At 52.4% G+C, this 67,360-nt stretch overlaps 18 protein-coding genes across 18 annotated transcripts in view; 11 read left to right on the top strand and 7 right to left on the bottom strand.

Annotated features, from left to right (window-relative positions):
- The window catches only part of BBA_04862 (HET domain protein), a gene marked incomplete at both ends in the record, with an annotated part of 1,926 nt that extends 1,420 nt beyond the window's left edge, over window positions 1-506 (top strand). Inside the window, one exon of the mRNA XM_008599959.1 lies at window positions 1-506. This exon is cut by the window's left edge and continues 1,420 nt beyond it. Coding sequence (XP_008598181.1) covers window positions 1-506 — 506 coding nt within the window.
- Window positions 507-1,161: 655 nt separating this feature from the next.
- Window positions 1,162-1,854, top strand: BBA_04861 (RF-1 domain-containing protein; the record flags this gene model as incomplete). The annotated part of the gene is made up of 2 exons (XM_008599958.1): window positions 1,162-1,329; window positions 1,420-1,854. 2 exons carry the CDS (start codon window positions 1,162-1,164, stop codon window positions 1,852-1,854), a joined length of 603 nt encoding a protein of 200 aa, XP_008598180.1.
- Window positions 1,855-2,342: 488 nt separating this feature from the next.
- On the bottom strand, window positions 2,343-4,098 carry BBA_04860 (Actin-like protein; the record flags this gene model as incomplete). The annotated part of the gene is made up of 6 exons (XM_008599957.1): window positions 2,343-2,573; window positions 2,621-3,392; window positions 3,489-3,519; window positions 3,650-3,705; window positions 3,921-3,951; window positions 4,092-4,098. The coding sequence occupies 6 exons, from the start codon at window positions 4,096-4,098 to the stop codon at window positions 2,343-2,345; spliced, it is 1,128 nt and encodes a 375-aa protein (XP_008598179.1).
- Window positions 4,099-6,443: 2,345 nt separating this feature from the next.
- Window positions 6,444-7,091, top strand: BBA_04859 (nucleotide exchange factor Fes1; the record flags this gene model as incomplete). Its single annotated transcript, XM_008599956.1, has 1 exon — window positions 6,444-7,091. The coding sequence occupies one exon, from the start codon at window positions 6,444-6,446 to the stop codon at window positions 7,089-7,091; it is 648 nt and encodes a 215-aa protein (XP_008598178.1).
- Window positions 7,092-7,359: 268 nt separating this feature from the next.
- On the bottom strand, window positions 7,360-8,576 carry BBA_04858 (ribosomal L5P family protein; the record flags this gene model as incomplete). The annotated part of the gene is made up of 3 exons (XM_008599955.1): window positions 7,360-7,485; window positions 7,542-8,235; window positions 8,344-8,576. 3 exons carry the CDS (start codon window positions 8,574-8,576, stop codon window positions 7,360-7,362), a joined length of 1,053 nt encoding a protein of 350 aa, XP_008598177.1.
- A 1,000-nt stretch (window positions 8,577-9,576) lies between these two features.
- BBA_04857 (ubiquitin carboxyl-terminal hydrolase) lies at window positions 9,577-12,737 on the top strand (the record flags this gene model as incomplete). The annotated part of the gene is made up of 7 exons (XM_008599954.1): window positions 9,577-9,604; window positions 9,683-9,809; window positions 9,903-10,050; window positions 10,109-10,201; window positions 10,253-10,630; window positions 10,696-11,422; window positions 11,479-12,737. The coding sequence occupies 7 exons, from the start codon at window positions 9,577-9,579 to the stop codon at window positions 12,735-12,737; spliced, it is 2,760 nt and encodes a 919-aa protein (XP_008598176.1).
- Window positions 12,738-13,842: 1,105 nt separating this feature from the next.
- BBA_04856 (eukaryotic porin) lies at window positions 13,843-14,981 on the bottom strand (the record flags this gene model as incomplete). The annotated part of the gene is made up of 2 exons (XM_008599953.1): window positions 13,843-14,592; window positions 14,673-14,981. 2 exons carry the CDS (start codon window positions 14,979-14,981, stop codon window positions 13,843-13,845), a joined length of 1,059 nt encoding a protein of 352 aa, XP_008598175.1.
- A 1,008-nt stretch (window positions 14,982-15,989) lies between these two features.
- Window positions 15,990-18,032, top strand: BBA_04855 (6-phosphofructo-2-kinase; the record flags this gene model as incomplete). The annotated part of the gene is made up of 6 exons (XM_008599952.1): window positions 15,990-16,003; window positions 16,156-16,347; window positions 16,396-16,699; window positions 16,749-16,829; window positions 16,881-17,474; window positions 17,538-18,032. 6 exons carry the CDS (start codon window positions 15,990-15,992, stop codon window positions 18,030-18,032), a joined length of 1,680 nt encoding a protein of 559 aa, XP_008598174.1.
- An 8,582-nt stretch (window positions 18,033-26,614) lies between these two features.
- On the top strand, window positions 26,615-28,125 carry BBA_04854 (protein kinase gsk3; the record flags this gene model as incomplete). Its single annotated transcript, XM_008599951.1, has 6 exons — window positions 26,615-26,660; window positions 26,735-26,907; window positions 26,969-27,052; window positions 27,120-27,468; window positions 27,529-27,927; window positions 27,992-28,125. 6 exons carry the CDS (start codon window positions 26,615-26,617, stop codon window positions 28,123-28,125), a joined length of 1,185 nt encoding a protein of 394 aa, XP_008598173.1.
- Window positions 28,126-29,324: 1,199 nt separating this feature from the next.
- BBA_04853 (cap binding protein 80 (Cbp80)) lies at window positions 29,325-31,898 on the top strand (the record flags this gene model as incomplete). Its single annotated transcript, XM_008599950.1, has 3 exons — window positions 29,325-29,382; window positions 29,471-29,943; window positions 30,003-31,898. 3 exons carry the CDS (start codon window positions 29,325-29,327, stop codon window positions 31,896-31,898), a joined length of 2,427 nt encoding a protein of 808 aa, XP_008598172.1.
- A 1,105-nt stretch (window positions 31,899-33,003) lies between these two features.
- On the bottom strand, window positions 33,004-36,980 carry BBA_04852 (RNA dependent RNA polymerase; the record flags this gene model as incomplete). The annotated part of the gene is made up of 3 exons (XM_008599949.1): window positions 33,004-33,475; window positions 33,599-33,913; window positions 33,985-36,980. The coding sequence occupies 3 exons, from the start codon at window positions 36,978-36,980 to the stop codon at window positions 33,004-33,006; spliced, it is 3,783 nt and encodes a 1,260-aa protein (XP_008598171.1).
- A 1,626-nt stretch (window positions 36,981-38,606) lies between these two features.
- BBA_04851 (uracil phosphoribosyltransferase) lies at window positions 38,607-40,733 on the top strand (the record flags this gene model as incomplete). Its single annotated transcript, XM_008599948.1, has 1 exon — window positions 38,607-40,733. The coding sequence occupies one exon, from the start codon at window positions 38,607-38,609 to the stop codon at window positions 40,731-40,733; it is 2,127 nt and encodes a 708-aa protein (XP_008598170.1).
- Window positions 40,734-41,169: 436 nt separating this feature from the next.
- On the bottom strand, window positions 41,170-43,638 carry BBA_04850 (ankyrin repeat protein; the record flags this gene model as incomplete). The annotated part of the gene is made up of 3 exons (XM_008599947.1): window positions 41,170-42,869; window positions 42,982-43,196; window positions 43,259-43,638. 3 exons carry the CDS (start codon window positions 43,636-43,638, stop codon window positions 41,170-41,172), a joined length of 2,295 nt encoding a protein of 764 aa, XP_008598169.1.
- A 1,993-nt stretch (window positions 43,639-45,631) lies between these two features.
- BBA_04849 (uncharacterized protein) lies at window positions 45,632-47,018 on the bottom strand (the record flags this gene model as incomplete). The annotated part of the gene is made up of 4 exons (XM_008599946.1): window positions 45,632-46,332; window positions 46,408-46,616; window positions 46,677-46,869; window positions 46,928-47,018. The coding sequence occupies 4 exons, from the start codon at window positions 47,016-47,018 to the stop codon at window positions 45,632-45,634; spliced, it is 1,194 nt and encodes a 397-aa protein (XP_008598168.1).
- Window positions 47,019-49,333: 2,315 nt separating this feature from the next.
- On the top strand, window positions 49,334-50,374 carry BBA_04848 (Alpha/beta hydrolase fold-3 domain protein; the record flags this gene model as incomplete). Its single annotated transcript, XM_008599945.1, has 2 exons — window positions 49,334-49,371; window positions 49,426-50,374. The coding sequence occupies 2 exons, from the start codon at window positions 49,334-49,336 to the stop codon at window positions 50,372-50,374; spliced, it is 987 nt and encodes a 328-aa protein (XP_008598167.1).
- A 1,448-nt stretch (window positions 50,375-51,822) lies between these two features.
- BBA_04847 (saccharopine dehydrogenase) lies at window positions 51,823-53,046 on the top strand (the record flags this gene model as incomplete). Its single annotated transcript, XM_008599944.1, has 3 exons — window positions 51,823-51,880; window positions 51,938-52,126; window positions 52,187-53,046. 3 exons carry the CDS (start codon window positions 51,823-51,825, stop codon window positions 53,044-53,046), a joined length of 1,107 nt encoding a protein of 368 aa, XP_008598166.1.
- Window positions 53,047-53,327: 281 nt separating this feature from the next.
- Window positions 53,328-54,634, bottom strand: BBA_04846 (F-box domain containing protein; the record flags this gene model as incomplete). Its single annotated transcript, XM_008599943.1, has 4 exons — window positions 53,328-53,378; window positions 53,433-53,546; window positions 53,613-54,104; window positions 54,164-54,634. 4 exons carry the CDS (start codon window positions 54,632-54,634, stop codon window positions 53,328-53,330), a joined length of 1,128 nt encoding a protein of 375 aa, XP_008598165.1.
- Window positions 54,635-62,159: 7,525 nt separating this feature from the next.
- On the top strand, window positions 62,160-63,284 carry BBA_04845 (uncharacterized protein; the record flags this gene model as incomplete). The annotated part of the gene is made up of 1 exon (XM_008599942.1): window positions 62,160-63,284. The coding sequence occupies one exon, from the start codon at window positions 62,160-62,162 to the stop codon at window positions 63,282-63,284; it is 1,125 nt and encodes a 374-aa protein (XP_008598164.1).
- Window positions 63,285-67,360: the final 4,076 nt, after the last annotated feature.

Genomic DNA, 67,360 nt, shown 5'->3' with positions numbered 1-67,360 from the left:
CGCTCAACTTTGGCTTTGGCTATCTGATTCGCGTAGCAGCCTCGCCAGTGCCGTTTGTCACGGTGCTCGTCACAGGCGGACGCAGACCGCAAGGAGAACTCGTGGCCCTGGACTGCAATGCGCGAGGCAGTGACGGGCGGCATAAGCTCTTGGTCGGTGAGAAGCCGGAGGTAGAAGCACGGGAGGAGCAGCCGAGCGTCGCCAATGTGCCGTGGCACAAGGCTGGAGTGACGATTTCGGTGGGCCAAGACTACGCGTGTGGGTGGAATGACTTGCCGCTTGTCGAGATTAGCATCGGAGGATCAAATTGTCACATCTGCCAGCAGACGTCTGTTTCTTGGAGCAAGCATCCGACGCATTACCGGACTCGAAGCTTGGGAGGTGATGATGCGAGAACGATTCGTCGACGGTTACGGAAACGGCGTAGAGATGATGCGCGTCGAAGGAATATCCGCAGAATTGTCAGATCAACAAGGAAAAAGACCTCGAATAGCGCAAGAGTGTAAGTTTCTGGGTGAGTAAACTACAACACTACTGACCTCCGTATATATGCAATCAATATACATGGCGAGTCGTGCAAGACTGGAGAAAAGTGATGGTGTGTCCGAGGCATTCCCTGCAGCATTTTCGCATATCAAGAGTATGATTGAGAATGATTCGTTCCTCAGATACAAATCACGGAATCTGACCCAGGAGTTCAATCATGTTGCCGGGTGCTGCTGAGCTATAAGAGCGGTTGCTCATGTTAGTGGTCTTGTATCCCTGCTCTACGAAGCCCGGAAAGAACAAAGCTCAGAAAAATAATGAGCCAACGTTCTTCATTTTGATCTATTTCTGCGATAAATCTCAACAAAGCAGTCATCAATCATCATTTACTCAAATCTTTTCTCACTATCCAGTTCCCGAAGCTGTCTTTTGTTGCACGCTCAGAGCAAACTGCGCCGTACATCCAATCGACCCACCCCATCTCCAAACCATCATTCGCTTCACTTCAAGTAGTCTCCAAAACCCTTCATCCGCAACGCTCACCTGGCCTTTCATCCAAAACCAGCTCCTAATTTCGATCCCATCACCCCGAGTCAAACACTACTCATTCATTCATTCATTCATTCATTAACATACGATTCCGGGGAGGGGCCCCGCCCGCCATCCTCAAGCACCATGCAGTGCCTCTTGCGCCGCACCCTCCTCTTGACCTCCCGCCCTCGATTCCTCAGCACCTCACCCATCATCTTCCAAAAACCCATGCCCCCTCGCCCCGCACCGCCTCCCGACTCGGAGCTCGAGGAATCCTTTCTCAAAGGCAGCGGCCCCGGTGGTCAAAAAATCGTACATTGCCCCCCCCCCCCCTCCCCGACGACCTCGTGTCTCTCTCTCTCTCTCCCTACCCCTTCACTCACTAACACATTTCTTCGCCAGAACAAAACCAACTCCGCCGTGCAACTTAAACACATTCCCACCGGCATCGTCGTCAAGTCGCAGGCCACGCGCTCACGGTCGCAGAACCGCAAGCACGCGCGCGAGATTCTCGCGCAAAAGCTAGATGATTTGCGCCGGGGCGGCGAGAGCCGCGCCAACATTGTCGGCGCGGTCAAGAAGAAGAGGGCAGACAGCGCCGCCAAGAAGAGCAGGCGCAAGTATAAAAGGCTAGAAGATGAAAAGGCGGCCGTGACAGAGCAAGGACGGCAAGGAGAAGGGGTAGGGGATAAAGACGATTTACCCCGGAATACTGCTGGTGACGAGATAGAACAGGCGACAAAGAAGCCAGTAGTGAAGGCGGCTGAGCATGACGACTCAACAAAAACAAGCTGCGATGCAGCACCAAGGCAGCCGACAGATATCACAACCAGATAAGAGTGATAGTACAAGCAGGCAAAAAAGATACAGTACAAGCAAAGATAACTTCACTACGGGGACAAGCAAATATGAGCCATCTCAAGCACTGCTTGCTGAAATCACAACACCTTTTATAAGTATACAAACTTAACCGTCGCATTCTTCCATTGGGCTACACCCTTTAGCAAAGATATAAAAAAAGAATTTTTGGTGCGAAACTTCAGCGTCTAGTCCGTAAGCCTCGTAAAATACCCAGCCAGGCTACATCACACGGGCCTTTGCCATTACCCTCAAAGAACCAGCACCCAGCCTCCTTGATTCTATCAAACGCATGCGGCAAGTACAAAAGTCGATTGTGGCGCGCACGATGCTGACAATATTCCGCGCCGTCTGCCACCTTCGCAATTCTTGCCTGCGCTGAAGGAACCGAGGTTTTTGTTTTGGTTGTTCCTCGCTGAAGACCAGTTAGTCAAGATTTCGCTGTAGCAAATGGACGTAGACTTGCCTTAGAAGCACTTGCGGTGGACAATGGAGGGACCGCTCTCGTCGTACTCCTGCTTGGAGATCCACATTTGCTGGAAGGTGGATAGGGAGGCGAGAATGGAGCCACCGATCCAGACAGAGTACTTGCGCTCGGGAGGAGCAATGATCTTGACCTTCATGGAAGAAGGAGCAAGAGTAGTGATCTCCTTCTGCATACGGTCGGCAAGACCAGGGTACATGGTAGTACCACCAGACTAAAAGAGTTAGCGGCGAAGTGAGCGCAACAAGATAGCAAACATACCATGACAATGTTGCCGTAGAGATCCTTGCGAACATCGACATCGCACTTGATGATCGAGTTGAAGGTGGTGGCGTGGATACCGCCAGACTCGAGACCGAGAACGGAGGGCTGGAAGAGAGCCTCGGGGGTGCGGAAACGCTCGTTGCCAATGGTGATGACTTGACCGTCAGGAAGCTCGTACGACTTCTCAAGCGAAGAGCTTTGGGCAGCAGTCTGAATCTCCTGCTCAAAATCCAGAGCGACGTAGCAGAGCTTCTCCTTGATGTCACGAACGATTTCACGCTCGGCGGTGGTGGAGAAGGCGTAACCACGCTCAGCGAGGATCTTCATCAGGTAGTCGGTAAGATCACGACCAGCCATGTCGACACGGGCGATGGCGTGAGGAAGAGCGAAACCCTCGTAGATGGGGACAACGTGGGTGACACCATCACCAGAGTCGAGGACGATACCGGTGGTACGGCCAGAGGCGTAGAGGGAGAGGACGGCCTGGATGGAGACGTAGAAGGCGGGGGCGTTGAACGTCTCAAAGACAATCTGGGTCATCTTCTCACGGTTGGACTTGGGGTTGATGGGGGCCTCGGTAAGGAGGACGGGGTGCTCCTCCGGGGCGACACGGAGCTCGTTGTAGAAGGTGTGGTGCCAAATCTTCTCCATGTCGTCCCAGTTGGTGACGACACCGTGCTCAATGGGGTAGCGGAGGGTGAGGATACCACGCTTGGATTGAGCCTCGTCACCGACGTAGGAGTCCTTCTGGCCCATACCAATCATGATACTGCGAAACGGAGTTAGATGGTGGCGTCGGCGTTGGGAGTGGCGCATGCGCGCAAATGTTGCCAAGCGCATCGCTGTTGCTCTCGTGAAGACTTACCCATGGTGACGGGGACGACCGACAATGGAAGCTATGGTAACGAGTCAGCGAAGACTTAGATTTTGAGCGCAAAGCATCGCCGTCCATCGAGCGCGCGATTTGCCGTTGGGCCAAAAAGCGTGCGAGCTGGCGGCAGGAGCTAAAGTGGGGTGGGTACTCACGGAAAACAGCTCGGGGCGCATCATCACCGGCGAAACCGGCCTTGCACATGCCGGAACTATTGCGCTTGTCAGTATGAAGAAAAGAATGGAAGCCTCTGCCATCAGTCCACGCCTGGACTTATCCCCTTCCTGCGTCGTCCATACAAAGTGCGCGCAGTGTCGGCGTGGGCGGACATCGATGCCTCTGTCGACATGGCAGATCGAACCAGGAGGGGTAAGGGGGCTCAGGCTGGCGAACATGTCGGTGAGGCGGTGGGGGGATTGAGCTTACCCATTGTCGATGACGAGGGCAGCAACTTCTTCTGTAAAAACGCAGAGTCATGTCAGTAATCGATTCAAGAAATCAATACGACAATGGCATCGCTGGTGGTGGCAGTAGTATGCACCGCGGGGAGGGGCGGGATTGCGTAAACGCGACGGCGAGCTGGCAGAGGCAACGTACCCTCCATAGTTGCGAGTTGAGATTGGTGACGAAGAAAAGAGTCGAGGTGCGGAAAGAGAAGATGAGCTCAAAGGACGACGATGACCTCGAGAGCTGGATGAAACGGCAGAGGTGATGGAGAATGAGCCAAAGGGGAAAAGACTCGGAAACGGGGGAGAAGGAAGATGGAGTGGGAATTGAATGTTTTTGAAGAGGGACGAGGGAACAAGAGGGAAAGTCAAGGCAGGAAGGTGTGGAGGAAGAGGGGCGCAAGGAAAGGAGGCAAGTATCTCCGCCGCCTTGAATGGCCGGGGGAGTACTTGTGTTTGCTTGGGCTTTGTTGGCCAGTTCAAGTACCTTGGTGCTTGTGGCTAGTGCCGGTGCGAGCGGGTGGCCGGTCCTTTGGTGTGTGGCCAGACACCAGCAACAAGAGGCGCCAACGAAAAAATACTTGTGGGCGGGGGCACCCAACGAGAGGGGTCTACGTACATGTATTACTTCTGTCGCTCGATGCCTCAATACAGAAGCAAAAAGTGAACAAAAAGTCCGAGGTATCTCTCTAAAACCATATCAAGTCTCATAGCCAGTCACAGGCCTGTTCAGCCCGCCGGTTAAGCTTCCTCGTGCTCCTTTGCCCGCCCAGGAATGCAGAGCCCCAGCTGTCACAGACATTAGGGGGCCCAATCAGTAGCTGCAGCACGTCCTGGACAGCTGCCAGTGCTTACTTGGTACCACAAACCACAGCCTTTGCCTGCCTCTGATTCGCTGGTCTCCTATGTGCTGTGGACCCAAGGCTGCGTTGAGGCTGGGCTGCTGCTGAGCCACGCCGCTTTCCGCCCAATCTGGCCTTCTTCAGCGACACGCACCGCTGCATCCCGCCGCCACTGTAAACGGGTTGTCTGTCAATCATCTCAGACGACGTCATCCAACATGCCCAATCTACCATCACTCGTCCGTTTACTCTAGCTCAAATCTTGCGTCTGAATCAAGGCCGATATTCGCCAAATGTTCTTTTAATTGAGAACTTCTCCAAAGACGCCGCCATGTTCCAACCACCGCGCACTGAGTTCGTCGCTGAGCATGCTACTAACAATACCACACTAATCACACTGCCAACCACCCTGGCATATGCAAACCTTGCCCTCCCTCACTCTCACCCAAGACGGCTCGTGTGGCGCAACCTGGCGTCGTCATCCCATCCCACAATGGCCCATTTACCTTTACCTCGCCTCGCCTCTTGCCCAAGACGCGCAAGCAACATATTTTTACGAGGCAGGGGGCACTCATGCACAATTCTATATGTCGCAACCATGAATCTAGATTCCATCCTGCCACTGCATTCGCCGACCCTCTGATCGCCTCGTTGCGTCATCGCGCCTTCAAACACTGTCTGATACATCAGAAACCCTATTCTAACATCCCTGCCAGATCCCATCTCTCCAGCCCTAAAAGGCCAATCAATATCAACTGATATTTTTTCCTTTCCCTCTGTATTCACGCCTGCTCGACGACAATAACAGTATGCCACACTAGGTACATTTGGCCGCCTCGCCTTTGAGCCCAATCGGGACGGACAACACACCGACTTGGCTCACCACCAAGCAGCCAATATCGGCCGCTTTTGACACCCGTTCTCCGACTTGTACCTTCCCTTGCCCTGTGCGTCTGCCTCCATGCAAAGCGAAATAATAATCAAAGCTGCGCCTTTCCTGCGGCTTGATACTGTGTCCCTCTCTTGCAGATTAATCAATTCACCTCTCAATGCACAAATTGTGCACACCATGTTGCCAGGCTAAAGACATCAGGCATTGAAGTTCTTTACACGTGTCGTCAAACGAGGGCTTGGTATAAGCCCACAAAGAAGTTGACCTGTGATCCGTAATGCGTTGCGACAAGCCAGTGCTAGTGCAACGCCGGTACAGAAGCGCAGCTAATCGCGACTAATCCAACTCGAATAGTTGAATAAATATCGGCGTGGAGCTCACTGGCTCTCTTCAAATATCCTCATATTCTTGTCGTATCTACGTAGTCCATCGCCTCCCCAATTCTTGAGCGTTGTCAAGTCGTTGCTGATCCGGAAAATGGCACTAGCCCAGGTGTGGTTAGCGCCTTCATGAAGATTCGAGAAGGTAGGCGGATCTTCGAGAGAGCTTTGTGATGCAAAAGAGCAACCCCACGCTCATGGTCTTTTTAAAGCAGCTACACTGCCGTCAACTTTGTTGAATTTTATCTTTATAGAGGTTTTGGACAGATATTTTCTCCATCCGACACCCTAAAAGCAGACTTTCACCTCATAAGACACCTTCCCCCACCACACACAGCACCCCGCCTCATTCTACCCCTCCAAAAAACAAAATCATCAACACTACCACAATGGATGACAAGCGGCTCAACGACCTCCTTCGCTGGAGCATCGAAAACTCGGAAAATGGTAAAACCGACAGTCCTTCAGCCGCCGCCGCCGCACCCGCCTCCAACCTGACCCCCGAAGTCATGGCCGCCCTCATGGGCGGCCCCTCCGAGGCGGATTTGATGCGAGCGTCGATGGAGATCATCACGGCCGCCGACGTGACGCTCGAGAACAAGCTCATCGCCTTTGACAACCTGGAGCAGCTCATAGAGTCGCTCGATAACGCCAACAACATGGCCAACCTCGGCCTGTGGACACCGCTGCTCGCGCAGCTCGCCCACGACGAGCCGCAGATCCGCACCATGGCCGCCTGGTGCGTCGGCACCGCCGTCCAGAATAACGAGAAGACACAGGAGCGACTGCTGGCGGCGGGCGGCATCCGGCCGCTGGTGGCTCTGGCGACGAGCGAGGGGGAGCCCGAGACGGCGCGGCGCAAGGCCGTGTACGCGCTGAGCTCGGCGATTCGCAACTACCAGCCCGCGCTGGACGCGGCTGTTGAGGAGCTTGCGGCCGCAGGGCACGCGGCGGAAAAGGTGGACGCGACGGATATGGAAGCGGTCGATACCATCATCACACCTCTGCGCGAAAAGGCCAAGGGCACTTCTGCGTAGTAGACGAAGCAGCGTCAAACAAATGCCAGTCATGGCGGGACAATTGCATGAATTATGGCGTTGGGGCGTAATGCTTATGAAGAAACTAGTATCTGAAAATACCAGGTCTATTTAAACGAAACATAGATATAGATGCGGGATCACTCTTGAAGAAATATATTCTTGTTGATACATACAAATGTTGGTACATGGGAACATGCCTATGCTAAATGACAAATAGCACTCGTCGTCCTCTTCACCTCTCTTTGCTCCATCTCGAATTTCGCTTTTAGTACGTAACCTTGCCGTAGAATGGGAATCCCAGAGCTTCCAGCAACAGACGTCCGTGCCTGTCCGAGGTACCGGTCGTATGGATGATGATGTCGCAGCCAGGCATCAAGCCGGTCGGGTACATCTGGCGAAAGTGTCAGCTTCAAACAAAGCATACGCGGATTCGACGTGTAAACATACATCGAAATTATACTCGAGCTCGGGAAAGAAAGACATGTACTCGGGGGCCAGGCCCAGGGCCAGGTTGCCCGCGCGGTCACCAGAACTGCCCTTGACGCCCGGCCAGTCCTTGATCTTGGGCAGCACAAGCGTCACCAGCTTATCCACGAACTCGTACGCGGCACCGCCGCGGAGCGTGGCCTTGGCGCCCGTCTTTTGGCCCTTGCGAACGCCCCAGTGGATGACGTTGGACCGAGTGCGCGTCGTCTCGGGGAACTCGCCGGTGATGGCCTGCACGACGGCGCGCGCCACGTCGAGATATTCCTTGTTATCGGCGGCTGCAGGCGCGTACGAGTTGACCGTGACAGCCGCGATCTCGGGCAGGCTGTGCCAACTTATCTCGCGCTCGACGAGGCCCAGCCGGCCCGACTGCCCGCCGCGAGGGCCGCGGCGCGGTCGGTTCTTATGATAAGGCGACGAGCCGTCCCACTCGCGGAGTTCGCCCTTGCTCGACTCGGGCGCCTCGTACCCGCGCGGCTTGTGCGTGTACGTGAGCGTCATCAAGTCCGGCGCAATGGTGCTGTCATATGTGTGCTTGAGCCGCGGCAGGTTGAACGGTCCGGGCACAAAGTCGCGTGCTGTCGGGTCGGAAGAGGGCGGCGACTGGATAGGATGGAGGGGTCCTCGGTTGTACTTGGGAGGGTGGTATTGGTAACTGCATGTACATGTTAAAATCTTGCCTGTGACGCCGAACAAAATTGCATGCGGCGATGAGATATCATGGAGAGTGACGGCGCAAGCATGAGGCTGAGAAGCTACTCACCGACCACCAGGTAGCTGCTTATCTCTCGCGGTGTTGGCTCTGGCCTCTTGGAAGGACTTGGCAGCGTTTTCGTCGGGGCCTGGCGTAGAAAACGACGTCGACTCTTCAATGGCTGCCCAGGGGCTCGCTGGAGACGAAGCGAAGCGGCGAGCACACGGCGTGGCAGCCTGTTGGCTCCATTGTCTGCCGCTGACGGTGCGCAGTACGCGCATACCTTTGCGGGCACCAGCCATGGCGACAATCGTTTGGGGATTGCGAAAAAAGGCGTCACAATGGAAACGTCAAATCTCGCGTGGTCATGCAAGCCTGCAAATTTACTAGACAGCTATCGATGGAGTGTGGCTCGTGCGTTGTCAGCCACAAGCGATGTGGCGGTGCCGAAGAATTACATCAAGCAGGAACCAGATATCAGGCGCAAACTACTCTAGGAAACTTATCGTCTCGTGAGAGTCATTGATGTCATCCACAAGTTAGACACTGAATATTTCGAAAACATCCCGTACGGGTATTATGTTACAGCAACAGTTGGGTGAACGAGTACGACCGTAATTGGATCCTCTACCATGGTGACGCTCCAGTGTTGACAGAAGGCTAAAGTTTTCTCACAACACAGAAGTATCTGTGTTTATGGCAACCTAGAGTGACAAATATGGCTGCCTACTGGCCAGCATCATCAAGTTACGCAGCCATAGGTCACCAGCGCCAGCCAGTCAGGGGACAACGCGTCAACACTGCCGGGCGCCTTCATGTGTTGGGCGTGTGACGGCATGGCATCTAAATATATGAGGTCAAAATATATGAGTTTCACACCAAAGTTTCATCAGGTGAGAACGAGAACATCCTGGGGCGTACGACGGCCAGCGGCTGGAGGCAGCAGCTTAGAGCAAAACCAGATTGTGGCGGTGGCAGCTGGGCACAAGCCACAGCAGGCGCAAGCATGGGCAAACTCAAATGACAAAGCATATTGGAATCCAGAGCATTGGTCATATCAGTGCAAGGGCTACTATGCAGCTAAGGAAATTGTTTGTTTGAGAGCTCGAGCTTGATGATCAAGGAGAGCGAAATGTATGAGCGCAAAGCTCCCTGGCATAACTTCAAAGAAAGGCGAGTACTCCATCACCTTTGTTTAGTGGCCCTCGCTGAGCCAAACCCCGCTATAACAAGCCCAACAGCCCGCCCCCACCCGCCTCGCCTCACCTAGGTTCTTGTTGGCAGGTCCCTGGAAATCTCGCGATGACAACAAGCTCCCATTTTGCTTCTGGTCACGGACATTGCTAGACGCCCGAGTTCTTAAGGCTTCTCCAACATCATTCTCACATCCTTTGCAATTCCGCATCAGCCCCGATCCCGCTAGTCCAGCCCCTTCGCAAGCCATCCGCCCTGCAGCACCAGACTCTTTGCCAGCCAGCGCTACTCGGCTCTCTATCCTCGTCCGGTCCCGCATCGCGCGCGCCACCGCGAGCTTCGTTCGTCTAGCCCGTACAAACAAGCTACTTAAAGTCGTGTTTCCCGTATCATGACTATTGCTCATCTTTGGCTGCCTCGCTAAAATCTGCGAGGCATTGCACATCGCAACCACGCGCATCATCCTCCGACAGCTCCTCCCCCCGGTGGATATTGAGCATGAAGGAGTTTCCTCGCAAGTTCTTGAGCCTTCGGGACAAGAACCCCTCGCATAACAGAAGCAAGTCGGCGCCGCCCTCAAAGGTGAGATCAGGACAGGTTTCTTACCAGTCGGCTCCATGCTAAAGATTCACCTTCCCAGAGCCGACCCCGATCGACCGAGGCTTTCTTTGCTTTGTTTGGTCGCGATGCCAAGTCAAAGGACACAGTCGACAAGGCTGAAGAAGATGCCAAGGTAAGCTTCTTCCAGCTTCTGATGCAGATCGGCCGACTAAATAGCTGCTAGGTTGAGGATATTCTCCGCCGCCTCGATGAGCTCAATATTACCAACGTCACCAGCGAGCATATCCGAGAGATGCTCAGTACTCGATTCGGTGACGGCGATGCCAAAGACACTGCCGAAGTCATAAGCCTCGAGCAGAAATCCGCTGCCGGCACAATCGTTCCTTATAATCCTAGTGTGCAGATGCTTGGCGCTGAAAACCGCGGTGGTGTCACTTGCTACCTCGACGCCCTCCTCTTTTCCATGTTCTGCAAATTAGATGCCTTTGAGTGCATGTTAAAAACGGAATTTCCAGCCGAGGACCCCAAGGCGAAGCTCGTTAATCTGCTACGGGTATGGGTCAATCTGCTTCGGTCTGGCAAGCTAATCAACGTCGATCTGGTATGCAAGCGCTATGCATTATAATGCATTATCTATGCGCGACATGATGCTGATACAACGAACAGACTCGTCTAATTCAAGAATCTATGGGCGACAGTGGCTGGCCAGACGCCCGATTACTGGAACAACAAGATACATCCGAAGCGTTCGCTTTTCTCACCGAGACCCTTCAACTCCCACTTTTATCTTTACAGGTCGATCTTTTTCATCAAGGAAGAAGAGACGAAGATGATCACAAGGTCGTCTATGAACGTCTATTGAACCTGGCGGTACCACCAAATCATGACAACAAAGCAATTAGGCTTGAAGACTGCCTTGAAGAATATTTTAACGCTCAAGTCGACGTGCTGCGGGACAGTGAAGAAGCCAAGAAATCCCATTCGGAGGACAAGGGGCCTGATACTCCCACTCTTCTACACCAAAATACGATGCGGCTCGTTCGAGGCGAAGAGAACGGTGCATCTGCAACCTTGAGTGCCTCCCCCGTGGAAATGTCGCCTTTGCGCCAATTCCCCAGCCATTCATCAGTTGCAAGCGACTTACCCGCCCTTGAGCGGCCAGCGACGTCTACAGGTGTCTCTCATGATCAGGTGCCCAAACTTGAGGCCTCCGCTATTCCAAAGCGGCTCTCTTTGAGACACAGGTCTGCCAGCGTTATTCAAAGGGTTGTTCTCGATGCAAATGGGAAGCCCACAAGCACAGATGCCGATGACACTCGCAAGCCACAGCGAAAAGGCTCTATGGTGGTCAAGGCCGTGACAATTCCTGCTTGGCAATTTTTCCGACTTATCCGTAAGTTTGCCACGGTGTTACAAATATCCCAAAGGAAGCAAGGCTAACTGTCATAGCTTGGCACGCCGTTCGAGCAAATGAGCCTCGCAGCAACTCTGAAGTTGTGCTCAATTTTGAACAGCGTCCTGTCGTCGGCATTTGCCTAAAACGCTACGCCATGACAGAGACTGGGCAGCCAAAAAGACACAACACCTATATCGACATTCCAGACAGCCTTCGTCTTCCACACTTTATGCTTGCTGACGGCCCTGACACAACGGCGGACGATTCACCCTTGACTTCAGATTTCAAGCTTGTGCTACAATCAGTTATCTGCCATCGGGGCGACTCTCTCCAAAGTGGGCACTATGTTGCTTTTGCGAGAGCTGCTCCCAAAGTTCTCACCTCCAACAGACGGCATGACATCGATCCACCTCCGGATTATGAAGAAGCCCAATGGGTCAAATTTGATGATCTCGAAGAACCCCGTGTCACCTATGTTGACAACATAAAGAAGTCTCTCACCGAAGAGATGCCCTATCTACTATTTTACCAGGTTGTGCCCATGCTGGAGGTAGCTTGCCCTTCGATAGACGGCACCGCCACGGGACCGCCCTCTTACCAGGAATCTAAGATCAGTCTGGAGATGCAGAATTCTCGAGCAGCAACTGATGGCGGCCTGTCTAATCCGAGTAAGCCTCCTAGCATCCGCCTTTCCATGGATGATGAGCGGTCCACAGCTATCGTCTTTGATGGTTCGGCACGGCCCTCGGTTTCTGGATCCGTCCCTACAGAGTCACGGCGTGATAGCGCAAACTTTACCACGTCCTCCATTGCTACGCCTATCATGACCCCGACTCGTACACCAGAGGCTACTTCTCCCATCATTTCACCGAGCGACAACAAGACGCCCCGACTATCGCGAGCTGCGTCGCGCTTCAATCTGAGTCGTCAGAGCCGGCCAAGTAGCCAGTCTGGCGAGGGACGCATTAGTCTGACCATTTCTCGTCTTGGTGGTCTAATGAAGCAGAATAGGGAGGTTCTGCCTAGTGCTGAGAGTGGCGAGGAAAGAGGATCAACTCCCCTAGGATCACCCTCGCCAAGAAATGCCAGTTTTGAAGTTTTCCGCAACCTCGATAGCCAACAACAGCCACCCTCCACCGCCAATACGGCCACGACTGCCACCACCATTGCTACCTCTGCGACTGCCGCAGAGCCAGATACCAAGGTTCAGCGCAACAAGTCAAAGCACAAGACCAAGTCGCGAGAGAAGCCTCCCAAGCCTGCCAAGCAAAAGGACAGTTCGCAGCCGGACCGAGAATGCGTCCTGATGTAGCGGGGGCAAGCAGATGACGAACATTGATGATTTGATTACGAAACAAGGCGGCGTTTTGGGTATAGTTACTTTTCATTATTGGGTGAATGAGAAGAGAAAGAGGAGGGTTCGGGTGCTTTTCCGGATATACACCATGGAGATGCAGTATTGTGTTTTGATTTCTACTTTTCGTTTCTCTCTTCCTAGCTGCGCCACTCTAACCTACATCTTCGGAGCCCAGATCATTTGGATACACAAAGCTCGGCGACGTCACCTAGAGCAGAAGAAACAGTGGTAGCCTTTCGTCATGATACACGCCAACCAGGGCGCATGGCCATTCTTTGTTCCCATAACTAGCATTATGCATTCTTTACAGGGCATAGACTACACCGCTCCCGTAAATACACACATTTTCCCACGGCTCATGCTGGCAGACCCAGGGGGGGGGAATTAACGTTTTCATTGTTATTGCTTTTCGTGGCATGTCTTTTTCATTCAGCTTCTCCTTTTTGACTCTTGCTCTCAACACATTTGCAACCCTTGCCCAATCTCTTGTACACTATTCGATGCAAAGCTGTCACATCAAATCAAATAACTTCTTTCCTTGTCCTTTGGTTAAGAACCCAAATATATGCCAACAGATGTGCCTCTTCTTTTTCCTCTTCCCGTCACGTCGACCTTTCTCCTTCTTCTTCTTACCCAGTCAGTGGGAGGAAGAACAATGAGAGAGGAATGGAAAGAGAAGTAGAGAAAACAAAACAAAACAAAAGAGGAGTTTAATATACAGGGCCCAAACGAGTCGTTCGTTTGGGCCTGGCCATGTAGAATATGGAGATTCTCCGCGCCGCCCAAGTCTATGGTTTTAAGAAAAAAATGATGAAACGTCCGTGTGCGCGTGCCCAGAGCAGTGGAAAAAAGCGGGTAGCCATCAAGCGTTACTAAAAGCACAAGGGTGTGATGGGGAGAAAGTAGTAAGAAAATAAGGGGAAGAATTTGATGGACAGTCTGGCCTCTCTCGCTGCTTTCGGGTTCGCTAGGGTGGTCGATTCTTGTGTATTTTTCGTCAAAGTAGAATCGAGCCATCGCCGCGCTGGGCATGACTATCACGGGAGTCGACGGCCGTTATTTAAAAGGGAATGTTGGGGGCGTTTTGGGTGAGAGCCTCCTGCTGGTCTTGGAGTTCCTCGGGAGCGGCCTCGATGGACACGGCGAGGCCGAGCTTGGCTTGTTGCGTAAAGTGGTCAATGTCGGCGGCAAAGGTCACCATGACGGGGGGCGCGACACGCTTCTCGAGCAGGCAGCTCAACTTGCCGTTGGAGTCGGCCTGGGCACGGAACGTGGACATGCGGAAGTCATACTTGAGGCCGACGGCCGTGACGCCCTCCTTCTGCAGACCACCGCCCATCATGCCGGCAGAGGGCACGAGGCCGAGGGTCAGGTCAACGCCGGCCTGGACGCGCTCGGAAATTCTCTTCCAGAACGAGGTGTTGAGTGTTCCCATGGCGGCCTGGAGCTGCGCTGTCGCAACCCAGTCTGCGGACTTGTATCGGGCGCAGTAGGAGACGGCAGTTTCGGGGCCCTGGCCCAGAGAGGGGCGCTGCCAGACGGACTCGAGACCAAGCGCGAGCTTGGGGGTAACGGACTGCAAGTAGCTACCAATAAAGATGCCTGTGAGACCACCCTGGAGAAATGAAGGGTTGAGCATCTTGAAATTGGCGCTGAAGTCGTTACCCGTATATTCGTGCTCAAACTGAGCCATGTCCTGATTATCGGGGGACATGGAGGCTTGGACCTTGGAGATGAGCCTGTCCGACCATCGGAGGTTGAAGCGGCCGGAGACGGAGCCCTCATTATCGACATTGGCTTGGCAAAAGACCTTGAGTGAAGGTGTTAGCATGAAAAGGCGCAAAGAAGCAGAGAGAGGGAGAAAATCAGTGACAGTAATGCCAGACTTACGTTGGAGGTGCCGTACATGGCGGCAAAGGTGTAGGGGTTCAGCTTCTCGCCCATGGCGAAGCCGTGCGAAACCTGGAACAGCGGGGACATGCTGAAGGCCTTGCTGAGGTCGGCGCGAACGCCGGTGAACATGTGGTTGGTGAGGAAGACATCGCGCTGGACCTCCTTGCTGAGGTGCTCTATCGTGCCGGGGTTGGCCAGACCGAGCTTGGCGCGGCGCTCCGAAAACGAGTTGAGCGCATCGCCGAGAGTGAGCGCGATGGGGTTGCCGAAGAGAATCGAGCGCAGCGACTCGACGGCGGCAGCCATTGTGGTGATGATGCTGGGGGAGAGGGCGGGCCTAGAGGCGACGACCGTACCAAGGGGAATGCGGAAGGTGCGACGGAGAAACTAAACAAAATAACCAATGCACGCTGGTAAAGAGGAATCAAAGGCCAGTCCACAAGACCAGGTCGCGGTAGGGATTAAGGAAGGAGTCTTGTGTAGCCGTGAACGCCGGGTTGGTCGAAGGGGCGCGGATGGGCGAAGCTCGGATGAGTTGGGGATGGGAGAAGGCAGGAGAATAATTTTCAGTGGCCCCAATTGGGTAGGCCCGTCTCCTTTGGTGTTGACCAGCAAAAGGTGGCACCAGAGCTGATGACGGCTGGAGCCACAGTGTGGATGAACCGTGTCTGGCCAATTGGGGGGGTCGGCATTTAGAATGTTCCGTTCCGGGGAGGCGCACGTGCTGTTGAGTGCAAGCGGCCTCAGAATCGATTTACGAGAAGCCTTTTTGAGCAGAACGTGAATTTGAGCGAAATGAGAAGAAATTGCAGTGCGAAATGTCACTATTCTGGCTCTCAAAGGGCATACACTTTTTTACAGCGCCAATTGGCTCTTTCAAATTCTCATAACGTCGTATTAACACTCCCCGCTGGCTCATTACATAAGGTCTTGCCCCGCCGAAATCTATCCAGGCCGAGATCCTTGATGCACGCCACGCAGTAACAAAGCCACTTACCCTGGATAGCCGAGCAAATTGTGCTTCTTGGCTTTTACCTAGTCCAGGTTCTTGTGTCTCTCCTCGCTCAGAATAGAAGGCTACACCCCTATTTCTCCAGCATTTCTCTACGTAGAATATCAAAGGCCGCGTTGACACCTGATCTTCTGATCTTTCGGCTGCTGTAGGTGGTGACAACAAGCTCTGTCATTGCACCCCACCAACGAGACAGCTCAGCTGTTGCTGCTTGGCGGTACGACGGGAGCGGTAACCAAACTCCCCGTTGTCAAGCAACAAAACCCGCCGTTTAAACCCCGCGGAACTAAAGCCCCCTCACGATGGACACATTACTGTACGTTGCAACGCTTCATCAGCACCCTTTCCAACAAGTCTCAGCCCATCGCTCGACCGGCGGACCTGTCCACAACCGTCGGAGCAAATCGCGTGGGGTGATCGGATACCGGGGCAAAGAAACGGGGACAAGCAACATGCTAACCGCCACAGAACCGCCGAGATTGCGGCAAATGCGCCTCGATACCGTCGAAAGAGCTCGACCTTTATCGACGGCATCCACGATGTGACCGAGGACTCCTCCAACATGGCTCCGGCGCAGCTCTACAGCACCATGTCTGGCCGGCTGTTTCACTCGGGTCGGATAGCCATCGTCATGGTTGGACCTCCTGCGAGAGGAAAGACGTGAGAACTTTCAGTCGAGCTTCTGCTTAATTCTACTGACCATTGAAGCCACGTCTGTGTGTCGCTAGCCCGCTATCTTGGGTGGCTTGGTGTCAAGACGCGCATCTTCCACCTCGGAGACTACCGACGAGCCACCATTGGCCCGGAAAGCGCTGTTCCAAAGGATTACTTTTTTCCAGACGCCTCTCCGGAATCCGTCATTCTTCGTCAGAAAATTCTCAAGAAGTGTCGCGAGGATATTTACGGCTGGCTCAATCATGAAAATGGTCAGGTCGCCATTTACGACGCAGTAAACCCGACTGCAAGCGGTCGTCGCTCGCTGGCAAAGGAATTGGCCAAGCATGACGTTCAAGTAAGGATATCGGAGATGGCACGATGGATGAGCCTGCTGACAATATTAGACCCTCTTCATTGAGTCGTTTGTGGATGACGAGCGTATCCTGCGGGAAAATGCCAGAAACGTCAAAATCTCCTCCCCAGACGTATGCGCCTCTTCTTTCCCACAGGCTGAGCTAGACTAACAATGCCACAAGTTTGCTGGAATGGATCCCGACGAGGCTGCCAAGCTGTATCTGAAGCGGATTGAAGTCCGAATCCCCGTGTTTGAGACGATGGCCGAAGAAGAGCTCAACTATATCAAAATGATCAACGCCGGCGAAAAATTCTTTTACAACAATGTTAACTTTAGCTACCTCTCTCACAGAATCGTCTTCTATCTCACCAACCTCCACATCAAGGCCCGCAAGACCTTTTTTGTCCGTGCAGGCACGACGACGGACGAGGACTCGTTCCGCGCCGATGCGCCGCTCTCCGACGCCGGCCGCACGTACGCGAAAAAGATGACGGAGACAATTCTCAAACACCGCGTGCAAGAACACGTCGAATCAGGCGAGACTGCCGCTACGTTACCGCCGCTGACGGTGTGGACTTCGACGCGGCTACGCACCATTCAGACAGCAGACACTCTGCGGGACATGGGCTACAAAGTTCGGCAACGATCTCAGATGAGCCAGCTCAACCCTGGCATCTGTGAGAAGCTGTCAGAGCGCGTCATTCGCCAATTGTACCCCGACGAGGTTGAAAAACACGAAGTCGACCCCTACCATCACCGGTATCCCCGCGCAGAGGTATATCTCTCCCCTTTCTGCCACGGCCATCAACTCGCACGCTAATACACTTGTTTATATTAGTCCTACCACGACCTTGCCGTCCGTCTCGAGCCCATCATTCTCGAGTTGGAGCGTGAGCAAAACGACCTGCTCATCATTGCGCACGAGTCGGTTCTGCGTGTCCTTTACGCCTACCTAATGCACTGCTCGACCGTTGAGATCCCCGCGCTGCGGTTCCCGCGCGATGAAATCATCGAAATCATCCCTGCCGCGTACCAAAATGAGGCGCGCCGCATCCATATCCCCGGCCTCGACCCGGAGATGATCCCCGGCTCGCCCGACGGCATGAAGCTACTCGCCGCGGGCAGCAGCGCTCCGCCCGTTGGATCGGCCAGCCGCCCGGAGAGCCTACCCGCAAGCGGCCAGATGACGCCGCTGGCCGGCGTCGTTGCCGCGGCGGTCGCAGCAAACGAGACATCCACAACGGCGGCGGCGGCGCCCGTGGAGAGGCGCCCGGAAAAGGTTATCAACAAGTCCAAGGACACGGTGGCGGATAAACTGGACGACGAGGATTAGACTGTCGTGGCGGAGTTGCGTGAAAAGGGTTGTTGCGGCATGAATCGTGCGTCATGTGAACCGAAAGAGATTTCACCTCTTGCTGTGTATGGCTAAAGGATTTTTGTGATACAGAAATTGCACAATGACACGCATGAGGAACCTTTTTTTCATATTGACGACTCTTGTCCCTCCAGCTCAATGTTAGCGGTCTACTAGCCTCGATGGAAATTTCTCCTTTTGTCCATCCTTGCATAAAACAAAGGCTCAAACCTTTTCTTCCTAGTTCCCAGTCATGTCTTGGCCGATTGTCCAAGTTTCGTGCTTTGCCATGTCACACCCGAGAACGCCACCGTCGTGACACGTACCGAGTACGCCTCTTTTTTCTTCTTCAAGCCATGTGATAATCTTTTTTGGAAATTGGTCATCAAAAGAGAACCCCGAAATTTGTAACATGCGATTTATGTGGCAACGTGGTAAATTTCAAAGAGGACGTTACAAATTTCGGGGTTCATCAAAAGATGTCAGAAAGAGACTAGAGGAAATACAGGATTTGCTACGCCTTACACATGAACCTTGAATCCAGCTACGTGTGCATACAGGGGCAGGGAGGATTGGACAAAAAGACGGCACCACCACATGACATGTGGCAGGCGAAGAATGGCCATGCGAGCACCATATTGCCGGGACTTGAGGCACACCGTGCACAGGACCAAGGGACGTAATATTGGCATCAGCGCACTTACATTTAAAGGGCCGAAGAGTTGAAGAGAAGTGCAGGGGGGAAAGGGGCGTCGACGCCGCCGCCGCCGCCGTGTCGGTTACACGATGGGACGATGGCCCAGGCAGGATGTTGAGGCTCCGCCAACGCGTGTGGATAATCAATCAATCCACGCAGCCGGGATGATTCATGAGATGAGTTGTGCGATGACGGAACAGGGGTGTAAGAGGCGCCGCAAACTCGATTGGCCTGATTTCTGTTTCGGCTCGATCGAAAGTGGTGTTTTGCCGTCATGTACGCCGTCATGTAATCCGTACATACGTACATATTTACTTGGCGAAGGAAAGTTCGGGAGACCCTGGAGGTTTTGGGTAGCCACGTGCTCGTGTCATTCGAGACATTGACCCATCAAAATTGCAAGATGCGCGCTGCGGTCATCCATTGGCGTTTCAATAACGGCATGGTATCAAATGTTTTGTAACGAGCGATGATAGAAACATTGCCAGAGAGCTTCAATTGGGAACAATAGCTCTGGACCAATATCAGCAAGGGGAAACTTGCCAGGTACACCGTACCAGTAATTCGTACATACGTATGAACTGGTAAATAGCTCATGAATCATTCCCGAATAACTGGTCCGAGACACATTGAGGAAAACGTCTCGAGGCTGTGCGCGCCCATGCATTGAAACAAGCCTTGGTCCCTTAAAAAAGAATTGAGCAATCACAAGATCAGGTACGGCAGCAGGGGGCCATGGGTTAGGGTGGTGCGTTGCCGGGTTCGCTGAGTGGATGGAAAAGGGGGCCTAGCTAGCCGCAGCAATCCGCCATGCGTTTTGCTTATTGCAAGGCCTGCCAATCCGCCTGCATTCATCAGCTGCTCCGGTGGCGCCGCCATGGGTCGGTCGTCCGCCGGCTGGCCGTGCAGGTAACTAGAAAGCGAGGTTGGTTGGTTGCCGTGAGGCTGCTCACGCCTCGATTGAGGCCGCGCCATGTATTGGAAGCAATCTTTTGAACTCAGCCTCATTCTCTATCACTTCGTAATGTATTTGCAGCAATTGTAGGGTGCATTTGTGACTCGGATGAAATGCAATGGCTGGAACCGAGGCGTCCTGTATTGAAAGTGCCCATGTGTCCTAACAAGCAACAAGGCTCGTACGGATACAGCGTTGTTCACATGGCCCGTCTGCATTTGTGGCCGCCTGGGTCTTGAGCATGGGAAGTTGGACAAAAAGAGCCGACTGCAGCGGGTGCACAACGTTGTAGGCCGCATTTCCGGCCGCATGACACATGGAGGAGCTCTGCAGGCTTGCAGATGAGATACAATCTCAAGGCCGAAGACGAGGCTCCATGTATTGCCTCTTTTGTGATAGCCCGACCCATCTTTCATGATGGCGTACCCCTAAGACTTGAGTATACTTCGTAGGTAAATAGCTGACCGGTGCAACGCTGCCATGGAAAGCAGTTTCTTGGTGAATGAATAGAAAGATAATTGGATTGATCGAGGATTGCATCGCTTGAATGGGCGTCCAGATGAGAGCCCGGAGAAAGCGCAATGTTTTTCTTTAATAGTTCTCGGTGTTTGTGTTCGTGGCATGATGACTCGTTGGCTTCCCGGTGTCCAAAAACAACCATACGGGTATAAGCCATGAATGATATCAAGCACTCTATTTCGGTGAAATGTCGACGCCACCTAGGTTCGTCGATGCTCTCTAAATAAATAACACTGGCCACGAGTCCACGGCCATCGAGATTCAGCCAGTCGGCAGCCTAGCGTTTGTCACTTATTAGTGCCCCTCTGCAAGCCCCTACCTCGTCGCCATGCAAGACCATGCGTTTGTTGAGGCATTTGTTGGCAGTCTGCCTCGCTTTCCCTGGCTGCAAGTGAATCATCTGCATCAACCTAGTGTTGATCATTGGTGCAAAACAGCCACCGTTTATGCCATGCTGTAATATCAGGCCAGAGGAGAGCAGTCGACGATCAAGTGGACGAAATAAGAAACACAGGGTAGCGTGATGGTGGCCCCAGCTCGCCGCCGCTAGGCTAGAAATTATCACTGGGATCCTGCCATCCCGGGAAGGATGGACGACTGCAAGCAAGCGGTTCGTGCGACAACCAAGGAAAAGAGCAGCAATTGTACGGGTAATGGTGGTGGCAATAAGTGCATCCTGTCATTGCGTCAATGGCTTCGGTTCAGAAGAGGCCTGTCGGAGGGAGTAGGGGAGTTGCCACCCCGTCTAGGACATCTTGACTAATCGAAAAAACAGCATGATGCTCTTGCGCCGCCATAGCCGTCTGCCAGCTATGATACCAGGTAGCGAATCTGGACTGGCTCTAGCGAGAGGCAGCTGGCCAGGCACGATGTCTTCGGGGGGAAATGACACGACACTACGGACGGAGTATTTATCATTCTTTTCTCTGCATCTTTTGATCAGATGGTGATGGGTTCAGTGGCCCTAGCTCCAGAGTCAAATTCGGACGTTAGCGCTGCATGGGTCTGGTCATGAGACCACCTCCCATTCCACCTTTTCTTCCCCAGACATTCGCTGTGAGTGGTGAGTGGTGCAGCGACATTCTAACTAGGCCAAAAGTGTTGCGAGAGCGGAGGATAACTTCTGGCTGGGTTCGTTTTAGCGTTTTCGGCGCCGCCAGCCACTCGCCAGACCAAGGGCCTTTGTATCTCATGAGAAGCACACTTTTCATGTCTTGGACTGGGATGCTCCGGCTGGCTTTGGGACTCGCAGAAATGGCCAGTGCGAATGGCGCTTTTGAGCCTCTGCCTAATCGTACAACACCAGAAAGCCCATTTTCGACCTGGAGCGCTTCAAAATTGCCCCTTTACCTCTGGACGGAATGTGCTACTGTGGCAGGCGGAGCATGACGTCGAGCCCCAGTGTGACCACAGGGCAGGGGTAGCAGGCTTTGGTGTCCACGCAACACTACCGACGCCCGTTGTGCCCACACTAGCTGGACGCCATGCACCTGGCACTTAAGAGGTCGCGATGATTTTGCGAGGCATGCGCCAGCGGCATGGCGTTGTGGTACGCCAATTGGTCGTGGTCTGCAGCACTGTGCGTCATGGAGCGCTTTGGATGATGAGAGCAGCGACCGTAGGAAGCATTGAAAAGTGTAAGGCAGTTCTCAACCGAGTTGACTGTATGACTGGCAACAGCACAGATTACCGCGGGTTGTGTGTGCGTGCGTCGACGTGTTTTGAAATGCACTCAGTGTCTCGTGATGCGCAGACTTCTTGCATCAATGGTGGATGCATATACATGAGCCGTGCTGTAGGAGACCCAATATGTACTCACCAGACTCGCACACTTGCTCCCAAAATGACCCAATGGTCTGGACATCCTTCGGAGCAGGACATGCACGAGCCAAGCACTCCAAGTCACTCGCTCCACCAGCCCGTCGGTGGCACAGATGGATCATGGCAGTGGATACGGGATTAGGGCACGAGGACTCGTGCCTCCGGCAGACGGCGTGGCCATGTCCCAATGTGGTGGACTGGCAATAATAGACCCAATCAGCCCGCGAAGCATCAGGTAGGCAGACGGAGCCAAGGGAAGAGCAGCAGGCCATGTTCAGAACATCTCAAAAGCCCCACCACACTTATCCACGCCCCGCCGATGCATCTTCTGCGGGCGACGTTTCTCTCTCCACCGGTTTCATTGTGAAGCGAGGGACTGCTATTTTGGATTGTAGAGCTTGCTGGTAGTCGAAGCTGCCGGTAGGGTTGGCGCGAGTAAACATGTCGCAGGTTGCAGGTGGCAGGCTGCCAATGCCGGTGGGCGGGTGGCCGGAAACCCCTGGTCCATGCTGGCGCATCTTGATGGGAGGACAGGGTAGTAAGACAGATCCGGTTTTAGCCCTTGTGCGCTGTTTTGAGGAGCAAGTTGACGAGGAGGGCTGGAGGGGCAGCTGGGTTTCTGAGGGCCCTGAACAGTGTCAAAGGTGCAGATTGCTGTGCCAATGTGTGTAGAGGGCGAGGCAACATGCAGACCGCAGCCATTCCCGCCATGTACGAGGTGATGGGGGGTTCCTGGACTGTCGTCGTCTATCTTTGGAGAGACTCTTGTTCCAGATGTGGTTGGCGAGCTAGCATTAGCGCTTGATGATACTGTCTGGCAGTGGAATGGTCATGTCGTACAATGGCGAAAAGGAGTTGTTATAGCAGGCCAGCCCTGTAGAGGTCAGGGCAGGTACAGGTCAGACATGGAGACATTTTAGTCAAACACGGCGTTGATGTTGGTGTTGGCGTTGGCGTTGGCGTTGGCGTTGGCGTTGGCGTTGGCGGCCAGGGAGCCAGGTGCCAGGGACCGGGCCCGAGCATGCGAAGAAAGACGCAGAGAAAGTGGTTAGCGTAGCAGCGTATAGGAGGCTCTAGGTTGTCAGCGGTTGGCCATCTCTCGATCAGCGCAAAGACTAGCGCCATTATTGGAGGCTTGGTCTCCACTTGAGGACCTGAAGAGTGACCTTGTGATGTTGCTGGTTTTTTTTTCTTTTCTGGCGCAGGGGCGGCGGCTGGCTTTTCTTTTAGTCGAAACAACCTGGCCTGGCACCTGGGGGACAAAATAGACTGCCGATAAGCCTTAACACCTGCTATAGGGACCGTCACTTACCTCACTAGACTAGGGGTTTAAAATTATAAGATAAATACTAATAAATTCCTTAGCTACTAAAGTGTAGATAAATTAGTCGAAAACTTATATCTCGGATTATATACTAAGATGATTGCTGCTAGACGAAGTGAGCCTTCTAGGCTCGATGCGTCGTCTGTTTTGTCTCCCGAGGGCCTGGCACCTGGTAGATGGAAGAGGTGTTGGGTGGTCAATGCCATGCCGGCAACATATGAGCGGCTGAACAACACTGGGGGCTCTGTTAGACACGGGTATGAATGTCGAGATGAAAAGCTGATGGTGGAGTAGCTGGGAGAGAGAGAGAGGGAGGGCTGGCGAGGAGCGAGCCGGTTGAGCATACGCGGCCGGAAAGATGCTCCGGTGCGTCCTTGATTAATAGTCTGATGAATGTGGTGAGATGATATGTTTTCAAGGGGATGAAACGTTGAAGAAAGAAAATTACCGAACGAAGGACAGCTTGGGGGTGGCACGCATTTGGCATGGTATGGGTAGTTGGCAGCTGGCAGCTGGCACTTGCAACGACGAGCAGGTCGAGGTCATCACAGCCTACAGGCGCCAGCTGGATTGTGATGTTTACAGAGAGCACACGGCTGATTTCTGCACTGTAAATTATGGCTCCACCACATGTCTCTAGGCGAGAAAGGCTCCATGGCTTGACTACTTACCTATGGGATGCTGCGTACAGTAGGCATGCATCTCTGCATCAACATGATGCTTTATTGAACTGTGCATCAACGAGTTTCTCGTTGGGCTGCTGACCCCTGCAAAGGGACTTTCCATCATTGTTTTCTCCTAGTACATGATGGAGGGTGGCAGGGGGAGGGTCAGCAAAAGCCTCATCGGAAGACAGAGGGTGGGTAAGGAGAGACAGGAGAAAATGATGCAAGTAGTGAGGGATAAATAATGAAGCAAGAACAAGGAGAGGTATTAATTGCAAGAAGAGGCAAATGAGGCAGAAAATGCGACATTGAGGCCCGGCTGTGTGGTGGTGTGCCAGTACGATCAAGGACGGCTGAGAGAGGCGGGAGTAAAGAAGACAATAGGCGGAGGTGAGAAGCGCTGCATGAAAGCGTGAGTCCCAAAGGCACTAGGCGAGTGCTTTAGCAATGCTAATAAATTACCCGCTGCAATCAATTAAAACTGTTTCCTCTCGATTACGTAGCTGCGTATCTCTCGGTCCACCACGATGCTGGTGGATGAATAGTTAGTAGAATGGGACAAGGAAGAGAACGAACTCGAAGGGCATGGCAATGACTGGTTAATGATAATTAGTAAGTTTGCTGTTGATACGATGGACATGTTTTGACTTTTGGCCTGCCGAGCTTTTTCGCCGGCAGGGCCGTCTCAAAGATGGGCACATGAGCAGCTAAAATCCGAAGCCCAAGATGCGCCGGGGAGGGGGGGGGGGTCGGCGCAAGGAATTTGCTGCTTGATGTTGGCCCCGGTCAGTCAGTCAGTCAGTCAGTCAATCGTCAATCATCAGTCAACCAGGCAATAATCATCAGTCTGTCAATCATCCGAACTGCCTAAATAGCATCAAGCAAGCAAAGCAGCAAGCAAGTTGGCAAGCAAGCCAAGCCCACTCCGACCTGCCAGTGCCCCCGCTGTAGCCAACTGCAGTCTACTAGACGCGACTGGACGGGGATGGATTCTCCATTCTGTCATTGTCGGGTCGGTACTAAAAGACTGGCTCAAGCTGTCAGCAAAGCCCCATGTACCCCCTCGACAGGCACATCACCTGCTCGTCTGTACCCGCAACTCTCACCCCGGGCCAAGTAGCTGTATGCAGCCCAGTGGATGAAAGCCCAATTTTAGTGCCTTGCCCGCTGCTTTCAATGCTGTCAGGCCTCTGCCTGCGGTGCCCAGACTGGGGGTGTCAAGAGTTTCGAGCACTGAAGCCGCACTGAAATCGCCAGAGAGCATGCCGGCCTCGCTGAAGGACCAAGGTACAGCCTGAATGGTACTTGGCTGCACCTCGCTGCCACCCCTTCCCTGAAAGTACCACTCCCGCACCACGCCCACCACCATCCCCCCGTTTCCCGTTTCCCAGCTTAATATTTCCCTCCCCCTCCAATTCCAACACAAAAAAAACCACCCTCTTCAGAGCGCATCTACATCTCGCATCTTCCTTTACGCCTGTCCAAGCAACCAAGGCCCCCCCTTTGCCCACCCTTTTGTCTTGTGTGCCTCGCATCTCTTCCTCGTCGATTCCGAAACGCCCGCCGTACTCGACCGACGCAACAGAAAAAAAGCAGAGAGCTCTATCTACGCCCAAACTCTGACGACACTCTTGCCTAGGTCTCTCTTCAGTCCCGACCGAGCCAACCTCTGCTGCTGTTGCTGGCTTATCGTCTGGTCGTGCATTATATCGTCACCTGCGCCTTCGCAGTTGTCTGTGTTCTTTTTTCCACGTCATTCTTGTTCGTGTCTTCTTGGTAAAGCTTCCAAGTCGTCGCCCTCTCTCTCGCATCTCGCGCCCATTCTGCACCTCGTGCCGGTAAGTTGCTTCTCATCGCCGCCCTCACATACCGGCCGCTGTTCTCTCCGCCGCGGCTCCCTTGCGCTTAAACATCCTCCTGCGTACTCATTGCTCGTCATTTTTGAGCCTCAACGTCGCTGTTTGAGCCTCAATGGACAGTCTTGCTTCGGACGCATAGCTTGTGCATGCAGACGAGCTCCAAACCCACGTCCCATACATTACGCTGCAATGCCCCGCATCACTCGCGCCCCTCCCAGCCCCAGCCAGCGTCCCTTACCATCATCATTCCACAATCGCCTTTGCATACCACGCTTAATTTCTCTCCTCTGCCGGCCTCTCTCAATTACGCCTCTGTCTGCCCCTTTCGTGCGCTTGACGGTGCGTCTGATGATAGCTTCTTCTAATTCGTTTACGTCGTCTGGCTGAAATTGTCGCATCTCTGCGTCCTTGGCGCCACTCACTCGTTCTGCTTACCTTTTGCTGCCTCGTCGCTTCTCGTCTCATATCCCGACTCTACCCAGCCGACTCGCTAACATCTGTCCGCCCAATAGCTCGGTTCTCGATTGCATCTGCTCACGTTTCCCAACTAAAGAAGGTATACGTTGCGTCGCAGCGTATCAGTCTGACTCGGGTCTCTCAGGACCCTGCTGCCCAATACGGCTTTCCTAAAAGCCATCCAACCCCTTGATATACCGCAACCTCGGTCTTGCGCCTGCTTTCAATAGTATTTGGATCGCCAATTGGCCCAGATAACTGCAGCATGTCATCGCAGCGACCCGGAGCGTTCAATAGTCTACGGATGGGAGGTGAGCAACCCTACCCGTCTTCTCTCTGGCCACCAGCCAAACCTTTTCCGCCCAACTACTGACCCTCTCTGCAGAAGTGATCCGTGAGCGCGTTCAAGATGGAGTAACTGGCGAAACCAGAGAGCTTCAGTATACCCAGTGCAAAATTGTCGGTAATGGTTCTTTCGGTGTCGTCTTCCAGACGAAGCTTTCTCCTTCTGGTGAGGATGCTGCCATCAAGCGTGTCCTCCAAGACAAGCGTTTCAAGGTATGCACCACTGTGGCCGCTTCACCCTACCACGGCAACAACAACTAACGGGCCTTGTCAGAACCGTGAACTTCAAATCATGCGCATTGTCCGGCACCCCAACATTGTCCAGCTCAAGGCCTTCTACTACTCCAATGGCGAACGAGTAAGCATCCTCGCACCCACGCACGCACCCACTCCATCACCACACAAGCTAAAAGAGACATGTACAGAAAGATGAGGTCTACCTCAACTTGGTCCAGGAATTCGTTCCCGAGACTGTCTACCGAGCCTCGCGATTCTTCAACAAGATGAAGACTACCATGCCCATTCTCGAGGTCAAGCTCTACATTTATCAGCTTTTCCGCGCCCTCGCCTATATTCACTCGCAAGGCATCTGCCATCGTGATATCAAGCCCCAAAACCTCCTTCTCGACCCTACTAGCGGTATCCTCAAGCTCTGCGATTTTGGCAGCGCCAAGATCCTCGTTGAGAACGAACCCAACGTCTCGTATATTTGCTCCAGATACTACCGCGCCCCTGAACTCATCTTTGGCGCCACAAACTACACAACCAAGATTGGTAAGAGTTTTCACACATATCATCTCGTTCACACAGCATGCTAATTTACATGTCCTTCAGACGTCTGGTCCACAGGCTGTGTTATGGCAGAGTTGATGCTTGGCCAACCTCTATTCCCCGGAGAATCTGGTATTGACCAATTGGTGGAAATTATTAAAGTCCTCGGCACACCTACCAGGGAGCAGATCCGCACCATGAACCCCAACTACATGGAACACAAGTTCCCCCAGATCAAGCCGCATCCTTTCAACAAGGTGTTCCGCAAGGCTGACGCCAATGCTATTGACCTCATCACCAAGCTACTCGAATACACCCCCACTGAAAGAGAGGCTGCCGTCAACGCCATGGTCCACCCTTTTTTTGACGAGTTGCGCGATCCAGAGACAAAACTCCCCGATTCCAGACACGGCACTGGCCAGCTCCGCGATCTTCCGGAGCTCTTCAATTTCACTCGTCATGGTAAGAATTCGCTCTCTACTCTACCCACTCTATGTCTGCGACTCTAATATTTTTTGTCGTACAGAGCTATCCATTGCGCCCGACCTCAACAGCCAATTAGTTCCTCTTCACCAGCGTGCCATCCTCGCCGCACGTGGTCTCGACATTGACAATATTACCCCGATGACGAAGCAGGAGATGATGGCCAAGCTTGACTGAGCACCTTTCGTGTTGGTAGTGCTCATTTTTCTCTTATTTCTTGCCAAGAGGGGCTGGCGAGCCATCTTGGTCCTCAGCTTTCACAGCAACGGAGGGAGGTGTCTTTTTTTCCGCATGCAAGCTCTGCTTACGAGATTCTGGACGAAACTACACCCGATCTGTCAAACTAGTAATTGGGTGGCTCGGTCAAAAGTCGTGGAGGGATGGGATTCGCGTCCCATGGTCTGTTGAAAGCCTGGTTTCGCCAGCAAAATGAGCATAGAACACCCATGTCGGAACGGTTGTTCGGTGAATTGGCTGCAGCAGAATACCCGGTAAAAGCTGCAGCAGATGGGGATCCGCAAACCTTGAGTTGGCTGACAAAGTTGCGTGTTTTGAACGACGGTTACTCTGTTTCTATCATTTACATGGCCGGTGGTTTTGCTATCCTCACTGCGTGGGGTTGAAGTGGCTCGAACGGATACTTCTGTTACCGGAGCGATGCTTGTGCCAGGGCAGTTTGACCATTGGCCGTTGTTGCGCAAAGCATTGTCAGCCGATGAGCAGACATCATGTCCCCTTTTTCTTTGTTTATGAGCTGCGTCAAGTTTGGATGGCCCCGATTGTGATGAACTCAAAGCAGCGTTAACCGTTTGACATCCGTTGGTGATACTACTTCTTCTACTTCATGTGCTTGCTACGGATGATGAATTACGCACGGTGGATTTTATTTGAAGGCGGAGAGCAATTATACCGAGGAGCATTCTTAACGACAAAGTGGCGCAAGCCTGCCGCTTGTATTCCATAATGCCATTGCAAGTCGGAATTTGGCTGCATATTCGATATACCAAAATGAATTCAGGTTGTGTTTCCGTTCCTGTGTACTGAATGACGTTTGCATGCGAGTGAGCTGTTTGAGTGCGCGCACAATTAATGGACGCCGAAATGTCATCATCACAAATCGAGAAGTAACAAGCTTGAAAGTCTTGCACAGCATGTTTATGCAACTATGTGGTAGAGTGTGTGTTCAAAGTCTTGGGCTCATTCCGATTCGACGTCTCAGTGTAACTTGGTGCCTGAGGCATCACGTCGACCTGCTAGCTCCATGCATTATCTTGTTACGCGTAGCGCAAGCGTTTGCAGGCCCGAGAACGAGACTGCTTGCGGTGCGCAATCGAATAAACAGTGTTTCCTGGAATTTTAATCAGCCAAATTGCACCATGGCCGACTATGACAGGAGACAGGGTGGCGGTTATAATCGCAAGAGGCGGTATAGAGGTACGATGCTCAAATTCGAAGCTACCTGATAGCTCCCGCTGTCTGCCGCAAGAAAATGGAAACTGACAACGACGAATTGAATGAACAGACGACGATGACCAGTTCGACCGACGGCAGAGAAGGCGACATGATCCGGCGCCCGTGCCTGTTCGATTCAGGAGACAGCTCGTCGCCGTAGCTGAGTCCCCCCTGCGACGATGGGCCGACGAGGTGCTCTCCCTCGCGCAGATGATATCCGAAAACTATGACGATGAGCACCTGCGCAACCTCTACGTGAGCCTGGTGCTGCAAATGGTGCTCGAGCAGCCTTTAAAGACGCCCTTTGTCGCCGCTGTGGTGCTCGTTGCCAACGCGCTCAAGCCAGAGGCCATGGAGATTATCCTCGAGCGCCTCGCCAAGGACCTGGAAAGCGCCATTGCCGCTGGCCAGTGGACCGAGGTGAAGCTCTATCTCAAGTTCTTGGCCTGTTTGCAGCGCAATCTGGAGGGTGATGGAGTATTTCCCCTGCTGGAGGAACTCTTTAACCGCGCGGCCGATCTGCAGACGGCTAGCTCTGAAGATGTACGTGGCTGGGCGAGAACGCTACCGCGCCGCAACCCTTGCATACTGACTAGATGTAGACTATTGGAACCGAAATCGTCAAGATTATCCTCCTCACGATTCCCTATGCCATGGTCTCTGCGCCAGGCGAATTCAAGCAAAAGGCCGCGGAGCTCATGGACAAGACCGACATCATCGCCTCTGAGCCCCATGCGCTGCATGCGCTGGTCGATCCGTACTATACCCAGAGCAATGAAGATAGCCCGACTGCTTCTGCCAGCGTGTTGGTGCTGTTGCAGAAGCAGCTGCAAGCCGAGGCTGCGAAGGAGTGGGAGCTGGCATGCTTGCCTCGCCCATGGCAGATGGGGCTCGAGGACGTAGAGACAAAGGACAAGATTGAGAACGCGCGCAAGCACGCGATCCCTGCCATCTCTATCCCGGCCAACATGGTCGCCGGTCCCCGTGCGCTCTTCCCGGAGGTATATCTCTCCGTCTACTCGGATCAGGACGACGTCGAGTCTGTGCCCGGCACGCAGCACATTGCTTCGTCTCTTATCCGCGACGTGCTCGTCGACACCGTCAACGGCCTCGATTTCAACCGAAATGCCACGGCTCGCTTCCTCATGGACATTGATTGCTACTTTGCCGACGGCACCTTTGTGAAGCGCGCGACTCCGTTTGATGAACTGCGCAACCTCGCCGGCAACAATCGCTCCACGTGGAAGCCTGAGGATGTCGCCGTCGACACGGTCTTTTCGCAGCTCCTCCAACTGCCGACGCCAAACTGCAAGCTTGTCTACTACCACTCGGTCCTCACGGAAGCCTGCAAGCTGGCACCGGCCGCCATTGCGCCTAGTCTGGGCCGAGCTATTCGCTACTTGTACCGCAACAATCCGCGCATGGACCTCGAGCTGTCGTACCGCTGCGTCAACTGGTTCGGGCACCACCTGAGCAACTTTGGCTTTACGTGGAAGTGGGCGGAGTGGTCGGACGATGCTGCGCTGTCGGATCTGCACCCGGCCAAGTGGTTCCTGAATGGTGCGCTGGATAAAGAGATTCGCCTTAGCTTTGCGCAACGAATTCAGAAGACGCTCCCCGAGGCGTACCAGCACCTCATCGGTCCCGAGAAGGAGCAGGACGTGCCAGACTTCAAGTACAAGAATCCAGACACCCCATTCTCCGCTGAGGGTCAGGAAATCGGCGCCCTACTGCGTCGCAAGGCCACAGACGAGGAGATTCAGCCCACCATTGACGCCATCCAGGCGCAAGCCAAGGAACGGGCCCTGGACCCTGTCGTCACCAGCACGGACGTCTTCGTGACGGCCATGTGCTGGGTCGGCTCCAAGTCGCTGAGCCACGTGCTCGCCTGCATCGATCGGAGCAAGGTCCGCCTCCTAGACGCCGGCGCCGCCTCGCCCGCAGCCCGCAGTCAAATCATTTCGTCCGTCATGGCGTACTGGCACGCGCACCCCGGCGTGGCGCTATCCATTATCGAGAAGCTCCTCAACTACTCGATCCTGACGCCGTTTTCCGTCGCCGACTGGGCCATCCTCGCGGATAGCGCTTCGCACAAGGGCTCGCCTGGCGCGGCGCTCGCGCAGCCGCACATCTACGAGGCCATCTTCAACACCGTCTCCAAGGTGACGGCGCGCGTGCGCCAGCTCGTCACGGCGGCTGCGCCCAACAACAGCGAGGCCGCGGCCATCGACGACGAGGAGGAGACGCGCGCCAAAGAGGTGGCGGACATGACGGAGCTGTTCCGCACCATCAACGACGCGCTCGAGGCGTGGGCGGGCGGCAGCAAGGACGAGCTGATGCAGCAAGACGGCGCGAGCGAGACGGACGATGCGCTGATACGGCGATGGGGCCAGCGCTGGCTGCGCGTGTTTCGGCGCCGCGCGGCCGTGGAGGCGGCGTTTGTGGCGGAGGCGACCAAGGACAAGATGGTGGTGGATGGCGAGAATGGTAATGCGTAGATGGAGAGTGCGAGGGGAGAAGGGTGGCGAAAGTGTATACTAAAAGGAATCTTTCTTTTTTTTTTTCCGGGATCTTTTTTTCAGTTTACAACTTTCAATATGGCTGCAAAAGTCACGGATAGGATTTTGGGAACAGGGGTTTTTCGAAAGAGATGTAGTTAGTTGCAATGCACGAGGGCTTCACCTGGCTCGCGCACACACTGTTCTATGTTTTTCAAGTACATGATGCAACACACCGCGTAGACTAGACCTTTTCTTTACCATTTCACTTTGCGTGGCAGCGCGGCTCTTTGTCAACGTGCAGCGGGTTGCCGCCCCCTCTCCCTTCAGCCACGATAACAATGCCGCCCCTATGGGGTATAAGGGCTTTTGTATGAAGAAGAGTATAGTATTATCAGGCAAAGAAGAAGAGTAATATCAAGACACAAAGGAAAGAGCGAATGATGGTGTTGTTTCTGCATATCATCTTGAAAGCTGGCTTCTACAGTAAAGATACTCGCAAATATAAAGTCTGAGAGTCGGCTTCTGCTCTGTGGCTGAGCGAAGCAGAACACCCATAAAAAACTAACTACCTGACCTGTGTTGGATATCAAACTCGCACTCTCGACGCTCGTGGATATGGTGATGATCGTCTCCTCCAGCAGGCAACAAGCAGTAAAAGAGCAGAGGAACAGTGACGGATCCTAGACCTACCAAGCTCAGTGCGACGCTTTGCCATATGTAGGAATAAATTGCAAGAGCCACAGGTAGGTGGTGCATATGGGATTGTTTCGTATCTGCAGAATCGAGTTAGATTGGCGGGTTTATGCCAGCCGCCGTCAGCTAAAGGGATCAACAGCGGCCGGTTTGTTATCAACATGGAATCTCTACGTAGAGAAGTTGATCGTCGGGAACTACCGCTTCTACATCTTCATAATGACACTAGACATGCGCGGATAAAGTCAATCGCTCAGAACCGTCAGGACCTGTCCGGTCCCTGTCTCTACAAGTTAATAATGCTGTCAAGATGGCTGACAAGGCCCGTCTCATCCTTGCCTCACTTTCATGGACAATCTAGTCATGCGTCGGGCGCTCCCAACAGCTCCCAAACCCATCTCAATGAAGCTCAACCCCTTCTGGAATGCTTGATATCGAGAGCGGAAAACTTCTCCTCCAACATGTTGTTCCTCAAATCATTGAGCTCCTTTAGCAAGCAAGCGGCAGCGACGACGCGAAAGCTTTCGAGCGCCGCGGTCCCGCTGCTGGCTGCTTGCTCCGCAGATGGGACACAGCCCACGACCAAGCACGCCCAAGACAACTGAAGTGCTCTGTACTCGTCGTAATCGTCTGTGACGCCATCGTCGTCCTGATATGCCGTGTTGTCGCCGCGTTGGTCTGTCCCGTCGCGAATGAGCTTGACGATCCACGTCATGACTCTGTCAATCTCGTCTTTGAGCCGAATCGACGCCTCACGCTGCTGCCGTGACTGCACTCCTCTCTTGTTGAGAATGGAGCCGCAAAATACTTCTGCTTCGGAAACGGGGCTGCGTGGATTGTCCGAAAAGTGCCACATGCTGCCCGTTATTGCATCCTCGTACCTGTCTCTCGGTTAGTTCTGAGCAGTGTGCATGCATGGTCTAGTAGATGAGAGAAGAAATGAAGCAGATGAAGTCATCTGCCAATTGCCTCCAGGACACCGTTTCAAATGAGTGTTGACTAACAGTGTGCGGATATTCCATGCTTGTTCATAATGACGAGCGTAGTCGGTCCCGATGTTCCACGAATTCAATTCATATTGAACTCGTCCCAACAGCTGCACCCACACTGACGGACCATCCGTGGGAATAGGCCTGTGTATGTCTTCGCTCCAAATCTTGCCTTCGTCAATCTCGCGATACAAGCGACCTAGTATCTTTTCAGACCGATGATACCTAGGTTTGGCAAGGGCCATGTCATTTCCGTCGTCATCGTCCTCCTCGGCTATATGGCCAATTTGGCCGAGATCGTAGAGATGAAGTGGAGGTGCGGGAGCGAGGCTTTTTATTGAATTTGCGTTAGCATAATGGGATGACCGTTGTTATATCAAGGAAGGCAGGATCGAGCTTACAAGTCGGGCCGCGAGCGTGGCGCCCGGGGTAAATCTCGCCAGTTGACGGCAATTCCAGTCTTGGAATAGTCGACGGCAGTGGAGTGCATCTCGGCCAGTCTAATGCATTCGCCGTCCTGAGTCCCAAGATCTTGCACGTCGGCCATAATCTGGTGCCGAATGGCGATGAGTCCCAGAATGTCCGACTTCATAAAGTCGACAAAGAAGTCGGCGATATCCTGGCGTGTGACTGGCCTATCGAGGGACGGAGGAACAACGCGTGTGTAATCAGCAGGTGCAAATGTCCATTGAGGACGAGCCCGAGGGTCCCAAATGATGTTGTATAGGTCCCCATCAAGATCGCCACCACTCAGCTGGCTCGGTAGATCTCGAGAACCCTTCTGGCTGAAGACAATGCAGTTTCTCAGGCTTCTTAGAGGGTGAGATTCGGGAGGCGTCACCATCTGGACGTACTGAATGTCGCCGGGGTGCAGAGCAGGAGATCGGGTAACGATGATAGGACCGTCTGTCAAGGTGGTATCTAGACGCTCTCCGCTCTTACCCCGTGTCGCGTCGTAGGTAACATAAACCTGATTTTCTTGAAGAAATCCGGTCTCATCCATGACTCCAAAAAGCGTGACTCCCTTGTGGACGGGGATTCTGGCCTTGTGTTTGAGCAGCCGCAATTCGCGCAGCACAACGTGTTCCACGACAGATTTGAGGAAGGCATCGCGGCGATAGTCAATGTCCATCTTGTCCAGTTGTTTGATGAATGACGATAGACCAATGGCACTCCCGATATCCTGATATTGCAAAAAAGTGCTGGTATTGAGGGCGGTAGCAGTGACAGCGCGCAGAAACTCGAGCGCATCGTGTTGCAATGCCAGGAACCACGAATCGCGAGTTCCCATGTCTTCCAAGATCTTGATTACCTGACGATTGAGTACCAACCGCAACGGTCTCGACGCTAGATCACAGATTCCAAGTTCTTGCAAATCTTGGCTAGGGAATTTCATCATTGATTCTTTGCGGACGCAGATGACCTTGCCTTGCAATCTCGTGTCAAGAACGAGCAAGCCTTTGACGCCCGCCCAGCGAATCTGGAAACATGTAGCAGTCGTAGAGCGCCCGGGCAGTGCCTTGCAAAACTCTTCCACGGCAGCCCTCGACAGTGTACCCACGCCGTCGCTAAAGACGCGTTCCCCATCGGCCGATTTGACGTCTGGAATCCAACGAACACCGATGCCGGACTTGAACAAGTCAACAGCATAAGGAGTCTCGGAGAAGGCCTGACCGATGCGCGCTGCGCATTTTGCCGGTATGCGAATGTCGCTAAAATCGCCCAGAGCGGCAAGGATGGTGTCGCGACTTTGACGCTGCCCATCTGCGCCGACGAATGGAGCCATAAACCAGGTCGAGTGCGATCGGAGGGACGAGTGCGAGAAACCCAGGAAAGAGAATTGCCTGCCAGCAATCCGAATTCCCTTGATGAGAACTTGGCGGTATCGCTCGTAGATGGCATCGTTGGAAACCCTGGGGTTAAAGGAAAGATCTTGGCCGTCTTCGTCGCAAAAGGTGACGCGGAGAAAATAATCACCGTGATCGGGAAACATGCGCAAAACCCTATTCCGGCTCTCCGGATCGGGGCCTTGCAAGAATATGCGTGTAGGAGCTACCATGGCTTTGAAGACCCATGTTTGATGTCGCGGTATGCTGGGACCGTAGACGCCCTGCCTGGACACATCTCGACTGCGGAGATCCGTCTCCTCCTGCGCTACGCGTTGCAGAAAGGTCACCGGATTGACATCGGCTGGGTCTGTGCCAGTGTCAGGATACGGAATATTGCGCAGGAGCCGCTTCATGCTGTCGACGGTGTAGGGCGGTGTCTCGCCTTTCCAGGCGGCATCTTTGGCCGTACTCTCGATGATTTCGAGTACACGCAGTCCGCTGTGTGGGTGTAGGTAGTTGTTCCAGACGAGCGTCTGGACTTGAAAGAGAATGGGGAAGGGGAGTACATGTTTCGTGGCATTACCGAGGCTCTGCATCTTTCCTTCGAATGCATTCATGGCAGTAGAGTAGTCCTCCACAGTAGGTATCGGGGTAGCTGTAAGCGGGATGCTCTGGTGATTGAGCGAAAGAATATCCTGGCGCTTAAGAGCGCGAACTGTTGAATTGTAGCCACCAGCAAGCGTCAGTTGGTATACCAGACAATGAGACACGTACTTGGCATGATTCGCCCACAAAGGAAAGCTTGTTAGCCGCTCCCACTTTGCGCCTTGGCCATCAAGATCCGAACGTGCAACGAAGAATCTCGGGGGGTCTTCCAAGATCAATGTCATGCTCTGAGACCCGTCGTCCAGAATGACTGACTGGATAACGTGATAGGGTATGTCCATTCGAGCGACCTTCTCCTCGTGCACCGTTAGGAATTGAGGACCAAACTTGGCAGTGGCTTCAAAACGATGATGGATCTGCTGTATGTATTTCAGCCCCATTTCTGGCGGCGCAAAGACAATCTTGCCACAGGAGACTGCGTTGATGGCACAAATGATGGCCGGTGCTGGCTGGCTTCTGTCTGGTTTCTTCTGGCGCTCATCGCGCTCGTGCGCCAGGCGATGCAACGCCATCTTGTTCACCGGTCGCCTACTCCTCTCTGCAAAGATGGGTGTCTTTAGCAAGTGCAGCCGCGCAATATCTCGAAGGCGACCACCTGAGGGGTGCGGCTTTGGGGGGGATGCGACGGCGGCGGCGGCTGCTTTGCCGTGCTTTTTGGAAAAGGCGTCACCATCGGTAGGTGTCGGCTTTTGGGTAGTTGGGAGGGCGGCTACTTTGCCATGCGTTTTGAGAAAGGCTTCACCATCGCTGTGCCTGAGGAATGAAACCCAGGCCATGGGCTTTCGCTTGGGTTTATCGACAATGAAGTCGACGATGCCGAGAGCATTGAAAAAGGGCGTGAGTTCTTTCTTGAGACGGTCTTCGCCCACATCGATGGGGACATTCTTCAAAAAGACTTCCATAATCTTTCCTTCAAAGGCAACTAACTGCCTCTGATGGTCTCTAGCCCTAGATTGGAGGGTGGGAAGGAGCGAGGTAAATATGTGGGCAGGAGCGTGAGTTGCGACTCGTTCTCTACGCAAGTGCTCAGACCTTGGACGCTATTTGAATGCGACGCATGACTGTATTTTACAATACAATAAATACAAGCAGAAAAAAGAATTGTTATCAGTTAATGCCTCCACGAAAACTTGGGTGAATTATGCTGAGACAATGCCCCGCCCCTGCACCTACTGTCCAATCCCGCGCAAGTGGGACATTTGTGTGAATATACCCCTGTAATATTTATACTACATAGATTATTTATATTTAATAATTGCCTTGAATTCTTCTCTCTTTGATAGTGAAAAAGATACGTTGAAAGAAAGTCTTGTTTATGAGAATTAACTCTATAGAAAAAAAAGCCAGAATCACAGACTTGATCTGGACCAAGTAAATTATATAATCAACATTTCCTATACTTGGTAAAGACATCACGGCAGGCACTGTAGCTACCCGTGAGCAAGCGCGCGATAACAGCCCGCAAAGCAATTGATTGCTCTGGCGCTTTGTTGTTTGAAGTCTGCTGCAATCTCCCTTCTTTGCTCTGTTTGCTGCTGTATGATGAACGGAGCAGGGTTTTCTCTTTGAGACTCTGATCCAATTCGTATCGTCTAGCTATTTAAACAGGAAAAATAAAATAAAATAAAAGGCCCCGACATGGCCCAAGCTAAACGGGCCTCAACCGGTCAGGACTTCTCTACGTAAGGAAAGAAATTTATGATACTATGACTTCAATAAAGGAAAATATCTGATCATGTATTATTGATACAAGCTTCAGGCGCGGAGCGCAGCTGCGCAGCGACTCTGCTTCTAGCCAATTTCGTCGTCACAGCCGTATCAATCTATTGAACATGCTGACTACAAGAGGTCCAAAAAAGCAAAACCCCTGATGATATTGTATTGCAAGCTGGTATTCGACGTCACGAGGCTTGATTCCCGTTGTACCAACTATTGCATCTCATCGTTAAGTCAGGCTACTGACGTCTATTCCATCCTCTGTCATGTAATACAGAACGACCACCCGCTTCAGAGTATGCCGCTATCGGAACCGATGCGTGACAATCTCACTTACACCTATATGCTTGAGATTATACATCAAGGTGGCTTTTTTTAGCCGCGTGGCCACCAAGGCCTGCTACTCTGCGGATGCCAGCCAGGTTACGAGCAGTGATGAATCCAGCTGAGAAGAACAAGTTCAAAGAGGTGGCCTCTCTCGCCAAGTGCTCTAAACCACCACGAATATCAACAAGTATTCATTCGGCGAGTTTAAACAAGTGCACTCTCGGTCAAGACGGTTCTAGCTTCTTCTCCCCGAAATTTGCTCTGTGCGAATGCAGGGCCTACCACTACTGCACGGAGCCGCCGTATGTAAGGCTGCTGGATGACAAGAATGCAAATCCGCTGCTCTTCACCGAGCCTCCATCATTATTTAACAGACATCCCTACTCCTCCATTTTAATACACAATCACCTAAAATACCTTTTGGATTCCTTCATCGCGCTCGACGCAAAATCTTCTTCACCTTCATCATCACATTACCCATCAACATGGTTACCCCAACCACATCACAAGCATCCATCGCTGCTGCGGCAGTCAAAATTGACTCTGACCCAGACTCTAACAAGAAGAAGAAGGAGAAGCCCATAATCATTGGACTGTACGGCCTTCCAGGGTCTGGAAAGTCCACCTTGATGAACGAGCTCAAGCTTAAACTAGACGACGAAAAATTCGTCTTTTACGAAGGATCCGAGTTGATATCCGCCATTGTTGCTGGCGGTCTTGCCGTCTTTGCAAAACTCGACAAGCAGGAAAAGCATCTCATGCGAGAGCGGGCAATTGCTACCGTCGCAAAAGAGTGCTCGGCCAAGAACCGCACCGCTCTCGTCGTTGGCCATTACATGTTTTGGCGACAAGACGAACTGGCGGGCGACATTGTCGCTACCGCCAGCGATTTTGACGTCTACACACACATCATCTACTTGAATGTGCCAGTCCAAACTATTCTCCAGCGTCGGGTAGGCGATACGCAGCGGCAGCGCCCGCCAGTGTCGGCCGCACACTTGGAGCAGTGGCAGCGAGCCGAGATTGACCAGCTCCGCAGGCTCTGTAGACGGCATTATATCTTGTTTTCTGTTGTTCCGCAGAACGGCAGCTCGCTTCTTTCCACCTTGAAGTTGGTCCGCCATTTCGAACAGACAACTGCAAAACGCAACCTCGCTTTCGTCATGAACAGAGTCGAAGCGGCAATCATGGGCGAGGAGCGCGCAGAAACTGTGCTAGTTGTCGATGCCGACAAGACTTTGGCGAGCGAAGATGCCGGTTCCATGTTTTGGCAGGCTGCAACAAATGGTCTTGGCCAAGGGAAATTGGACATGTGCCCGCTCAAGAGCCTTTTTAGCAGTCCGCTCGGCTATTCCGAGGTCGCATTTCGCCAAGCAACACTTTTATATGAAGAAGCTGCCAACGAGATTGAATTCGAGGCACTGTGCGAGGAACTTGCAGCTGCTATTACGGTGCATCCCGAGTTCATCAGCCTCTTTCGACTGGTTCTCACCCACCGCCACGTACGAGTTCTTGTCCTGACCTGCGGCATCCGACGCGTCTGGCAAATGGTAATGGACAAAGCCGGCCTGGGTCATGGCATCAAAGTCGTTGGTGGCGGCAGGATCGCGGATGAGATTGTGGTGACCCCAGAGATCAAGGCACAGGTTGTCTCGAGTCTTCAACAGCAAATGGGTCTCTATGTATGGGCCTTTGGAGATAGTCCGCTTGACTTGCCAATGCTAGAGGCAGCCAACAAGTCCGTTGTCGTCTCTGGCGACCCACGAAATCAAAGTCGCAGCATGGATAATGCCCTTTGCGAAGCCATCGACAGCCGCGGTTTCTGCTCTCAGCAAGTGCTCCTACCGCCACATGTCGCTCCACGCTTAAACGCTACAAAGTTGCCGCTGCTGGCATTCTCTGATGCCAATTTTATCGAAGCGCTTATACGCCGCCGCGGGACAGAGGCTGCCGACGCCGTATCCAAGTCAGTGTCGACTTATAGTTGCATCGTGGTCCATGCCACAGACACTGGTGCAGCAAAACTGCTCATGTCTCCGACCCGCGATGCCTCCGTATCCGGAACGGCACTCAGACATGCTCATCAAGAGGCTGGCAGATACTTGGCGCTGCACTTTCTCACGGACCTGATTGGCGTTGAGAGTTTCCATGTGCCTCATGTGCAGGGCCACCAGACTGATGGGTTCCGCCTCGCTCACGAACCCCAAACCACCATCATAGCGCTCATGCGCGGCGGAGAGCCCATGGCCTTGGGCATCAGTGAGGTGTTTCCAAGAGCCATGTTTCTGCATGCCTTTGATCCAAGAGACATCAAACCCCATCACCTGGAGAACCAAAAGAATGTAATTCTTGTCGATTCCGTAGTCAACAGCGGCAAAAGCATCATTGACTTTCTGCGCCACGTCACGCAGCTCAAGCAAGACCTCATCAACATTGTCGTCGTGGCAGGAGTGGTCCAAAAGGAAGCAGTCGCTGACGGTCATGCGCTACGCACCATGATGGAGCAGCATCGGGTCAACATGGTAGCCCTGCGAGTATCAGGTAATAAATTTACGGGGACCAAATCTACTGATACTGGAAATCGGCTCTTCAACACTACTCATCTGGCCTAAGCCTTGTCGTCACTGGGGGAGTCTGTTCTACCTTGCTAGCCAACTAGGTCATAGCAGCTTCGGGGAGAGCTTTCCCAACAGTTTAGTACCATGCTTGCACATTGGTCAAGTCAAAGAGGTATCAAAACAGTTAAATGCATTTCCTAGAACATAATGGAGCATTCTAGCTCACTGTTTCTGTCACTGTATCATGTAAGAGTTGTCCCAACCCAATCTGTTGTCAAAGTTCCATCATCATCAGTCGTCTTGCATTCCCAGCATAAATCATGTCGCAATCTCCAATTTCCCATCATCATTAGTCGTGCCAATCTGTTGTCAAAAGTTCCATCATCATCATCATCAGTCGTCTTGGACTCTCAAAATAAATCATGACCCGATCTATTTCCAATTTCCCATCATCATTAGTCGTGTCAATCTGTTTCCTGTCTTTTAGACATCATCGTGTTCGTAGCTGAAACGACACCAGCCGGTTCCGCACCGACTCGGCCCGCGGGCTCGACTCCCGCCGCGCCGCTTCAAGCTCCGCCACCTCTGCCGACGTCCACGGGCCGGCGTCGCCGCTGCCCCAGTCACACAGTAGGGGATCCCAGCCCTGGTCGTCAGCGCACGCGGTCGCAGACTCCTCCTCTTCCATCTCGAGCTGCCGGACGCGGGCATCTAGGTAGACCTCTGCCGTGTTGCCGTCGTGATCGCGGGCGTCCTCACGCGCCCCCTGGCGCACAAACCACGCCATGACAACCCTAGCCGCTTCGAGATCCTGGTACCGCGCCGCGACGATGAGCGGGGTCTCGCCGCGGTGATTCAGCGCGTTGACGTCGGCGCCGGCTTGTACGAGCAGCGCGGCTAGACTCTCCCGCCACGACGCCCAAGCGTGCTGCGCGACCTTGTGCAGCGCCGTGTCACCGACAGAATCTGTGGCGACGACCGAGGCACCCCAGGCGAGCAGGCTATGCGCCACGTCGGTGCCGTCCGAGAACGACGCCGCGAGTATGTGAAGAGTCGTCTCTCCCGTCTTCATCGCCGCGTTGACGTCGGCACCTTCGCCAAGGAGTCGCTGCACATGGTCTACCAGCAGCAAGCTCGTGGCCAGGTGCAGCACTGTTGCGCCGTTTTCAGACACCACAGCTGAGCCAGGCTCAACCAGCACTGCGGCTGCCTCGGACGAGCCCGTGTCCTTGCTGATTTGGCAAATGAATGCTGCCTTGTCCATAAGCTCGTCGAGGTCGAGCTTCGCGCTGGTCGGCGGCTGCAGACACGCGCGGAGGACACCTGGGCGTCGGTGTCGCAACGCTGTCCACAGCACGACATCTCTCCACAACCTCTCGGTTATGACGCGCGCGCGATACATGAACCCTATCGATTGATAGGTGCTGCTATTGTCGCCTTTCGAGTCTATGTGTTTGGTTGTAAAGTCGCGTAGCGTCATACGTGCCTGCTCGAGCAAGCCCGCGCTGGCGCTGCTGGCGCCATCGAGGTTCACGTCGAGACCGTGCAGTAAGAGCTGACGAAAGAGCTCTCCTCTGCAGTATTGCATTGCCACACACAACAGATGGCGGTGTATGCGTTGCGCAAACTTTGACTGTTGGCACAGGCGCACAAGATGCCGCAAGACTGCGTCCTCTTTGTGCCTGATGGCGAACTGAAGTAGCACTATCAGCGATGGCGTCCTCATATCAAGGTCCTTCTGTGTGCGACTGACGAGCGAGCTCACACCCTGTATCGAGACGTCCATTAAGCCGGGCAGGAAGCCGCAGTAGCTGCAGCAGGAAACCGGACACAACGGTCTTGCGCGTTCGGCCACCAGTAATCGGTGCAGCTTGTCTGTGCCGCGCCGCAATTCCGTTCTGGGAACGGGACTGTAGAATATCGCCAGTTCATTCCTATCTTCTTGTGTAAGCATGAGCGGCACTCTGCGCGTGTCGTTGGCTGTGCTCTGTCGGGCTTCGGCCGCTGGGTCGTTGGTTGTTGTGCTCTGCATATACCAATCGTGGGAGCCGCTCCCGGTGGGCACGAATGAGGCACTGGATGCGCCTTGCGTGGCAGAGGACGAAGCGTGTATGCTTCTCTCTCTGCCATAGGCACCATGGGAGTATGTACGGCGAGGGGTGCGGTAGCTCAACCAAGGCGGCGACGGTCCTGTTGTCTTGTTAAAATGCTGTTTGTCCCTGTTTCTAATGTCTCACGTTGGCCTATGTTTTCTCTCGCAGACGATGCAAGCACATAGATACAGAAAGAAAAGACGACTTACCAGGAGGAATGCCGACGCTCGCCGTGACGCCATTTCGTGAGACGAACCTCGCAATCTTATGAGGGGGCAGCAGCCGACCCCGGACAAAGAATTCCGTATCTTTGCCCTCAAAGTGCTTGCGATAGTTCATAATCTCGAGAACCAGCTTCATCTCGCTTGAATTCAGGTTCTTGTGAACACGCCACTGTTTGAGGCGATTCTGATATGCTTTTGCACTGCCAAAAGGTCAAAAAAAAAAGAAAAAAAGCACAACGAGTAAGACGTGAATCTTGCTTACCTGCGGTAAAAGCCATATTGAGCTTGCATAATCTCGACGATTTGCTTGATGGTCTTTTTTTCGTCCAGGTAGAGATGTTTAATGGTCGTTTCAAAGTCGGCCCACCCATGACGGCGCGGCTGCAGCTGAGCATCACCGTCATTGGTGGTGCCATTGGGCAGCCTCGCAGCTGCATCATACGCAGGGATAGCAGGCGGTTCATCGTGCTCAAGCTCCATGGGCCTGAGAAACCATTCAAAGGTCTGTTCCTGGTCATCTAAGTGGCTATACCAGTCATGGCTAGTGTCGTGAGGGATAGTGTCGTGAGGCACCAAGTCAACATTGTCGTCGCTCGTATCTCGAGGCAGCTCGCCCCAATGATGCGAGCGGGCGGGGTCCATTTCAGCATTCATAAGAGCGCAGAATGAGAGTAGAGCTGTCTTTCTTTTCCTGCTCTACTTTGCTTCTTCTATTCAATCTGGGCCCTGCTGTACAGTTGAAAAGTCTAGAACGTCAATGGACCAGCCGTCCGTGGTTTTTATACTCGCCTCGAAGAAAGAAACTCGACGCCTAACCCCGGCCTACAACGTTGGGCACCCTGTGGTGAAATGTGCCACACGCAAAACACACCTCCCACCCGCAGCAGAACATCACAAAACACCCCATGCAGGGTGCAGGCACGAGGCTGACACAGATTGTCAACTCGGACGAGAAGCCTGATTCTAGACTTGTTGGGGGAAAGGGGGGGGGCAGTTCCCGCCAGTGGTCACTAATGTGCTGCCGACCGCCACTATTACGGGGAAGGCGCGACTAGAAGTCTGTCTGCCCAGTCTGTATAGTGGTACAAATTCTGCCAGCATGTCCAATTGCACCCTATTGGTAGAATGGCGTGGCTGATTCCGAACATAGAGGCCGTGATTGGCCGTCACCATGGACATGGACAAGCTTGTGTGTGCGGGTAGCTCGTCCGTGACGCACTGTTTCCGCTGTTCCCTGTGATCAAGTCAGTCTGCCCCTGACCCTTTCGAGCTTCGCTGTCATGGCCACCCTCCAGACACTTGATCACTACTTATTGTCGGCCCTCTCGTAGCAGCTAGTGTTCCCGTATCGACCACATACGTAAGGTTGCCGCTCTGCTTTCTTCAACTGACGTGCCTGATTAACCAAGGTACCTCGTGTCTACGACTGTTGACGGCAAGCGCGACAGCTTCATTGAGACATAAAGCTAACCCATATGATAAATGACTAGTTCGCCTGTTACCCCGCCGATTTTCTACTTTCATTTGGAAAGAAAAGAGTCTGGACATACTTGTTTGGCAGAATCCGGTTTTCTTAATAGTTTGGCTCGTGGCAGGTGATGGGTTGCTTGTTCAATGGGGGGTCAAGGTGCATATATAATATGCAGTTGTTTCACCGCCCTTGTTGTGCCACACGAGTGAACGCGCAGTGCGTTGGCACCATAGATGCCGCGTCGTACAAACACGTCACTGGCTTAATTTGGCAGTAGCGTCTTTGTAGCAGTAATGCTGCTCAGACAGAACCCCCTCTCATCGCTCGCTATCGAGGCTGTGTGGAAGATTGTGCCGAGGGAACTTGGCCACGACAGTATGCTCGCGCCGAGAATCAGACATGTACCTGACATGTCTCCTCCGCATCAGCAACAGGAGAGCGTTGTGTTTGCGGGTTGTGTCACTGTTGCACTCGGAATCTGGTCCCGTGCAGCTCCCTGTTCGTTGAATGTGCTTCACGGTCGCACCCGTCTGCTCCCCCTCCCCGCCACAAGACACTGCTGCAGGTAGCTTATTAGCTACCTTATTTACCTAGGTAGCTAGCCAGCATAAAGAACCCGTACCCGTCGATAAGTCAATGGAAAAATCTTGGAAACGAAGAGTGACACAGAAATAGACCGGATTATGAGAGAAACCAGATGAAAAAGGCCCTTCCAGCCTCTGATTCCTAAAACCCGGCTAGCTAATTAGAAGGGCATCGGCAAGTAAGATCGACAGAGAAAATGTGCAGAGAGTATGCAGAAATATGCAGAAAGAGTACATTACAAAATCAAGTCACTGCTGACCGGCGTCCGCAGGGAGATTCTGCAGACGACACCCGATTCAGAGGCAGTGTAGCTCCCTCAAATTGTTGACCACATGTCGATATCTAATCAAGAAGCGAAATCACACAAGTCTCATCTATCCGTTTAAATTCATAACTACATTATTTATACAAGTGCAAAACAACGGATTATCCCCGCTCTCGTTTCCCCGATTTCACGTTTCCCGAACACCGATTTTCCGTTTGCCGATTACCTCCCCCAGAGCTAGCCAAGCGATTTGGTCCGTTATGCTTTATGAGTGAGCTGCCTCGACCATGCAACCCATTCTTCAAATCGCCCAGCTACCTGTTTACCTGGTTTCTGGGAAGCTCGGATTCGTCGAATATGTTAATTCGAATAGCTGAGGGGTCCCCGAGGCTGTCCCCATGCACACCCGACAGCTCGATCTGGCGGGGAGCGTTCACCTGCACCGAAAGCTGGTCGAATCCACCATCAGGAACGAACGCTGTCGGAAACGAGTACAAATACTGCCCACAGAGTTGCTGCAAGTTGTTGGGATAAATGTTGACTGCATGCCCCCCCAAACCGACCGCTAGCTCGCCCGCCTCGTTGTTTGGGAACCATTCCGGGATGCCCTCAGCTGTCTGCTGATGCTGGTTAGACGCGGGGTTGACGAAAGAGACCACGGCCGGGAGGGCACACGAGCCGCAACGAAAGCATAGAGGATATGTAATTGCCTCCTCCGACTCAGCTGGCAAAAGCTGATGCATGCAATTCACGCCTAGCGATACCTGTTCGGGATTGGGCCACAGAACAGCAGGCAGGTTGACAGGGTCTGGTGGTGCAAATTGGAAAAGCTCTCGGTCTGTGGCGGCCGCCGTTACAGTGTTTGCTGATGTGACGTGCAGCAACTCTCCCAAGTCACTACTCGTCGATGGCGTTGCCACTTCTCCGAACCCGTCCTGCGTGACCATAATCGAACTGTCGGAGGGATTGATCCAAGGAGGGGTGCAGTAGTACAGCCAGAACGGCGGAGGCTTTACTGTTTTATTGCAGATACCATTAGATTTGACTTTCGCGAGACAAGACGTTCGGTTTCGATTCATCAGCAACTCACAAGTTGGGTCGTCGGGTCCCAAGGGCTCCCCATGATCCTTGATTATCCTCTTGAGCTTGTTCTGAGACACGAGCCGACTCCACGCCATAAAAGCCGTCTCCTGGCCACATTTCTGCTTGCGCCAGAGCCATATCTGGGCAATTATGCGCTTCTCTTCGGGCTTCAGATGTTTGCGCACATGCCAGGCCTCAAAGCGATCTCGAGACTGTCTTCACTGCCGATGCAAGGTCAAATTATCGAAAACGAAAAGTGGCCAGAGATGCACTCACCTAGCGTGGAAACCCTGGGCTTTCATAACGCTCACAACACTCTTGAGGGTCATGTCCCGACATATGTAAAGCTCAATTAGGGTCTCCTCCTGGTCCTCCCACTTTTGTGAGCTTTGTTGCGTTTTCACCACGAGGCTGTCGGTGCTGCGAGGCACCGCCACGGTCCTGTGGTCCGATCCAGCAGACACTCTACCTGATAAGACTCTGTCAAAACACCCTCCTGCAGGAAGACGGTAGTAGAAGAAGCATACCAGTGAAGTCACTGACAGAAGCGCCATAGGTGTCGGAGCAGATGGGCTCTTGAAACCCCTCGCCGAGTAATGAAGGGCCGAGTATGTTCATTGGCTGGTCGGAAGATGTCGTCTTGGTCGAATTCTTTGGCGTACTGCTGTTTCGAGAGCGGACTATGGCTCTAAGGGAACAGGACAGACAGAAAGGAGACGACTTTTACATCCCAGTTTTATAGAGCACTGCGGCGGCCTTTAAAATGTACAGCATCATGACTGTGGGCAATACAGATGACAATTTGACAAGGTTTTATTTAGCCAGAACGTCAACCCAGAAATGACGAAATAAAATGACCAGACGAGATAAATCCAGACGAGATAAATCCAGACGAGATAAATCCAGACGAGATGAATTCAGACGAGATGACACGGGCCAATGACATGGAGAGAGCATTGACGGTAGCGAAATGCCCTGACATGAGGACTAGATCGGGATGGTGGGGGCGGTGTTGTGCGAGCGTGCGCATCGTGCGCATCTGTGCAGTACTGTCCGCTGGCTTATTTATGTGTCTTGGATGGGCTGTCGTGTTGCATTAAAATTGTGGACCCGCACCTTCATTGATGTGAATTAGTTAGGCTCTACCTTAGGCATGCCCATCCACCCTGCACGCCCGTATAATCGGTTCTGGCGTTGCTGCCGTCTTAAAATTTGGTATGTAATGGCTAATCCGCTCTAATTATATATGCTGACTACATTTAGTTATCAAATGAGGCACAGCCTACTGTCAGCAGGCTCCGCTCAGGGCCATTGACGTCGCGCGGCATCGGCAGATGAGTGGGATGATATTGAAATAGCTGTACTAGACGCGAGCAGTAAAATACACGATGAATACCGCTATGCCAGGCAAGCTCTGGTACCAACAACATATTCCTTGACGCGCAAATAGCACACACTCATGTACGTAGAGCTTGTAGCGTCGGCACTGAAATAAAAGTAGTGTACGGTACGCTTTTTCTGTTATTCCAAAATTTCCCACCTCTACTTTGATTAGTCTGCGGAACGACGACAGTCTTGGCAGTTAACTACTGCTAAAGCATGATATCCCTGCGTATACTACTGCAAAAATGATCAGCCGAGTGCCTGGATCCTATTGGCAAAGTTGTGGGCGCGGTATGCCTATACAAAAGCGAATAATCTATCAAAAATTTGATCGAGAGCAGCTATGGAGTTTATTCGATTGCAGCACTCTATGAACCTTCATGCCACAACAAAAAAATTCAGTTGGCATAACATTTAGCAAACCACGGAACATTCGCAGAACTCTCGGGGGTGGGATTTAAGTTCAACTTGTCTTAACTGTTCAATGATAAGACGTTTAGACGTTCGCTTTTCTCTCTCTTTTTTCCCTCAATCAATTGGCCGCGACTCATCAAACTCGACGTTTCACGTTGGAGGCGCCACCGCGGAACCAGGCAGCAATCCATGATCCGAGCCTGTGCCCCACCCCTCCCACCCAACCCTGTTCACTCCGTTACTTACCACTGTATTTGTAAGCCATATTAGTGGAGCTCGACAAGTTTGGGCAATCAAGTGCGAGAGGCTGTTTACTCCCTCAAGCAGTATCCTGAATTATCTTCCGCATTTGTCTAAGGTTAGCCTTGTTGATACACGTATCACCTACTCCGGCACTGTTCGGCTAGGCCTACAAATGGTCTTTCGCACCGCATTCTGATTCGGGCCAAGTGCTAGAGTATATGTACGGCACGCCTTCTCCACCTCACTCCGTCACCGATCTGTAAGATAAGAGGGGAGACGCTCGGTAAACGTTACGCCGACCAAACCCGACACTAGCATTAATAATAGCTTAATTAGCAGTTTGAAATATGCATGGCGAGGGACATTATCCCTGAGACCACTGCAAGGCCAAGTAGATAATGCTAGACAGATAGTAGCCTACATGTGCAGCAGGTACGGTGCAATACACTCCACTAAGCACAAAGCAACGCATGAGAATCCTATGGCTTCTTAATATAAATGTGATGCAAATTAATCAGTACATTATAGATTATATTTATTAGTTCTTAACGTAGCGCACTCTGATATTTTGCTTATCTCACTTATACTTGTTCGCATGTTTCTTCCAATGCTAAAATACCAGTGTAGTAGCTGCCTGTGGTGGCGACTAGGAATCTTACAAGTTTTAGAGCAGCCATTGAGACAGAACTGCGCTATTTAAATAGTTAGCACCTGACTTGTTATAACTTTCGGTCACGTAGCATATAAAGGGCCGCGTTATCGCTTCCATCAACGCGACTTACACAAGTAGAGCACTCATCTCTTTCGAACATCCGCTTCACTCGACATAAACCCTTTATCACCGCAGGAGCCACCCATCAGCTGGTCAATTGAGAACCCCTCCACTACGAACAATGGACATCTTTGACGACTTTCGCATACTTGATGAACCGTAATACTCCCCTGACTGATTTTACGTGAGAGTCTTAGATGCTGATAGAGACAGTTTCGTCACGCGAGATAGCCATGCCATCATGGCGCACATCTTGTTGCCCAAAAACGCCCCTTCGGGTCCTCGTCCAATCATCATCAATTGGCACGGCGGCTACCTTATCATGGCTCACGGCCTCTACGCTCCGTATTTCCCGCAATTCATCCTCGATCTTGCCAAGAAGAGCGATGCCATCATCATCTCGCCTGACTACACACTTCTGCCGCACAACGATGGTCTCGCCGCTGTCCAAGCTGATGTGCTAGCCTTTCACAAGTGGCTGCTTTTCTCATTCGCCTCCATTTTAACAGCCAAGGCCCCTTCGTACGAAGCAGATCTTACTCGAGTCTTGCTCAACGGCGGCTCTGCCGGTGGTTACGTGGCCACAACGCATGCGCTGGCCTTCCCCGACTTCTTCCGAGCTCTTGCCCTCACCTATCCGATGCTCAACTTCGATACAGAGTGGTGGCGTAAAGGAAGCCTGGATACTGGCTCTCCGAACCCCATGCTCTTACCAGATGACGCATTCATTCCTGACACAGCAGCCATAAAGGAGAAGATTCAGCAACACCAAGGAGGCGCTCGGATCTCTGCAACAGAGGACATAGAGCGCCTGGGATTTGCGGTATCCGTCGCCCGCAAGGGACTGTTTCACGATCTGTTCAGCCCTCACGGCAAACTTGACGAAGACTCAAATGTATGGATTAACCGTCGTATTCAGGCTGGTGCCAAATTGCCAGAGCGTATATGGTTATTACATGGCGGCGCCGATACTGCTGTACCGGTTGAAACATCCATTGCCTTTGCCGAAACCATGAAGAGTCAAGGTCGGCCGATACGCTTAGATATAGTCGAGAACAAGGAGCACGGATTTGATGCAGAGTGTTCTGCCGGCTGGAAAGCCGAGAAGGATCCGATCATTCTTAACGGGCTAACTTGGCTCGTGGATAAATGGCTCGAGTAAAGGCACCAACTCTGCGGAAAGCTTGCGCCAGGGTGTTTATGTGGTGGTGTCTCTGTAGAGCAAGTTTGGCCCTTTCCTTGAAACCATTGTTTGATAAGTTAAAGATATCGAGACTAGTATAATATAACGCCTTCCCTCTTGCATCTTCCACCTGGTAGACGGCTGGAGGCAATGCTGAGATAAGCCGAGCCGCACACTGGCTCGGATCGCTACACTATAACGACTGACAGGAGTAGAGAGATGTCACGGCCCACCAGGGTCACGTGCGAATACGCGGCTATAAAAGAGCGAGAACGTAGCGAAAGCCACTGGAGGAGGACTTCTCTCCTCCAGTGATCAATAAAGTCATTATTAGGAACTACTTGCTACACCCTAGCTACAAACCAGCTACCTTCTTGCGACCTATCCTTTCTCCTTCTTCGTGCTAGCCGCATTCTTTGACAAGAGATGAGAGGCAGTAGGCAAACGGGCAGTAGTGAAACATTAACTTAAGAAATGTGTATATAGGGAATAGCTGTAGTCCCGAAGAAATCTACTGCTATTAGATCTACGTTAAATCTAGAGCCTGCTTCTAATAGTCTATAGTGTAGCTTTGATAGAGATTAATAAAGATAGGTAATCTATATAAAAATTTTCGAGTAATGCTAGGTGGACAAGTGCCAAATTGCTAGGTGGACAGGTGCACGTGACCTTGCGCGATGCTTCATCCTACATGACAATCTATATATATATATATAGAAGTATTATTTAGGCAACGCGCCGCGGCCGCCATCAACGCCGCCGCATCAACACCGCCGCCGCCGCCATCAACACCATCGCCGCCGCCATCAACACTAAATTTCCCTATAGCGCCGCCAGCGCCGTCACTAAGCTTACTTAAAAACGCCTTTTCGCTTAGGCTAGATAAATAGTTCCTTTCTATGTATAGATGCTATTAATTTACTTTAGTGGCGGCGGCGAATGTTAAAGGAAGAGTCTATAGAGGTACATAGAATTAAGTGGGCATGCACGCAGAAAGCCAAGTATCTCACGTCACGTGCACCTGTCCACCTAGCAATATGGCACTGTCTAATCTGTACCTAGCATTACTAAAAAAAAGACCAACCCCAAGTCGATGCAGCTATTTCTTACCGCGATTGTAGACAACAAACGCAAGCAGATACGGAACGCAAAGGAACAATAAAAATCTCCGACTACTACATGAAAGGAATAGTGAGATCTCCAAGCTGATTCGACGGGACACACCTATATCCCATCGCCCTTGAGATGCCGGCAACGGCGCCGATTTGTTAGCTGTCACGTGCCTTCGGTGGGAAGGCCGGCGCTAGCCGACATCGGCTAGCTTATTACGTACTGAGTCACTTGTGTCACTCGTCACTTACAAAAAGAGCTTTTCCAGCTTCACTTCTCACGACTTGCGAAAGCTTTCAACTCATAAAATTACCACCATGGCTACCGTTATTCACCTGAGATCCGAGACCAAGCCCTTTGAGAGGCGCTCTCCCCGTATGCATTCCTGGAAAGCTTCTCGCAAAAGCTCATAGCTGACAAAACTTCATCAAGTGTCCCCTCAGACCGCAAAGGCTCTCATTGATGCCGGCTACGTCTTGCGCGTTGAGGAGTCGACCGACCGCATCTACAAGGATGACGAGTTCAAGGCCGTCGGCGCCGAGATTATCCCTGCTGGCTCATGGGTCAAGGCGCCCCTGGACCACATCATCCTGGGCTTGAAGGAGCTCCCGACAGACGGCTGTATGTAAACGGGATGGATGGGCTGCGCGACCTCTGTCACTAACTCTCAACGATCTCTAGCGCCGCTGTCGCACAGCTTTATTCACTTTCACCACTGCTTCAAGAAGCAGGATGGGTGGGCGACTGAGCTCTCCCGCTTCGCCAAGGGCAACGGCATTCTCTACGATCTCGAGTTCCTCGTCAACGAAAAGGGCCAGCGCGTAGCCGCGTTTGGCTGGAGCGCTGGCTACGCCGGCACGGCCCTCGCGCTGCTCTCCTGGTCGCACCAGATGCTGCACCCGGGCGTGCCGCAGGAAGCCGTCCCCGCCTTTGACTCGGCCGAGGAGCTAATGACCCGTGTGCGCTCGGCCCTTGCCGACGCGCTGCCGCTCAACAACGGCGAGTACCCGCGGCTGATGATTATCGGCGCTCTGGGCCGCTGCGGCAACGGCGCTGCGGCGGCCTGCGAGGCCGCCGGCGTCCCCGCCGGGTCGCTCATCAAGTGGGATCTGCCCGAGACGGCCAAGGGCGGGCCCTTTGACGAAATCACCGCTGCCGACATCCTCGTCAACTGCGTCTACCTGGGCGCCCATCGCGTGCCGCCCTTTACCACTCTTGAGAAGCTGTCCAAGCCTGACCGTCGTCTGCGCGTCATCTGCGACGTCAGCTGCGACCCCAACAGCGAGAACAACCCGATCCCCGTCTACTCGGGCTACAGCTCCTTTGACAGCCCCACGGTCGCGCCGTCGGGCTCGCTGGACGGACCCGAACTGCGCATCATTGCGATTGACCACCTGCCGACCATGATTGCGCGCGAGGCTAGTGACGAGTACGCGGGCCTGCTCCTCCCCAGTCTTCTCGAGCTCAAGGATCGCAAGACTGCTGGCGTGTGGACCCGTGCGGAAAAGACGTTTCGAGACCGCGTCGCAGAACTGCCTTAGTTGGGGTCCGGACGGGCAATTCACGTCTTGATGAATATTTTTGATAGTGTAGTGATTCCCGAAAAATTGGTTGATGGATATATAAAACAGCATTGTGTTGTTCTTCTCCTTGCCCGCATTCTGTGCTGTCTAGCCGCCGATGCTTGCAATCCCTCTCTTGACTTGCACGTTCACTCCAGCAACGCACTGAGCCCTGAGCCCTGACCATGGAGAGCTCTGCGTAGCGACCTGCAACCAGCAGCAGACTGTATTCACTCCCGATAGCTATCTATGCATTCATGTTAGAGGTATTCCGAAATCACACCCAGATTGATTAGCCCATCTCCCCAAGCCTGTACCCTATTAGCATCATGTTCTCAATGTACAATACGGGCCTGCAGACTCACAAAGTGTCCGTAAAAGCCAGTAATGGTTGTGCCGCTGGCAACATCAACATTCTTCATCCGAAATCCATCTTTTTTCTTGCCCAGGCTTGTCGTTCTATCAAAATTGGTACTCATCTGCTCAAACAGTCAGCATTTGCTTTCTCGCTTCTGGTATCGCAATGGGTGTGCGCAAGGTCTCACCGTCAAATACTGAATAATGCCATGACGAAGGTGTTCTGGATAATCCGGATTCTCGTAAACGGCAAGGCCGACAGAAATCGAGGTAATTCGTTCGCCTGCAGCCCCGTCGATGGAGAAGAGCAAAGCCCCCTCCATTTTCGACGGTCCACAGCGACCAAAGCTCTCAGAAGCTGCATTGCCAGTCTCGGGAACGTCACAATCGTACACGAATTGCAGGCCGCTCAGAGAGGCGTTGTCGAATTTTATCATTACACCTTTCACGTGAGGCAAGTTCTTGCCTCGTTGTCCGCCGAATTTGATCCAAGAGATTGGCTGGTATGTGGTAGACACGGGGCGGAGGCCAGTGAAGGAGCCGTCATTGAGCACTAGGTCCTCGGATGGCACTTTGGGATACCAGACTGCTGTATGACGAAGGTTCGTATCTTCCGGCTCACAACTTGTTGTGCTTTCGGTTTTGTCGCAATATACTGACAGAGCAGTAATTTTGTAGCCCTGTGATGTTAGGTCAGACCGCGGGGAGGTCTTTCTAATTTTGAGCAAGATTTACTGACATCACAGGTTACCCGCAGGCGGTTCACAGACTTTTTTACTCCAAGTAATTCAGAAATGGGCACGCCTTCGGTACGGCCAATCCATGAGCACGCGTCTCGTTGTGGACCGACGATTTGCAGGGCGCGTACCCCGTGCGGTCCCAAGGCCACATTAAAGCCATGCAGTGCCGCGACACTGTAAAGTACTTCACCACTGTCGAATGCAAACCCCGCAAACTGTTCTTGCCCATCAGCCTTTCTGATAATCCGAATGCCTGTAATGTAGTCCCAGATTCCAGTATTCACCATGGCAATGCCAATGATGACAGGTCCCGGAGGAACTTGCATCTCGGTTGTCGTGGTCGAATGCATTGGAGCGCTCGATAGCTCCAAAGTTGCTACCGAGTTTGGCGAGAAGACACTGCTAGGGAGTGAGATCCAACCCTCCAAGCCACCAGTGTCTAGCAGTGTGTCTGAAGTGCTGCTAGCCATTACAGGTGGTCTGATGAGCGGCAGTAGTTGGCGTGCTAATTTCCACACACGTTGGCGATTCATCAGTGGTGGGGATGAGGCATGCGTCGTCGAACTGCGGTAGAGACTTTGAAGAGCGCCGATACTGTGTGCGACTGCTTCGTCCCTCGCCTCAAATATAAAACCCCTTTCGCCATCAGGCTCGAAGCGAGACCGCCAAAAGCCAAGGCTGGAAAGCAGAGATTTAAAGGACCAAGACGATTGTCGAAGGTTCAGCGCATCTTTTGTTTCTAGATGGATTAAAATCATCTCACGCAACTCCCAGGGGAGCCGAGAGAAGCAGTCGCCGCGACCTCGGGGTTCTAAAGGTGCATTCAAGTTTGACGCATCATCTTTGGATGCGTGTGATGCGGGAAACCTCCCATTCGGGGCCAATTTCAAATCTGAGCCGCGAAACGGGTCCTCCAGAAAGCCGAGACGCTCTAATTCCTCATACTCGAGAGCTCTAAATATCTCCTTCCATGGATACCATTCTTCCGTGTCCAGCTTCAAGCGACCGCCGTAATCATGACCCCAACTCACGCCGTTGAACCAGAGTGGAATTGGAAGTGACTGGCAGACCTCCACCAGTCTATTCTTCGACAATGCGGTTGCCCCGCCAGCCTTCTGCAAAAGACACCAGCAGGCATCGTGAAGCACGAAACCATGAGAACCATCAACAGCTGGCTGGCCCATGACAGAAATCTCGAGAAGACCTTCCGGGTTTAGTACCGTATCCCATCGAAGATTTGGCTTTACTGGTACGATCCATGATGGATCATCGTGATATTGTGCAACTCCGCTGACAAAAGTATGAGCACCCTTGCGATATACTAGTCGCGTTAGCGTTCATTACAATTTCCACGTGCATCAAACTTACCAGCGCGATATTCACGCAACCAGTCTTCTGAATCTGAGGATGGACTACTTGAGATCCCGATACCGCACAAGACGCAACTGTAACGAACAACCATCAAAAGGGCCAATCTGATACTTGACCGCGTTTCTGCGATCAAGTTTTGTGTGTATTTTTCGTTCAACAAGCGCGTCGGCGGAACCAAAACTCATCAATCTTTGACGGTGCAATCCTGCAACGGCCCACTCACTCTCTTGCCTGGCCCGTGGTTGGCTCGGACGCGTTCCTCGCTATAATTAAGCGCCGCCATGATCTTGAAAATACTACCGATATGCGTTCTATCTTCCTTTATGCATATCGCTGCATACAGCAAGTCATTTTAGCATGGAAGAGCTGAAATACTGGCTGCACTTTGATATAGTCTCCAGCAAAGTCGGAACCATTGGGATTTGGAGGGCGCATGCGCATAGGAAGGATGGGTAGGTATGCATATAACGAAACATGCAGTTTCATCGGAATGACCGGATTACGGACCGCATTAATCGAAGTTTACCCCCTGCTGCGTACGCCGTTGAGATAGTGGTGGGAAAGGCGCTTAACTACTGGTTAGTTAGTGGTCATTTGCGGACAGTGGTTGGTAGTGTGTAGGTCGCCAGCGCACGTACATGGCGCCTGTTTCCCGAATATTTGACGTCTAAAGCCTGTCGCCTGTCGCTGGTAGCGTAAGAATGTCACGAAAACGACCGTTGTAAGGGTCAAAGATCGGGGGATTCCAGTAGATACTTCTTCTTTGATCCTTTGATAGCACCACATGCATGTGTAGTTCTCTCTTCGAGACCTCGATTTGATAACCCCAAGAAAAGAGTAAGAGGACAGCTCTAAAACCAGATTATCGAGCTAGTCCTTATCAGAAGTCTATTCAGAAGTAAAAATAGCGCGTATGTAGATATAACTCGTAAAGATTTGCCGACTTCGACCATTCCTAAGGTCGAGCCTTTCCACGCGCGACTGCCAGAGCTAGCGACGCGACAATTCTATTAATACAAGCAGAAAGACACCCCAAATTAAGGAGAAACTTTTTCGGATGGCCCCTCTAAATTTACACTGTCCTGCCTGTACAATGGATTCGACTGAAACGGGGAATGGTGGCTCAGACAGTGACATGCTTAGACTGCCACGAGTCGCTTCACGTGGCGAACCTTTCCCAGTCTGATCCTTGGGAACATGGGTTTATTGGCACCGATTAAGAAATGTCTTGGACCGGATCGATGGAACAAGTCGCAGGATAAAACAGGCTGAAAGAAGGAATTGGCTCCGGTATAACCAAGACACGACGCGTCGATCAGGAGCTCAATTTAGTTCGCGGTTGCCACCATTGCATCGCACCAGGCTAACCCTTGCCATCAAAAACACGATGGGGAAAAAAAGGGAGGATTTATCGACGATGACGTTTCAGCAGGGGTCTTCGGTATGCAAATTGGGGGCGGTTCAAGGACGCGACGTCGACGGGCGCCTAAAGAAACTCGCCGGTCAAGGTAAACAAGGACGCGAAATGGTAGAAGAAAGATGATTGAATAAAAAGTCACGATACTGACAGGGGAGAAAACAAAGTCTATTTGGTCCAAGGGGCGTGCTTACAGGGGAAACGCGATGCGGTGGAATGGTCTTGGTGCCACGCACATTCCAGACATGCGGCGCGAGTGCGAGCACACAGTGTCAGGTTTTAGCTGAAGTGGTTGGGATACATGCAGCTAAAATGCAAGGTGTTGGGAAGGCCTCTTTTGAAAGGAAAGAGAAAAAAAGGCCTTGGAACCCAACCTCATGATTGTCGAGCGGCAAAAAAACGAGTGGTTGACAATGGTTCGTCTCATCATGCATTGGGCATGGGGGGTTGGCTGGGAACAAGCTTGGGCAAGAAAAAAGGTTTGTGGCTGGGCGTTGAGTGAAAGAGGAAATGCCAGAGCACTAGCCACATGGTAAGCCACAATTACGGATGGACCCGACCACACTGGTCGAGTGGGGGGACTTTTGAGCTGTGGCTAATGCGATCGTGGAGAGAGCAAAGCGCTGTGGCTGGGAACACACAGCTGCAGCCTGCAAGCCGCCATCTGTGGCTGCAAAGTCCCCCGCCATGAGGGTAAGGTATGACGACATACCCACGCTACTTGGGTACCTAGGTAGGGCTAGCATCACCCAACACGAGCAACGCTGTGGCGCTAGACTTTCGGCTGGTGGCTGAAAATAGGCATAACTGTCTTCCCATCACGTACACAGTACGGAGTACAGGCTGGACAGAAGAGTACAAAAAGCAAGCGTCTTATCGTGGAAAAAAAAATCAATCGAAACGTACTCATCACAAGTAAATTCCAAATTGAAAAAGATCAGCAACGCAGAAAAGAAACAAGCCAAGCTTGCTAGACGTCTGGGGATGCGACCGGAAACCATTTGCCATGGAAGCCAAGCCCACCACACCACTACATTTGCGACACCAATCGCAACAAGTGTGGTGGTGGTGCGCTGTGCGGCCAGGTTTTTTTGCCCTCCGTAAATCTCAAAGCGCATTGGATGGCATGGATGGCTGCTACATGCAGGATCACCGTTTGTCCGTGATGCGGTGAAGTGAAAGAGTTGCAGTACTCCAACGTAAACACATGTACGGTGGCTGGTGCAGAAACGGCAGTGCGTTGCGGCCTTGATTGGGTATAATGAAGCGTAGGCCATGGCTGTCTGATAGGGAATCGAGGAAATTTTATTGCATGAGCAGATATGGAAAAATGAGCGCTTGAGCTCTATCGCATCGTCATAGTTTGGACGAACCCTCTACACATAAAGTGACAGGCGTCGTTTCGCTCGGCCCCTCCATCCCCGATGAGGCTGTTTGAACCTCTCTGCCGTGTGCGCTAGCGCAAGGGGGGGGGGACGCGATTTCTGCCCCTCCTCATCAACCCTCGAAAAGCGATCGTCTTACAATGAGCAAGTACCAAAGGAGAAAAAAAAAAAAAAGAAAAAGTACGATGCATGTTCGAGGAAGAAGAAACGGGCGAGTTAATCCGGGGATGCCAATGCCCATGAACACCACCCTCGCACGAATTACTCGATGCCCAGAAGAGACGATTCTCGGGTTACACTCACGTTTTGTACAACAAAGGGTTCCCCAGCCTCGTTACGGCTTCCTGCATACCAATCCAGGCTTTTAACAAGCTTTGCCACTGCGAGGTGGGCTGGTCAGTGGTGGAAAACAGGGCACCATTTGCAGCATTGGCCAAAAAATGACAAGACAATGATTCGATGCATATCGGTGAAAGAAATATCTGCTGCACATAATTACTGCATCGCTATCATTTGCCGGCGGATGTCTCGATCAAAGCTCACCACCACTTGACACGGAAGCGAAATCACACTGTGCTTGCTACATGAGCCGTCAGAGTGAATACGCGATGGTGAGTCGCGTCTGGCATATGAAAGGGGGAAGCAGGGCGCATCAGCCGACTGGGCAGTTGCTTTTTTTTCGCTCTCTTGCCCTTGGATGGCTCTGTCACAATGGACAATGCGACTTTGAGCCAGTCTTTTGCGAAATTCTTTTACTCGGACTTGCGCCGTTCTATTCTTGGTCTGCAGTGTCACTGCTAATTACTCCTGCGTGTACATCTGTACTGTGCGACCATCGCGGGTACACCGAAAGTGAACGGGCAATGGACTCCCCAAGAACAAAGGGGGGGAAATGGGCACTCGGCCGGTGCGCAGTCCATGAAATCAATGCAAGCCACTCTACAGAGTATTTCAGCTCTCGGTTCTGAACTTCTGACTATTCTGCCGATGCTCTTTAATCCCAAACACGTATTATCTGTGATGCTATCTTATAGGGAGCCTGGGGCTTAGTAGGGGCGCTAATAAGCGTGAAACGGCATCGGCTAATGGAAAGAGGGAACGAGGTTCATGGCAGTAAGCCCAACTTTCAGACTTTGGCCCACATGAAAGAATTCATGCAGAAAATATAGAAACACGATAGAATCGATGGATATTAATCTAACTATTGGATTGCAAGGCCAATAGCATAAAGTTGATGTCGGCACAGCTGGACCTCAGCGCAGCAGTCACTGACCAAAGACGACCTGGGCCTTGGCGGTTTGCTAGCGTCAGGGATCTCATTACAGGTCGGCGCAGGATGCCGTTGGGTGGCGCTGGAGCTAAAGTGGTCAGGAGGACGGGTTTTTCACTAGCACGACCATGTCTGCACAGTGTTAAAAAGATGGCGAGCCAAGTGGCCATTTCCTCGTACACGATAACTACCCAACTACCAATTCCATGGCGAGTTGCTATTCACAAGAACGCGATAACTGACAGCGTTTGGGATACGCTGATTGGCCGCCTGCTGGGCGTCGGACAAGGTCGGCAATTCTCCAATCAGAGCTGCGCATCGCTGAGGCGAGGGGGGCGCTGATCGCATCGCTGGCTGTCCTTGGACACACGCTGCGCCCCTCTTGATTGGCGAGCCTCGGACTGAACTAGTGGCCCTTTGAGGCCCCCCCCCCCCTGAGGTGTCAGGCGGCGGGAAACGGTGTCGAGAGGTGTCGAGAGGAGAGCATGATTGGCGAGGATGCACGGCGGGGGGGGGGTCTAGAGAAACAAGTGCCAAAGCGAGGAAGAGGCGGACCAGAGGTTCTTGAGGCCGAGCCAGGGGTTAGAAACTCGATAATGGGTTGCGATTGGTAAAAGAGCTGTAGAGACGGGTGACTGTAGCGGAAACAATACGTCTCAATCAAGAAACCGATGAGACCTTGGCGATGAAAGACATTAGACACGGCGAGTCACTGCAAGGGCACCTGCGAACCCAAAATGATGAACAGGGCGACTTCTCGGCTATGAAGAAGAAGAGCGGTAAAGGGCTCGCAGAGTCATGATGGTCGAGGATGAGTGGGTTTAATGGCACGCTGCAATGCATCATGCTACTCCATTTTCGGTGGCGCGCTGCCAGCTTTTTGCTGGGCATCATTCTTGTCTGCATGATTTGATGGCAAGGAAACATTTGTTTTTGGTTAATTACTTGCTCTTTTTTATCCATCTTTTTCAGGTGAAGCGATTCTTCAAGGTCGGGGTCGGGGGTGCAAGGATGGGTACATGCATCAAGCCCTCTGCATTTATGTACCCTTTTGTCTTTGTGATAAGCGGTACCGAGTAAGAAAGAAAAGGGCTTGTGAAAAGAAAAAAGGACACTGTTGACGTGCAGAACCCTGTGGGATCGTGATAGGATCAAAAAGAAAGCAGAATCTCATCACTTGACTGTTTCTGGGGCAAAAGAAGAAAAAAAAGCGAACAAGGTGCAAACTGCAACGGAGATTATTTCTGGCGGGGCGAAAAAGAAAAAAGAAAATGCACATTTTCAATGCCATGGTCGTTTCGGATGAATTTTTATCTCGTCTTTTGTTCCTTGCTCTCTGTGCAGCCACAGCAGCGCCACCCATCACACGATCCGTACGGTACTGATAAGTTTTAAAAGTTTGGGGCCAGGGCCGTTTTTGAAACAGCAACAGGAGGAAGAAATCAAGGAACAAAAGGGCGACCACGGGGATTGATGGGATGCAGCTGATGATGAAGCAAGTCTGCGACGGGTGTAAAAAGTTTACGAGGTGCAGCTGTGACAGAGTCTGCGACGATGAGCAAGATGTGGAATGGATTGCTGGGTGAATTGGGTATCGGGCATGGCTATCGGGAATGGGTGGATGGCCGCTGTTTGGTGATGATGAGCCCCCTCTATGTTCTGTAGTAATCCACAGAGGGAGGAGCTGCCAAGGGAAGCTTGACACTTTGCCTGTCGCTGGGACTGGGCAGCAATTTACTGTCGTTTTTCCGATCGTTTTATTCTTTTTATTTTATTGCATTCATTTATTCAAAATCACCCCCACCATAAAAACTCCCTACCTATGGAGCAGTTTATTAGTCTGCAGCTCGTAGGAGCCAGGGCCAGGGCCAGGACCAGGGGGCCCTCCCCGACTGGCACACAATCAGCCCCGCAAGTACACAGTGCTCTCTCGCCGCATCTCGCACGGTCCTTGCACCACCAAACGCACATACCAAAGCGGTGGAACTTGCACATCTACCGAATTGATATACAGCCCACCCTCCCGGCTGGTCACACCTACCCCCAGCCCTCGACCTTTGCTCTGGTATTCTTCTTTTTTTATCTTGGCCATTCTCAACCACTTGCATTCCTTGCAAGCGCCTCTACTTTACTTATTGTAATCTTCTTCACTACTTGGCTGGACCTTTATTTGGCGTCTGCCTTGTTCTCGATTCTACACGTCGACATTCCTTTCCTTCTTTAGTCGTTCAATTACACCCCCCTCCCCCTTGAATCGCTCCTACCGTTCAACACGACAATTCGACCTGGACCACTCGAAAGTCAGCTCACTGCCATTCCAAAAGTCGTTGCGGAGCCATAAACATAGCACGGCATCCTATCGTTTTACTCCATTTACTTCGCGTCTCGCCAGCTTTGGCAGCCGTTTACACACGGATGTACCTGCATCACCAACCGGTGTACTAGGACCCGTTGCACGAGAAACTGTGTCTGGCCTCTCACCTTTCTCTACACCACACCATAATTAGACAAAGACTAGCCGCTCTTCTCCGCCCCGCGGCTTCAACATCAACATGCCTCTCGTCGAGCCGCCACACCCTGCCACCCTCCCCGCCGCCTCCATTCCAGACCACGACACCGCGACTGAGCTCCAGTCGACTTATAACTCGCCCTCTTGCAGCTCGCCTCGTCCACGCTCGCTCTCCCTGTCGGTTGAACAAACAGCCACCACCACAGCCGCCGCCGCCAGCAGTCCTGCTCTCGACGACATCTCCGACGATATGCTGTCAATACACTCCACCAAGAGCGAGCCCTTTGCGTCTGCCGGCCTTGAGGCTCCGGCTCTCCCCCAAAAGAGCGCTTTACGAGCCTCGCGACTCCTCGCTACGCTGCCGCAAAAGCTCCCCGAAGACCGTACCGTCCTCACACACGCAGCGCCTCACCTGGTATACCTGTCGTCAGAGGAAGACGGATCGTCCTCGGCCGACGACCTCTCGGACCTCGACTCGTTCGACTCAGACAGCGAAGAGTCGCTCGACGGCCGCGTGACACACGGCGAGTTTGCTCGCGTAGTCTCCGTCATCTTCTCTGGCAAACCTTCGGTCATCAACCTCACCGGCCGCAGCACCTCGCTCACCTCACTCCGCCCCCGCCCCTCGAACGATGCCGCCCTACGCCCTACCTCGACAGTGCCCTCTCTGGGTCGCATGCGCTCCAGCTCCTCTTCCACATCCTCTGCCACCTCTAGCCTTGACCACCCGCCTCGCTCCAGCAGCATAATCACTAGTATAGACAAGCGCCGCCCCAAGTTCCTCCACGTCGACCCGTTTGCGGCTGGCAAGTCTGACAGGGACGACACTGAAAGCCTGAAGACGCCCAAGACACCAACCGCCATGTTTTCCCGCGCTTTTAACAGCCTGGTCAAGAAGCGCAGCCGCCCTACCCTGAGCAGTGCCCCCCGCGAAAACGAGCTTGTCCACATGGAGCAGGTTGGCGAGGAGTCAACAGAAGAGCAGGTGGAGGACGAGTCTGCATCGCCCAAGTCGGGCGGGCCCAGCAAGTACCATAATATCATGACGACGGCCAAGAAGAATTCTCAGCAGGTCGCGCCCGCACCTACCACGCCTACATCACCAAACAGCGCCAAGAATGGCCTCCGCAGCTTTTCGCTAGGCCGACGAATGAGCATCCGCGTATAAGCGATTGTCATGCTGTGGGATGGTGCTGTCGCCGAGATTATCTCATTAATCAAGGCAGTCGTCAGCATGGCGCTGGCTACTATTTCTTTACACTCATTCACTCTATTACACCTGTTGTTTGGCGCATAAGGGCACACAGGACAGCACAGCGCGGGGAACACGGAAATCAAGCACGAGGAATTATGCAAGGCTTCGGACTCGGACCATGTAGTTTGGGAGGCGTTTTCATTATTGATGTTTTATTTGTTTAACAAGAATGACTAGCAGGAAACGGTGCCTCTGAGGAGGCCAGGCGTTTTGTTGAGGTGACCCGCTTTGGGGCCTATGAATCAATAGATTTGAATTGACTCGCGACTGCGACCTTACCTTGACCTGCTTCTGAATTGCTGCAGTGTTGTTTGACGTGCACTTTTGATTTGAATTACTCGGAGCACGACAAATGAATGGATTACTGAATTGTTCTTGTGCCCTTGCACAGTATCCGTAAAGGCTCCGTGATAGGCGAGGGAAGCTGAAAAAGGGGCCCGATGACGTCTGCGGAGCGTCCATTATTACGGCGCACTGACCGCATGACCAGCTGCGTAGGTATGCATGGGTTCCTATTTACCGCCGACAGCGCAGTGGGAGCCTCAGTGGCGAGGGCAGAGAGGATTGAGTATACGTCGCGAGTAATACAGTGTTTTACATTAATAAGAAAACATGTGTTTTCTAGATCTTGGGTTAATTTAGGAGGCCCTGTCTCGGCCAAGTCTTGCTATTCGTAGTTAGTATACGCCGTGGTGGGGGGGTTCGTCTGCTATATATTCAAAGGAATAACGGTCGCTAATTGAACTAGAAATGAACCATGACTAGTGAGTGAATGGAAGAGTCAGAGAAATGGATTGAATAAAGTATATACGTAAAGAGAAGAGGACCCTGGAGGCTGGAGTACATATGCAAGGATGCAACCCTCGACGCACATGTATGTACAGGTTGGGCAACACACACAGTGTGCGCAGATTCTGCTGAGCATCCTTTGACGATGAAATTTTTTTTTATTCTTGACTTGTCCAAACTCAATGACGGCGTCTTGGCAAGCGGTGTTGCCGTTGGAAGGGACGACGACTAGGGCACAAAGTTCGTATTTCTTTTCTTCTTCTTTTATGCAAGGCGGCTCATGCGGTCCAGCGCCGTCCGTGTATGCAAGCCTTGGCGGGGTACACCTTGGCAAGTGCGCGTGGTTGTTCGTAACGGGCGCCAATAAACCCCGTGACGGTTTACAATCTTGAAATTTTTCTTTTCTCTCTCTTTCTTTTGTGCAGAGTTTGTCAAGTCAAAAGTAATATTAGCAAATGTGCTCTTTTAATTGTGAATTGTTTGATGTGAATTTTTTTTCTTCTTGTTTTCCTGTTTCCGAGACAAGTGCTGCATCGGCTAGTGAGAAGCTGTTGAAACCCCCACTGTATTCAGGAACAAGAGATAGTTAAAAAAAGGATAGGAAAAAGTAAAAAAAGGCTATTCTTGTACCATGACACGTGGAAGGATATTTTGGGAAATTCGCAATACGGGTGAGATGGGAAAGTGAGAGAAGATGGAGCGAGACAGAAAAAGTAGAGAGAAGAAAGAAGATTTGAAAACGGAATTGTTGTGATGCTCGTCTCAACTCAACCTGTCCGTAGTAGGTTCTCTTCTGCCGAAACAATACTACAACACTAAAAATGAAGAGAGGGTAAGTGCAAGGACACACAGACAAAAAACAAAGGCAGCGATGAGGTCATTCAGCTGTCGTCTTGTTCTTTGCGGCTCAGCTTTTTGCTTGCTGTCAAATCCCCCACGTGCCTGGCAGCGTCAAAGCGAAGCGGTCTGTGTCTTTTGTGGTGAATGAGCGGTTGGTTGGCCGATAAACACCACCACCACCACCACTACCACCGCACTTGTTGTCAAAACGCACACAACACTGTGTACATGGACAACAAAAAGGTCTTTCATCTTTAAACTTTTTATTTTCGTTCTTCCCCAACGTCATTATTCTTTGACCTCTTTTGTTTGGTTTTTTTCCTTCTTCTTCTTGTCTTCCTTGCGTGCTTCCTTGCTCCCCGTCTGCTCTGCATGAATGCGTTTTACCAACGTACAACAGGAGATGGGCTCTTTTACTCTAGCGATTTTGGTGATGTGAGATGTGTAAGTGTTTGGCTTGTGACTGGGTGTGTTGAATCGTTGAGAAAGTGATGGAAAATGAGGTCATCTAGTCATCTGGTTATCCGGGAGTCATGTTCTGCATACGGATACACGAGTAGGCAAAATAAGCAGGCACAAGTGGACCTCGAGACGGCGGCACGGCTGGCGATGTGGCGGTTGTTGGCGCCGTGGTTGGGTGACTTTTCTATTTGCTCTTGTTGTCTTGCTTTGCTTGTATTGTACGCAATGCTTGGCTGGTTCTCACCTCTTGGCTCGTGGGTCCTCCGTCCCAGTATCCGTACTGGCTGTCCTTTCACCTTGCTCACTATCCTGCCTTGTCCCTGCACATACTGTGCATGGGTCTCCAAAATCGAAAGAGGAATGAACCAGTCATTTATTTTTTCTGGAAAGAGTATCAGGTTAGTTCCTCAACACCTTGGCAAAAGCTGATGGATACCGAGCGCTTTTTGAACCTCTGCTGTACGCTTTGAGAGACTGCTCAATCACTTGTGCTACAGTGTACTCGGTACATGATGTGTTTTGGGAATACCAGATCTAGTCAACGCTTGGCGATACTCTTTTTTTTTTCGATTGACTCTTTTCCATATTTCTTGCATCTTCTACCCGTATTTGGGAAAACCATTTTTTCTACGCCTGTGCCTCGAGCCGTCGACACGCAGCCAAAGCGGCCATTTAATCTCAAATTTTACTCCCATGTCCACAGCGGAGAGCACAGACTCAGTTCATGATGCCAATTTCTAGTACGAACATGTATCCGTAAATGCTTTATTATAGCCGGGACAGGCACCCCCGGTTCGCTGGACCCAAAATGGGCATTATTATGGGTAAGGGCGAAATTACTGAACCAGATGGGCTTTTAAAATGCCGCTAAACTGATCATGGGATTATTCAGCCCTCTCATTGTCATGGGCAGGGTATGATGTGCATGGGAAGATAACGTCCAGTCAGGGGTAAAGTAAATTGAGGGCACCAAACGAGGTCTTCTTCCCGGCTCCGGGGGCCGTGCGGCGGGTGGTTACCATGGGCAGCCGTCACGTTCCCCTTCTTCCCTTGGTCGGTAGGCACAGTGTGCGTGTGGCGCTGGGGGAGATCTGGTACAGACCAGGGCAAATGTGCAATTTCCAGAACCCAGGCATCGTTGGTAACGTGGCTCTCGAACCCTTGGTTGCTGGTTTTGAAATCGGCGACTTTTGGCGAATGACCCCCCCCCGGACATTTGGAGAGATGAAAAAGGAGTGCTGCGCATGTACGGTGATAGACGCCATGAAACTAGCCGTAAAAAGGCGGTATTCTATTTTTCGAACAAATCGCTTTTTTTAATGTTGGAAATGCTTTCTTTTTCGATGATGGAGGATTTGCTTTCTTTTTTTTCCCCGTCTTCTTCCTCTTTTCGAGAGCTTGCGGGATCTGGCTACAGATTGCAGTGCGGGGCGCGCCAGACGCCACAGGGCACCACCTGCGGCTTGCAGTGCATATGGGACGCCGTATGATATACTGGTAGCTGAACGAAGTACGGACTACTCCGGCACGGAGATACAGATTTCCTACGACAGAATGTAAAGGAACAGAAACTCATGGCCGATGCGGTGTCAATGCTGCAGGTATCCGGCGCACGGCCGATGGGCTGCCGCCGGTTGTCGAGTGTCATGTACCGGGCTTGTTCGCGGGCACTGTGCCGGTACAATCGCAGGTCTGCGTCGGTCAACGAATCCGATGCTGCCCTAGAGACGAGATTGTGCATGAAACTCACCTATTTAGTTAGGGGAGTAGAAAAGAAAACTCTTCGCCATGTAATTAGACCAGCCGTGCAAGTAGACTGTTGGTGACGGGATGAGGTGGGGATTCAAACCATGTTTCATGTCTGACACTGGGCATGTTTGCACGATATGGGATCAAAC

This window comes from Beauveria bassiana, assembly GCF_000280675.1.
Source record: "Beauveria bassiana ARSEF 2860 unplaced genomic scaffold BBA_S00011, whole genome shotgun sequence".
Taxonomy (NCBI): domain Eukaryota; kingdom Fungi; phylum Ascomycota; class Sordariomycetes; order Hypocreales; family Cordycipitaceae; genus Beauveria; species Beauveria bassiana.
This window is presented reverse-complemented; position numbering and strand designations above follow the sequence as displayed.